Raw genomic sequence first — 72,089 nt, 5'->3', positions numbered from 1 at the left:
CGGGACCGAGTCACCTGCTGGAAGCAGCAGAATGTCCAGGGAAAAAGATATGAAAAAAGTCTTATTAAGGCATCTGGTCCATCCTAATGTAGAGATTTTGTTGGTGATGTGTTGTGTTTGAAGGTGGTGCAGAGGGAGAGCCCCGTCCAAGGTGGCTCCCAGTCACAGGGGGCAGCTCTCCTCTGCACACGGTGCTGCAAGGGGACAGCTGGCCCTGTGGACTCAGTGCTGAGCAGGTAACGTGACCATCTCTAACAGACAGACCACACAGATACATCCCCCTCCCCGCCCCGAGAAGAATCGTGCTCAGTATTCTGTTGTACAAAAGGAATCTTTTCCATTTAAAAATATGTCAAGATTATTTTCTGGTCAATAAACATATACAACTTAACGTGGATTAGAAAGAGAAGATGATTACGTGATCTGTGTGATTTTGTCCTTCCCTGCCCTAAGGTTTTATGACCTGTTATGCCAGCTACATGCTGGCAATGCGAAGTACTCAACGAAATCATCCCCTTATCGGGCCATCAAATATGTCAAAGGAAATTTTGGATGAGTGGCAGGAAAATCTTATGGGCACATAAAATTATTTCCCAAGGAAGTTGTTAAAAATCCATTCCACGAGCCATTTATAAACATGTTATTTATCAACATCTTACAAAAGATGTTACACAGACCATCACCAACAAAACCCCTACATTAGCAAGACGGACCGGGTGCCTTAGCAAGACTTTTTTCATATCTCCTGATGATTTAAATTATAGCGCTGTAATTTTTTTATAGCTTAAAGAATGTTATTTTCTTGCAGTATGGAATATAACACCAAAATGAAACAATTGCTTTCAGGAATGAACGTGGAAAGATATTTTAGTTGTCTTCTGTAGCTCTCGATTGGTAATCAGTGCAAGATAGAATATCGGTGTAATTTCAAATGAATAGAATTTTTTAAAAGTCAGATTAGTTATGTGAATGTCTTCTTAGAAGACATAAAATTGATTTATTAGTGATTCAGACGATGTGTTAATATTAACATGGTTATTAGTACATATTAATTAAAATGACCCAGGGGCAGGTCTTGCCGAGGAGGAAAGGCGTGATGGGGAGGGACCCTGGTTGGAGAAGATGGCGGGAAAAGGTGAAGTGGTGGCAGGGGGGAGGGCGGGGGATGAGGCGGAAGGGGCAGGTCCGGCCTGAGATTGTGAGGGGAAGGGTCTAAGGACATTTCACGTGTGAATGGTGAGTTAAGTCGAGCACTACCCAATGACTCAATGTGCTGGTTCAAGATGGTATCGTGGGACACAGCTGGCAGTGATCTTTTAAAATCAAACACGAAGATCCCAACATGAAAGAGAAATTAACTGGAAAAAATACTCATTAATGAGAACTACCTTTATATAGGCTTGAATGATATCCCTTTATGTGTTTATGGCATAAGTAGTCCTGGACATCAAAGTCTGGGAAAACATGGTGCTTGGAGCCAGCAAGATATCAACTACCAAGTTCCTAATTTACAGGACAACCTTAGAGGAGCAGAGAAAACGCTGTAGCAGTGTTTGAAGTGACCACTATAAAGTTCTTCAAGCTATGGAAAATACTGGAGTCAAATATTTACAGTACTGAAGGGCTCGTGTGCAATGGAAAATAACCTCCAAATTAAGAACATCTGGGAGAAAAATCTCAGAGCCAAGTAATGAAAACAGCAATAAAAGTGCAGAGGACATTTGCGAGGAAGGCTAGTGAAGAAGGGAAGCTTTTTTTCTTTTCTTTTTTTCTTTTTTTCCTTTAAAGTAATGAGGTTACCTTCCTGTGGTGAGCTTGAGGGAAATGATTTGATTCTGTCTGACTGAGTTTACAACCTGCCAAATGAAAATATTGCTACCTCCCATTTCATGAAATGAAATAATTACGGATGTATAGAACTTGCAGATAGCTTTAGAGTTTAAAACACTAGAGAATTAAAACACATACACACCTTCACACACACACACACACACACACACACATATGTATCTGGGCTCAGTCAGTAGAAGAATGTTTTTCTGGATTACAGGAAAACAAGGAAGAGACACCGAATTTAGACAAGATGAAAAATGTTGGCTTCAGTTGAATTCCAGCCCTGGCCCCGTTGCGTTACTAACTGTTGACTTAGGTGAGTTATCTAGACCTCTTCCAGCCTCAGTCTGCAAATCTTTATTTTTTTTAAAGATTTTATTTATTTATTTGAGAGAGAGAGTGAGAGAGATGGAGAGAGAGTATGAGTGTGGGGGGGAGGGGCAGAGGGAGAAGCAGACTCCACACTGAGCACAGAGCCTGACGTGGGGCTCCATCCCAGGGCCCTGAGATCACAACCTGATCCAAAGTCAGACCCTTAACCAACTGAGCCACCCAGGTGCCCCAGTTTCCACATCGTTATATGACGCTCCCACAAAGGTTAACTGAGATAATGGAGGCAAAGCATGGAGGCTTGAACCTGGCACAGAGAGAGCCCGATACCTGGGCTTATCATCATTGTTATTATTACACCTTTATTTAAGGAAGCAACGTGTCAAAAGGAGGCTAAGATTCCATCAAACAATAGTGTCCAGTGAAAAATATTGGTAAATTCTGGAGGGTTTAAATTCTCTTGGAAGCATTTTGGATGATGAGCCCCATAAGACAATGAAGTAAAGTATTTGGCTTCCTTTAATGAGACCGGTTGACTGATTACGCAGGGGGGCCACTGGGACACATTCAGAGGGTCTCATGTCTAATGTATTGTGGAGGAAAAATTGGTAAAATCCAATATGAATGAATGAGGCTTCTCCCCTCCCAATTTCCTCCAGTCTGATGTTTATAATAGGACATCGCACCAGGGTAGAGTCTTACAACTGCCACCTGCATTAATACGGATGGTTTTGAAGTCCTGAATGTCCTTAGAATTATTTATATCATGCATAGTATGTCCGTTTAGTATTTCCGCCTCAAGAGTCTCCTGTCACTCGGGCACCCAGAAAACTTTGAAGTTCGGAAAGTTACGGACTTCAAAAGATCGCTGTTGGTCGAGAGTACAGAAATCCAGTAGGGAACCTGTCGGGGTCTGAAGAGTCTCGGGATATTCAAATCATAATTATAGCCCATTTGATGTCCGCCTGCTGTTTAGAGACTGAAAAGCAAACTGCCAAGAATTCCTAATCTTAGGCGCGGTCTCACTGCCCATTAGGGTACCCTGAGCAGTTAACAATAGCAGTGAAAGTCTGTAAAAAAAAGAAATTTTCAGACTTGGTGTTGGTCAAACAAATTGGCTTAGTTATTGGTATTGCAAATGACACTGGTGGTTAAAAAAAATGCTTTCTTTCTTCTTTGTATGTATGTACGTATCTACCTGGTGGTCCTTAAAACTATTAAGGACTGGTTAAGATAGCATGTCTGGAAGTGCCTGTCCAAGTGTCTGACACAAAGCTAATGATTACTAAAATCTCTCTCTCTCTCTTTTTTCCTTCCTCTTTTCCCAGAAAGCCAAACAAAGGTCCCAATGGCATCCTTTTGCCTCGGATGTTGACACTGCTCTCTAGGTTAGTGAGTAGACAGTAAGTGAGATCTCTGATCTCTTTCTGCCCTGTAGGTAACACGGAGGAAGATGGCTCTGGGTGGAGGCGATCATGGACTTATGACCAAAACCTAGAGGAGGAGGAATTTCAATGACAAAGATTCCTGAATTATCAGTGGTTGTCTGTCCCTTATGGACTCCTGGGTCCCAGAATGTCTGGTCACAATCTAGAATAGGGATGGGACAATAAATAGATTGCAGCTCATGGGCCTGGGGAAGTAAGCCTGTATTGAGAAAGATTGCAAAGCCCAGTGGGAAAGGAGGCTGTGATTAATTAGTGATGTCTGCCACTGGGTGCTCAACTAGTGATGCCTGCCACTGGGTGATCAACTAGTGATGTCTGCCACTGGCTCAGGATAAAGGTGGAGAGCACACACCAGCTTGTTAGAATTCCCATCCATAGAGTAAGACCTGGCTCAAATACCATCTTCACAAATATTTCCCAAGATTTAGAATTAAAGCATTATGTGAACTCAAAGATAATGGGATTGCTTCTATCATACTTTGTGTATTTTAGGCAGTTAATTTATTATACTGCCATACATTATAATAGTTTCTTGTCTCTTCATTACTGCCAGACTATACGGCAAGCATTTCTTCCGAATCGTCTTTCTGCAACCATGACCCTCCCCTCCCTCTCTCCCACTCCCAAGTCCTAGTGCATGCATTCAGGCTTTCTTCTGGTGACTCATTCAGAGAATGTTTGCTGAGCATCCAACTTGCACAGGCCTTGTGCTGATGACTAAGAGCAGTAGACGCGTGGGAGACAGGGCTCAGCTCCATGGAGCTCATGGCTTTGCATGAGGCAGGCTGGTGCGTGGAGGGGACTCATTGCATGCTGGTCCTAAGGCTTGGCAGGTGGTGACCCAGGAGGGGACGGCACCGGAGGCGGAGTTTGCATGAGGGACCAGGGAGAGGGGCCAGCACTGGGTGTGCCCAAGGTCACCAGCGGCAGCTTCATCAGAGGGGGCATCTGAGGGCTAGATTCAGAGCCGGAGGATGGCAGGAGGCAGAGCCTAGAGCTGGAATGCTGGAAGCCCAGGGAATCTCAGTGGCCAGTTTCTAGCAGACGTGATTGACTTTGTCCATGCGGTGTTTTCTGGAGTAAACTTAAATGCTGAGCAGCTCTTACCAGGTAAGAAGATGCTGCAGGTGCCCAAGGGCTCAAAAGTCAGCCACAGAGCGGAAGATCTGCCTGCCTTGGAGCTGCCGACTGATGGTTCCTCTCACTGAGCTCTTCTCCCACCGCACCCCTGCGTTCTGGGGAGAACTCGTTCCATATTTTCTCTTGACCTCCTTTCTGAGAAAACATCAAAGAACAAGGCCAGGTTGTTTTGTATTCACTGAGGTCGTATTTGAGTTTCTAACTTCCTCAATGATTCCAGCCAGGCCACTGGAAAAAAGCACACAGGAGACGTGGAACAAGGCTGAGCTTGTGTAAGATGCCATTCTCTATCCATGGAAGGGGAGGCGTTGTCAAGAAGCCAACACAACGTTAACAGTCCTTCTGCTAAGACTTAGATGGCTTTCTTTGTATGCTGTCACCGACTCATCCTGTCTTAATGGTGAGGGGCGTAAAAGTCTCAAAGGCAGCGGAGGGGATGTTTCTTGCCCTCCAATTAGGCAGGGACCCCATCCCCTGGAGACGTGCTGGTGTAGAGCCCGCCAGTCTGTGGCTTCAGTTCCGAGAACATCCTCAGTTCTGGCAGTCAGGAAATCAAGGGCCTGATCCCACGAAAACCTCTTCTTTCTTGTCCGCTCTGTCGACTCAGAAAGAGGTGCTCTCGGGTTGGGGGGTGGTTGTTTGCCATGTGTGTGTGTTAAGGGGTGACTGCTCTGCGGGGGCTTCTCGGGGCAGCCGCCTCTATGCCCCAGACGCCCCCACTTGTTGCATTGTTTTCAGCCTCGTGAACAGCTCAAAACCTCTATGCTCGTAAAGACGGCAGGTAGGGCAGAAATCCCACCAGGGAGGAATTCAGGATTCAGGGTCCCTGGGGCTCCCACCTGTTGTTCAGCCTTCTTTACCGGTCAGGTCTCTCAGTGTGGGGCAAACTCTGGGGACACTGCAATGACGGTGGCTCCCGGGGCCCCTCAGGGGAGGACAGGGACCTGCGCCAAGACCACGTGTTGTCGGGAACAGCCAGGCCGCTGTGGCAATATCTGCTTTAGCCCAGTCTCCCTCCCCGACCAGCTCTCTGGCGTCAGTGGCACAAAACGGAAAGGTGACGGTCCTTGTTGCAAAGGGCTTGGCTCTCACCCATTCAGTGCAGCACCGTCTCCCAGCTCTGGCCTCCTGCGGTGGGCCCACCGTGCTCCTGGCTCCTTGGGCATCTGGGCCTTCCACGTCCTCTGCCCCCGGGGGGCTTGAGCCGCCTTCCTGGCTCTGCCCTGCGAACATTTCCAACTAGGACCCAGCCTCTGTCGCACACTCTGTGGCCAACGACCCTGCACACACTTTTTCTCCACGTCCCTAACCCACCCGGGCAAGGTGTGTCACGCAGGTATTTGGGTCTGTACACAGAGCTTAGCATCACAAGCCCAGCTCCCCCGTTTAGCGCCAAGGAGATGGAGGCCCGAGAGAGGAGGTGCAGACAGCTTAGGGAGAACCCGGAGTCCGCACTCTGCCGTTCCTACTACGCGGCCCTGCCTTTCACGTCGTTCTCATCAGCTCTCGCACCCAGCTGTTTCCTGATCCTGTCTGATTTCTCCAACCCGAGAGCTTGGGGTGCTTGATTTCCCCAACCAGATTCTGACCCCTTGAGAGTGACTGTGTCTTGTCATTTCCTTTGTTGCATTTAGCAGAGCGTACAAAAGAAGATGCCCTCAGCACTAGTAGAAATGGATGCAAACAAAGAAGCGAATAACCTTGACAACAGACCACCCACCACGGAGACTGTGCTGTGACACCCAGGAGGGCGGCTCTCGAGTTCCGGGCTCGAGAAGGGCGATGGAGCCGCGCATGTCACAGACCAGCCAGGCAGGACGTGGACAGAGCTGGGCCAGCACCGCTGTCGTCCAGGGGAGCCACCGGGGCCCAGGCCGCTTGGGGACACGGTTATCTGGTAGCAATCAGAGCAGATGCAGTCATCACATCAGGCCCCCGCCCCCCTCTCCCAGACAATGGCTGAATGAATAGGCTTGGGGGGAGGTAAGGAGGAAGGAGGGGAAGACACAACGGGGACACTGAATGGGGTCAGGGTGTCGTGGCTCTGCAGAGTTTTGTTAGAGTGGGGCGGCAGCTCCCTGGCCAGTGGCGCCCAGGGGCCCCGGAACGTTCCCTGCCTTCTTTCTCGCACAGTTCTCTTTTCGGCTATTTTTCCTCCTTGGTGTATCTTCTCTGATTAAGATATGCTTTCTCCCCTCTTTGTTTACAGGATCCCAGCAGATCCCTCCTGTCCCCAGAACTCTCAAGTTCATTACGGAAAACACCAGCCTGACCGTGGGAAGTGCTGGGAAGGACAAGAGCCCCACCGACAAGAACCTGTCACTCGTCAAAGCTGCTCCCCTCTGTCTCTGTCTTCTGTGCCCTGTCAAAGAACTGTCAGCAGTTCTTAAAGCCAAAAATCATAGCTTAGGAATCAAATCTGTTTGCAGGGAGAATAGCAGCTTGTGTTCAGGGGGCTGTTGGCAGGACGTGGCCGGCCAGGCTGATCCATGGTTAGCACGTTTACCCACATTCCATCAGGTAACTCAGGGGTGAGTTTTGCCTTTCCCCTTCTGGCTGGTTTGGCATCACGGAGGTAAACCCGGTCATGTTTTCAGAAGGATCATCGAAGACAATCCTAAATGGAGGCAGCGGCTCACAGTCAGGAAGCAAAGCCAGTCTGGGATGTTCAGGGAATACAAGGTCTGGTGGGCTATTTTAGTGCTGAGTCTGTTGTCATGGGAAATCACTGAGCTCCTCTTAGGAAGCAAACTGAGTATAAGCGAGGCATTATTAGCATACTCAGATAATTGCATCATTATAAAGCAATACTGTGACTAATTTGCAAACTTGTGCGGGGAAGGTCCTTGGCTGTGCTTCTGGAATTACCAGCCTTCCGAAACAACCTTCCCCCCATCTGCACATGGGTCAGCTCCGGAGCCCACGGATTCACTCTGTGGCTTCTGGAAACAGTCTTTCTGACACAAATTGGTGATGTCTTGTAATGCTAACTGCTGGATATTGTGATTTCCCAGGATTTCTTAAAATTTATGGTGTCAAATATTTGCATTTGGTTAGGGGTGAAACCAGTCCCTGTGCGAAGAAGTGGGAATTTAATTAAAGGTTGCCACGTGCCCAGGGTAGCCTTTCAGACCACAGACCGGTTACACTGGAGGGACTCGCAGATTTGCCCTGAGCGTGCTTCTCTTCCTCTTCGGATCAGCCTCTGGCTGGAGGTGTCTCTGGCAGCACTAAGAATTTTCCCCAAGATGTAGATGATTAATCAAGGCTCCCAGGATCACAATGACCCATTGTCCCAGAAGGCATTCCTTTTACTGGCATCTGACCCTTTCCTCTTGGGGTGAGTGTGCATTTTCCCAAACTCCCCTAATGGACAAAAACTCAAGAACAATGGCCCTGCGTGTAGCTTACATTTGCACGAAGGAACAGAAGGTTTTTGTTGCATTGAGGAAGGGGAAAAGGGCATAAATTAACTTAATCTTTATATTCTCATGAAAAACGTACTTCTCTTTTGAAGAGGACAGCATTCCACTTGGTGTTTTATTTTTAAAAGAGTATGTTGCACAAAAGCCTGTCATGATAATATTAAAGGAATTAAAATAAAAAGCTCCAGGACAATCCGACCGCTCTGACGAATGTAATCATTTCCGTTTTCTGTTTCCCTCTCTCCCTTATCCACACCACGTTTTTACCCAGTTGTCATTAAAGCTCCCTTTGCTTTCAAAAGCATTGCATTGTGATGGAGAGATCTCTTTTAGACAGTTATGTACAATTATTAAAGATTCAAAATATCATTAATTTCCTTCAAGCTCTATTATGTTCATCATCGATCATCATGTCAGCGCATTAATCACATCTGTGGTTGCCTCAGGATTGCTGCTGAACTATCTACTTTTAATAGAACTCTGACCACTCCGGCCTTTCTCTGCACCAACAAAGACATACCATTTCATGAGCTGCTGATCCCTTGGAACAAGTGAAGTCTTTTAATAGTCTTCTACACGGTTGAGATTTCTTTCAGATAATGAAAATCAAAGGCCAGAGAAGTTTGCGGAAACAAGGAGAAACGTCCCTATTCTCCCACATTCCCTGGATGCAGAGAGATTGTGGACACAGATGTGACAGCAACTCTGACCAAGGGAAGCTTCTCTGCAGCCCTGCGTCCCTGTGCGGGACCGACCGCTGGCCAGGCGCGCAGATGAGGTGATCAGCCCAGGTGTAACGACGGGGGGGGGGGGGGGGGGCTTCGGGGCTGGCTGTTTCTGAGCACACAGTCTAGCAGCGGAAGGAAGCTTGGCAACGTGGGCTTTGGGATCAGACTTGCCCAGTTACCCAGTATGTGATGTTGGGTAAGTTAGGTGACTCCCCCGGTTCTTGATTCTTCATGTCTGAAACACATTACGTCAGGCATCCATTCAATAAATGTTTATTGAACGTGGCACTAGATGCTGGGAATGTCATGGAGTTCACACACTTGGAATGAGACGGGAGTAGACACATGGACACTTATCTCATCACCGTCCCAGAAAATCCTAAGTGTGTTCAGTAGCGGGAAGCAGAGCTCCATGTTATGAAAGACCATGGAAGGGAAGGTGAGCTTGTTAGGCTTGTGAGAGCATGAGTGAACCAGCGGAGGACTGAAGGGAACAGCATTTCAGCAGAGGGAATAGAAAGTATATAGCCTCCATACTAAGAGGAAGCATGGCGACCAGGAAGTAGGGCATGATATAATAAGATACGGGCATTGAATGTCACCCTCACTACAGTGTGGAGATGCTCTCCCAGGCAAGTTAGAGAAGATGCAGAGAGGCCAAGGAGTCTCCAGGGAACTCACCTGGCCTGCTCCCTGTTGGGGTCCAGCAGCTGGCTCAGCACCTCAGGTCAAGTAAGTGCTGAATGAACAATTTCTTCAGTGAATGGATCGTCCTGGTGATAGTTGTAGAGATGGGGACACAGAGACAGATTTCAGAAATTCAGGTAAGGTGGACGGTCATTGCTGTCTGGCCCGGGGTGGGTCATCATCTACACAGCCCTGTTGATCGTGGCTGGGAGCCCATGTCCTGGCTCCACTGGCTGTTGGCAATGCAGAGTGGCCTCCACTGGGGTACCCGAAGCCTGTTGGCTCTGTCCATGGTTCCTTAGCCTCCAGAAGCCGAGCCAGGCCCGTCTTACCTGACCACAGAGGGACACAAGAGAATAAGCCTTGTCATGCCAGCACATTTCAAGCCTCTGCTTATATCACTCTTGCCCGCATCCCTCTGGCCAACTGAGCCTGAGGTCAGAGTGGAAGGTCATCATAGAGTCTCTGTGGCCACAGGAGGGAGGGGTGAAGAATGGAGCCGTAGTGAGTATCTATCCACCTATGAGCTAACACATTCCCTACTCTTTCTCTTCTCTTCAAACACCTTGGTTAAGAGGTTTGTTTTCTTCTCCTATTTCCCCCGTGCCCTTTCCTTTCTAGTCACTCCAGTTTTTCCCAGCTATAACCTAGCCAATTTAAAATTAATACCCAGTCATGAAAATCTTCTGGAAGTGTCATGCTATTTATAATACAAATCCCACCCCATAGTGTATTTAACCTTGAATATTATATGAGTTCATTCTCTGAGGCCATCAGCTCTCTCTCTGATATTGTATTGTCATATTTTCTGTGGGTTGTAAAGCCCACAGTGGGCACTGAGTATGTGCTTACTGATTGCAAATATAATACACCTTGCAACTTTATTCTTCGCCTGTGTCTTTGGAACACAAGCATCTTCATTTCCAACATATTCAGCTTGAGCCCCTTGACCCTCCTCTAAAACATTCTCTGTCATTGGCTAAGTCTCAGAAAACACACACGCCACGTAATCATAATACAGCGACATCTGAAAACTAGGTGCTTATTGTATAGCAGGCACTGTTTTAAGTGCTGACTTCATATGAAAATTTGAGGGTTCTGCTGTCCCCCAACATGAATATGCTGGGATGTGATGGAATCATCTCAAGAGGGTCTCAAAACATACACTCACACTACAAATATTCTATATTTGGTAAGAAGTTTTCCATAGAAAACGAGTCTTTTTCACTTAAACATATGCTCAAAGCCCTTCTGTTTGATTTTTAATACCTAAGTATTCCCTCTACAAATGGTAAATCCCTTTACTTAGAAAAGAAACCCAACATTTACAGTACAGAGTTCTATTTGGTACTCGCAAGAGCACAGACTCCGGTGGGGATGGGGGCTGATGGACACAGCCTCCAGGCCTCTGGGGACTCGACGACTGTCTCATCGGGCTGATGAAGGTGAAGGAATATGTGATGCAGCCCAAGGCGGCCAAGGATTTCCCCGTGCTCCTGCTCTGCTTTTAACTGTGCTATAAAAACTCATTTCCCGACTGGAACTTGGCTCCAAAGGCTTAAGTCTGAAAGGCTGCAGTCACACTGAGCCGTACTTCTCCCCAAGTGGGCATAACAATCTATTTGATGTTGAGAGGGTCCAAGACCACGAGTGAGAGTGAGAAGAAAGAAAACGCTTTTAAGCAAATGAAAGTGAGAGTTGGTTTTTTATTTGGAATTCCTGGCGCACTCTTTTGATGTTTAAAAATTGCCTGCCAGGCTCTCATGGTTTATGTGCAGGTAATGGACATCTTCATTCTGGGGTGACATTTGAGAGCATCTAGTCCTGACAGGGGGAATCTTAACAGAAGCACAGTATGGAAATATGGATTATTTTATAATGCATGCGGAATCCACTGCTTTCTTATCTAGAGCATTCTGATATCTGGCGGTTTCCCATCAGTCTGAACACTCTCTGACCCTTCATCTCTCTCTCTCTCTCATACACCCCCCCCCAAGGGCCAAAGCGATGTTGAATGTGACTTCCCGTTCTCTACTCCGGTAGGTCATGGGGGAGGGTCTGTGTTCATGCAGTCGGTCCACGTTGTTGTACGGGTGTCGTCGTTGTCCTAAACTGCTACGCAGTCTTTTAACCATTATGCCTACTAACCATGCAATATTTCAACAAATTAAAGGACAAAAATTGGCTTACGTATTTCTCTGTTATTCAACGTTTAAATGGTCTCTATTATTTTTCCCTGACAGATATTACGTCAAATAACCGCTGTTTTTATGTAGCTTATATCTTCCATTTACTCATTTCCTGTAGTCATTCCTTCCAGATACGTTTCTCTGAGTGGGGAGACGAGGCAAACAATTTAGTCTCCATAATACCGTCATCCACAAAAGCTGCGTGCAAATTTCTGACGCCTCTTGCTGTGGGTCACGCACACACACGTGCACACACACGCGCGTGACTGTGCGTGTGTTGTAGTCCTTCCCATCCAATTTCATCGGCAGCCGCTGTTATGATTTAAGCTATTTTTCTAATTTAAGTTTAACATGGTTCTCACTTTTGCTCTGATATTTATTTCGTTTTCAGGTGCTGGTTTACTCCTTTTATCTTCTTTTGTGCGTCTATGTTTTACATTTGGCCACAACTCACTCCTTAGAGCGTCTTCAAGCCCTGGCAAACGTGCAAGTATGTTCAAAGGGCATTAGCAATGTGAGCCGTACTTGCCGACACGATTCATGTAAACAGCTCATCTTACATGTTCTCCTCTATATTTTCACCCAGTGCTTTTTATTTTAACCAATGTGGTAAAAATTTTCTAATCGAATTGCTCATCAGTTCGCTTCATGTCTTCTCTAATATTGAAAAACTATGTAATTTTTATTTCTTCAAAGGCAAGCTATTTTCTGCTGATTTTTCTCTAGGAATATGCTGGCAATAATTAAATCACCTCCTTTATTGGGGGATCACTGCGTAAACTGATGCACATCAGTTTTTCTTCAAATAGCTACCGGATTATCCCAATGTTATTTATATTACAATTCATCCTAACCTCCTTTTCTCCCCCAAAGATTGTGTAATAAAATACTGGGGTTTATTCTGGCTTGTGTATTCTACCCATTCATCTTTATTTCTATTTCTTTTTCTTTTAATGTTTTTAATTTTAATTTTTAATTTTTTAATTTAATTTTATTTTTTATTTTTCTTCTTATTATGTCATGTTAGTTATTTCTATTTCTTAACAACTCCACGCAACTTTTTATTATTGTAACAGGAGCTAGTATTCTGTTTTCTAAAAAGGTTAAGTTTTTGGTTCATTTTCTTCTGTTTGGAATATTCTCTATGATACCCACACAGGGGAAAGACTCCGGGTTTTGTGAGCATAAAGCTTATACAGTTAGGGGACCCTTTTAAGAAAGAAGAGACAAATTATAAGCACGAAGTGTCGGGGCTGCCTGTGAACGTGAGGAGCCCTTTCCTTAGCTACTGAGCTTCGTGGGGGTCTGCCCGTCCCACCTGCCTCACCCCCCTCACCGCTGAACGGGTGGATCCTGGTGCCACCCGGTCACAAACAGAGAGCCCTCTTCATATCTTAACTGGAATCTCAGTGTCTGTGGACTAGAACACACAGTTTCCCGCCTAATTTGTTTCCTTTTTCTGACCTCCTGATAAGGCTTTACCGCGTAGCTCGTCCATCCAGTGAGAACTCGCTGAGTACCCCTTCATCAATTCTGCCATTCTGCCAGGTTTTTTATGATGGCATAAAAAGTAATTGGATTTATTATTATTTCAAATCCTTGAATCTTTTATGAATCGGATCTTGAATTTCAAAAGGGTTTTATTTGCTAATGACTTTGTTTATTTTTTCACAGCTAATCACTTTCCTTTTTTTTTTTTCTGTATATTTTTCTTACAGCCATCTCTTTCACAGAAGCCTATGTATTAACCTTTCAGTTTTCAGGTAATTTGTCTTTTAGATTTTCTTCAGAGTAGATCAGGTGGTCTCCAACTAATCATGTTGAGGGGCGCCTGGGTGGCTCAGTTGTTAAGCGTCTGCCTTCGGCTCAGGGCGTGATCCCAGCGTTATGGGATTGAGCCCCGCATCGGGCTCCTCTGCAGGAAGCCTGCTTCTTCCTCTCCCACTCCCCCTGCTGTGTTCTCTCTCTCTCTGGCTGTCTCTCTCTCTGTCAAATAAATAAATAAATCTTAAAAAAAAAAAGAAATCTAATCATATTGAGTAGGTAGCCCAATTTAACTGTTTTCTAAATTAAGCTAATAAAGTTAAATGTTGAAAATTAAACAGACATGTCCTTAAATGACTACAGATATTATACATGTTGACAAATAATCCACATTGAAAACCCAGGTCAGTATTAAAAGCTGTGCAAAGAAAAACAATAGAAAATCGGGGATAAAATTGTCCAACATAGCTATAGACTCCAAAAGGTTGACCTCGATTTGGGGAACATCAGAAAGTGCCACCCTCTGAAATACAAGCTGGAAGTGATCAATATAAAATAATGAGCAATTAAAAATATAATAAAGAAATACTATAAAAACTCTATGCCCAGAAATGTGATAATCTAGGTGAAATGGACCAATTCCTTAAAAGACACAATTTGCCAAAACTCACAAAAGAAAAAATAGATCATCTGCATAGGCTTGTATCTATTGAAAAAATTGAATCAATAATTCACCTTCCAAGAAAATAAAGTGTCAGGCTTGGATGGGTTGACTGGTGAATTCTACCAAATATTTAAGGAAGAAATTATACCAATTCTCTACAATCTCATTCAGAAGACAGAAGCAGAGAGGATATTTCCTAATTCTTTCTCTGAGGCCAGCATTCTCTTAGTACCAAAGACAAGGACATTATAAGAAAAGAAAACTTCAGAGCGATATTTCTCATGGACACAGATGCAAAAATCCGTAACAAAATATTAGTGAATCAAATCTAACAGTTTATAAAACTAATTATATACACAACCAGGTGGGATTTATCCCAGGTATGCAAGGCTGGTTCAACATTCGAAAATCGATGGAAGCGATCACATCAACAAGCTGTTTCTAGAAATCCGCTGTATATATAAACCACCACACTGGATCGTTCACCAGCGTGTTATGGAGGCCCAGTGGTGTTTCTGGCAGTGTTGGCTGGAGGTTATTTCTGTGACGTAACAGGTGTCCCATTCAGATCAGCACTGAGTGATGCCCAGGCTTGGGGATGGTTGCGTATTGTGCCCTTTCCCTAGAGATTCCAAATGATTAGTAACACTTGAAAGGCTCTGAGAGTTCTTACCAAGAAAACAAGCAAATCCTGATTAATTCATTTCACCCAGCATATTGTGCAAGAGGTGGACGGCAGGGCTCTGTCTGTAGGCCATATTCATGGCAACTGAGCATGAGCCTTTGATGTGCATAATCTCCTTTCATCTTTATATTACCCTACAAAATCTGCAACCAGCAGTACCCGTATTTTACAAACGATGGAATGAAATCTACCAGAGAGGAAATAAATCAACCAAATCAAGCAGGGGTAGGAACTGGATCTGGATCTCAGTAGCCCGACACAGGACCACACCCTATACATTCCCACACAGTGATGCTCGTGGGCTCTCCTGGGAGATCCCCAGTCACATGGGAGGCCCGTCCCAAGAACGGAGATGGAGAAATTGGGCTTCCAGAGCTGGATAACAGTATTTCTTAGGATCACCTGGACCCTCCTTCCCCTCTGGTCAGACTCACTAATGAACCAGTGGCAGAAACTTCGCTTTCCCAATGGGCTCTTCAGCTTTCCAGTAGGGGAGAGTCGGCTTTGCTGAGCTACAGCTAGGAATGCATCATTCCCCAGCAGCCAGAGCAGGGCTTGCGAGAGCAGCGCTACGACCTCCCGGCTGGTTCACTATCAGGGTGCCGTCCTGTGCATTGTAGGGTGCTTAGCGTCATCCCTGGCCTCCACCCCGAAGGCCCAGCAGCACTCTGACTCCCATCGCTGTATCAACCACAGACGTCTCCAGACACTGCCCAGCGCCGCCTGGGTCGGAGTGGCCTCGGTGACAGGCACCAGGTGAGGGAGCAGCGTTCCGAGGCAGCCAGCCGTCTGCGTGTCTGGGGAGCACAAGCTCCAGCCCCGTGTGAATGGATGAACCGCAGAATCTGACAGTGCGTGTGAGGCTGAAGCTTACTCGCTGTACCCAAGGCACCTGTGTGGCTCGGTAGCCTTGGAGGAAACAGACAGCCCGCTAGAACGGGAGGGCCGAGGGGAGCTTGAGGACCATCCCAACAGCAAGGGCAGCAGGAATGGTGAGCACGGGGCCTGGCAGAGGCTGGAGCAACCATCGTCCTCAGGCCCCACGGGGCCAACGAGGAAGCTGTTCCCGAAGCAAGGCTGCCTGAGCCACACAGTAGCCATCAGGACAGGGGAGCGGGCCTCTGGCAGCGACCTGGGGTGGGGAGTCAGGGGGACACCCTTGCACACACTGTGCCCCTCCTTCCTTCCTGTCTCCTGTTGTGCCCCCATCAGTCCAGCCAACAGGAAGCCCAAAGGCAGAAAACCTGTGACTGCAGTCCATCCGGGGCTTCCTTCTAGATTCGTCTTCCCCGAGTTACTTACAAGCCAGCATCACTTACTATCTAAAACCTCTTTTCCCTGAATGGAGTGCTTATGTGTTGTACGTTGAAGTCTAACACACAGTAACCCTATTTTCGTTCATTCCGGTGTGCAGCTGTAGTATGTCTTTCTAAAAACAGATTCCTCATTATCACAATCATTTCCTTTTTGCTGTGGTTTAATATCCAATGGAGCTAGCGGGGCTCATTTCGTTGGCCAAACTGTGATTTTCCCATGATGTGTCTTAACTGACTAACAGTCAAAAGCCTTCTGCCTGCCGTGGGCACAGTGCCCGGCCCTTGCTAGGAATTTAGTGCGTTTTCACACTTGGCGAGGTTTGCTCTACCTCGCTTTCCTTTTCATTAAAAACAAAAATTTTCTTTAAAATTGCCCCTCTGCATGTTAGCTGGGATGATTTATTTCATCCTGAGCGTAAACCTCATTAGTCTTCTGTTTTTCAGACCGGAATTTCCGACAGTAGCCTAAGCTTTGCTTTGGTCTTCAGTTCAGCCCGTAAGCCTCATTCGAGCAAAGCTGCTTTATTGCAGACTGATGGTCTGCCCAGGCACCACTTGCTCAGTGCAAATGTTTTGCTTTTAATGAGGAAAATTTAGACTTAATATCTGCAAGGAAAAGTAAGAGTTTGGTATCTGACATCACTCCTAATCCTCTGGGATGATCGAAATGCACCGCATCTGGGTACAATAAACAATAATAAGACCTAATAATGTTTCCATTGCTCAGCGTCTCTTAATAACCTGTCTACAGATTTTCCAAATGCCCTACACAAATAATCACAATAAAGTTTTCAAAACCACAGGCATCGTTAGCTTGTGTAGCCCGAGAATTATTCTGCTGAGCTAAATAGGGACATGCACACGTGGTATAAAAATGCCTGGCCGAGAGAACCATCTATCACAGCACACGGGGAAATGCTTAATGAGTTACACGAAAACAAAACGTCCCGACTCCTGAAGGTTAGATTTGTGTTGTATCTTGAAGCAAGCACCAAGGACAGAAGGGTCGGGGTGATTAAGCTCCAACTGGAGCCAGTGGAACAATGCAAAGAATTCAGCATTCAGTTTGGTTAGCTTTTTTTTTTTTTTAAACTTTACATACATTTGGGGTTTGCATTGCTCTTAACTGTACTAAATAAGGCCCGCAAGAATCCCACCAATGCAGCAGTAAGACAAGCCCATGATTTAGTGGGGAAATTGACCAAAACAAAAATACATTTCTGGGAAAGGTGAAGAATGACTTTACCTTTCTCTTCCCCGTTTGCTGAGCAGTGTACTTGGCTCGGGCAGGAAAAGCCAGCTTTGATAAATTAGGTGTTGCGAGCACCCTCCTGCCATGTTAGGATGGAGAACCTGTTGGCATACTTGCCCCTAATTACCTGTCATTTTCTCTCTCTCCTTGGGAATGTCAGGGAGCTGTCCAGAAAAATAATTGCTTCACGTGGTGGGCGGGTCAAGACCCTTTAGAAGAAAGAATAAAATATCACATTCAAATATCTGTCTTGCAAACACTATTTTGTACTTCCCACAATTCCACCGTGCAAACGAGTGATACGTGTAGGTCAGGCTGTGTATCACGGTTGGAGGCGGGGAGCGTTCTGGGGAACGCAAAGTAGAAACACGCGGTCTCTTTCCTGAAGACACGTAAGGTAACAAAACGTTGCTAATTTAACATTAGTCAGGAATAAGCGGTAGTATTTGTGTTTACAGGTGAATTAAAAAGTGCAAAGACAGTGGCCTATTATTTCTGAGACGTACAAACGCCCAACAGTCTCATGGTGGGCTTCCCTGACGGTGAGCTGTGTCTTTTCAAATCCAGCCCCCAGTCCCACTTTGGACATAGTATCGATATTTTCTGATAATCGGAGGCAGGCACATTCCCGAAACAGATCAGAGAGCAGGTGCCCAGGTCATGCGGAAAGACACCATGCTCATGCAAGGAGGGCGGAGGCCTCTTGAGAATTGCAAACTTAGGAGGGCTTCCCCACAGTTAGGGAAGCAGGTAGGGAGGACGCAGGATTGTGTTATCAGGCAGCCTCGACTTAGGCACTGTTATGAAGTCCTCCGCCCCGTGCCTCTCCTGACCGAGCTGCTTCCTAGAAAGCTACTTGGGCAAAGAGCCCTGACTTGACAGCAAGGCCTGGAGGAGAGGGGCTGGGCGGGAGGGGCCTCAGCAACACTGAGGGGCTCCCTGTGCCCCAGCATCTCAGGGCCTCTGGGAGAGGCAGCCTTCCCACCAGCAGGTGCACTCCGAGGAAGCCTGCTCCCGGGCTTGCCTCCCCAGGCCTCCCCACCTGGGACCTGTGCACCCAAAGCATCCATGCTGGGAAGACATACCTTCTCTCTGTCCCTGCTGTCTGGGGCCAAAAAAACAAAGTAAAGCAGTTTGCATTTTGGATTTTAAAAAGAGAAGCATCTAACTAGACATGTGCTTGTGAAGATTTCAGATTCCAGAAATGCAGGTAACCTTCCGAAACAAAACACAACAGGCCAACATTCAGGCTTCTCCGCAGCCAGAAAGCTCAGTCCTAGTGGAACAACAGCTTCTGAGTTTTGATGGGAAGGATGTGATGCCAGCATCCCATACTGCAGAGTTCTGTCCATGACTGTGACCACGTCATGACGTTCCCGGAACTGGAAGGGCCCTGACAACCTACAGCAAATGTCACCAGAGGAGATCTCCGGAAAAATGAACAGTGATCAAAATATGGAAGGCTGCAATGGTGAAGATATGATGTAGAATAAATTGCATGAAGAGCAATGTTAGTTAGGGGCGCCTGGGTGGCGCAGTCGTTAAGCGTCTGCCTTCGGCTCAGGGCGTGATCCCAGTGTTCTGGGATCGAGCCCCGCATCGGGCTCCTCCGCTGGGAGCCTGCTTCTCCCTCTCCTGCTCCCCCTGCTTGTGTTCCCTCTCCTGCTGGCTGTCTCTCTCTGTCAAATAAATAAATAAAATCTTCAAAAAAAAAAAAAAAAGGAAAAGCAATGTTGGTTAATGAGTAACCACTGATAACAAGAGCATACAGCTTCATGCAAAAGTAGAAATAAAAAAAATCATACAAAAGAAATGGCCTGTTATATAAAAAAATCACTTAACGTCAATAGTCTGCATTTTGAATTCCCAATGATTTCCTCAAAATCTTGAAGGAGGTTGGATAGAAGAAAAAAGTTTATTAACATGCTACATGCCAATTCTTTTATCCTATGTGGAGAAGCTAGGAGATGCAGTTTAAAATGTTGATGGGAAAAATTCTATTATTAGAATGATATATATACACACACACACACACACACACATACACACACACGCATTACTGTTGTATTTAGAAACTTAAGCATTGCTGTTGTTGGAAATAAGCAGAAAATCTGAAAAATCATAACAAGGAAAGAGAGAAAGTATTGCTTAAGCAATAGGGCCAAAATTAGGGAAGGAAATAAATCAGAAACATAAAAAATGGAAATCATAAACAAGGTTGACAGACTTAAGACCAAGCCAACAGTTAATATGGCAAAATCAATGTGTTAAACTATTATATTAAAGGACAAACTCTCAGACTGTATAAAAACAAAAAGGAAACTTGTAACTCCCTTCAAACTACCTCTTTAAAACATGACTGTCTTAATGGAGAAGGCAGATTTTTGGGAAAAAGATTTCCTGTCCTACAGGGCAGAGAGAAAACCAGCAAGAAAGCATCCACCCATCTATCCATCCTTCAGTCGTTCACCTGACCCATGTCTCCGGAACGTCCAACAGACGTGAGGTTGGTTATGGGGCGTGCAACAGAGAACAAGACACCGCATCAGCTCTTGGGAAGGTGGCATTCTGGAGAGGAGCACAGACATGGCTACGGTAGTCCTCCTTTGCTGGGAAGGAAAGAACAGAGCACAGGCTGGCCCCCTGGCCCCCAGGGAAGACATCCGTTAGAAGCAGTCAGGGTCGTTAGATAATGGGTTATACGAGTCTTCATTTTGTGTTGAAAAATCAGATCTGATAACTAATATATACTCATGCACTCAAAATGGGACCCATTCTGTGCACATTTCAATTCTTTTTTTTTTTCTTCCAGTTCTTAATACTAACGGTTTTGCCGCAGGGGCCGCCTCTCAGGGCCGACACTGGCCATCCCATACACCAGAGCTTGACCCTTCATCGTTCCCTTCAGTGGGTGAAGTCTGGGAGCTGGTTGAACACAAAGGGGCTCTGAGCTATACGTGTGAACTTTTCTTACAGCAGAAGGAGTATACAAAGGTCAGTGAGAGTCAGAATTCAAGAAACCCACCTGCACAGAACAGGGATTGCAATGTTACGCGGGCAGCGCAGGGCTGGAAGCATGCAATTCCTTCAAAGTATTTTTGTAACTGATCAGGCATTGTGCTAGGGCTGAGGTTTTCCCTAGTTCGTGGAAGGTTTTTAATAGTTTTGCATATTTTCAGAACCACTCGGGGGAGCGTGAGATGATCACAACTTTTTATGTGACTTCCATCTGTCCAGGGGGCTCATACTTACTCCTATTGGGGCCTGTCTAGGTGGGGCTCCCCCGGGAGCAGACCCCATGACAAAGATGTGAGTACATACAGGTCACGAGCTTTGGAGGTGAGCCTGAAAAACAATGGCAAAGAAATTAAGAAAGGTGTCAAGGAATGGGGGGAAACCAGTACCAGGTGCCCTAATGAGCAAATCGCCCCTCTGGGCGTTTGGGGCTCATTCCCACTTAGAACTCTGCGAGACCGCAGAGAACATGCTTCCAAGTGGTCCCCCCGAGGGGTGGGAAGCTGGATACTTACCCACCCACTCCCTTCGACCATGGCGAAGGGCTGCTCTGGGCTGTTGCCTCTCCAGCTTGTTCCGCCAAGCCTGGTTCTGCGGCCACAGAGAGCCCTTCAGCGCACGGTCACAGGGACTTTCAGCGAGAAGCCACGGTGCACCCATGAATGGAGGGTGGACCCTAACACTATCTACTAAAAGGTTGTCCCTCCACTTTCCTCTGTTGCTACTTTTTCCATTTCTTTGTTAAGTCCGTGTTTTGTGTCTGATTCTGCTGAACCACTGTGCTCTCCCTCGGTTATATTTTCCCTCGTTCCTCCTCCCTTCCTGTCTGCACAGGTTTATTAAGCACCCCTCAGTTTAGGCCTCGGCGATGACAGATGCCAGGACATTTGTGTGCGCAGATGGTCCGCGATGTTGCGTATAAGCATGAAACACGGTGGACCGGCAGTTGCCTTCTAGTCAGAAGTTGGAAGAGAGGACCACCCCCCTATCTGCCCATGCATCCACCCACCCACCCACCCACTTATTTATTCAAAAAACATTCATGGGGGGCCTTCATGTGTGCCAGGCGGCGCCGTGGGGAGAGAGCAGTGAACAGGATGGTAGCCATCCTGCCATCACAAGCGTTGCTTCCTTGTGAAGGGGACAAGACCGGCAATTTCTACCGAATGTCAGTGGTGCTACCCTGGTACAAGTCAGCGCCATGGAAACCTAGAGCAGGGGAGAGCGACGGGGAGTGTGAAGGGGCAGCCAACGTCTTAACAAGAATGTTCGGGACCCCTTCCTCAGCGACAGTGACGTTCGCATCCCCCTTACAAGGGGAGAGGAAGCCGGCCATGAAGGTGCCCACAGGGGGCAGAATTCCTGACAGAGGAGTTGTGACGTCTGGAGCTGTGCTGGCCTGCCATATTCTAGAAAGCCAAAGGCCGTGCCGCTGGGCCACGGCGAGCCAGAGGCTCAGAAGGAGCTGGATCACGAGGCACCGAGGGCCCTGGTTGGGATGAGATGTGCTGAGACGGATTGGAGCTACACGGTCCTGGGACCCCACTTGGGTTTTGTAACAGGGTCACTCTGGCTGTTGTGTTTAGAATCAATGAAAGGAGTGAGATTGTCGCAGGTAGCCCGGTTACGAGGCGAGTGCAGTAACCCAGGGAAGAGACCCCTGCATAGTACAGGGCTGGAAGTGTCCAGGCTGCGCCCGCACAACACTAGGGGGCACTGTTGCAGCAAACCTTGTTGGAGTGATGCCATGAGATCCCCCTGTGTGCGCCAGGGAGTTAGGAGGGGATGGGGTGAAAGGTGCTAGGATTCTGGATCTTTCTGGGAGGTAAGCCCTACAGGACTCACCAACAAGGTCCCCTTCATACTGGAAATGGAATCACCTTGTATTGTCTTTCTCGGAGGGTCCCTCTCCACAGAGCGGGCACAGGATAGAACTTTCATTTCGATTCTCAAGAACCAGCAGGACGGCACCGAGTGTTCCCCTGGTTGTGTCGTAGGTCATCAATCTCCCCGGAGCCCGGGGAAGACAGAGTGGAAAGTGAGCCCAGATATATCTTTGGAGACAAGGTGCCTATTAATAGAATGTCATATGTGGTCAATGACATTGTAGGAATTTGTAAGTGTTTTCTGAAGGGAAAAATATTTTGTCTTTGATGGATTTTCTATTTTACAGACATAATTAATCACAAAGTCTTAAGAAATCAATTTCTCTAATAGCAAAAATAATCTATGTTTTGCCAACTGGAAACACCACTTTCATTTAAGAAACACTCTCCCTCCGTTGATTGTACTTCTTGGCGCCAGGAGCAAGAATTCTGTCCATGTGCACAGATTATAATGATTCACTGAGGAAGTAGGAAGTTCTCAGACCAGTGGAGAGTGTTCAAACGCTTTTGCTTTACCAAATGCATTCTCATTCAGAGATAGATTTGACGCGAAACAGTGAAATGCACAAGAGCAATTGTTTTCCAAACATCTGAGCAATAAATAAATGTGTCTGCAGAGTGACGTGCAATAATCTGGACTCGAAGAATGTGTAGAACATGGCAGGTGTTGGCTTAGTCCCACACCCTGTCCCCACTGCAGGACCCCCTCCTCACTACTGCCAGGAGATGGGCTCTGGTCTCTCCCAGCACACCCCGGGGCGGGCTGACCCCCTGCCTGTGGCTTCCCACTTGAGCAATCCTCGTTGTTGGAAAGTTCTTCTGTTAATCCAAAATCCGCTCTTCTGTCATCTCCGCATCGGCCCTAGGTCAGCCTTCTGCAGTTACAGAGAATTTGTACAGTTCTTTTTGCGAGGATGTAAGGATGGGTATGAAGTCACTAGTAACGTTTTACTTGTCTCACCCACCCTTTCCCGGGGCCTCTGTCTGCCGTGGCGACCCGCTCCCAGGACTGTCTTCCCAAAGAAGCTGTTTTCACTGAAGCGTGTCAAAGGTCCGTTGTTCCTACAGAGACACACCCCGAACTTCCCACATCTGTCCCCATGTTTCTGGGGGAAACTGAGTCTAGGCACATGCCTAACATGCCTCATTCCTGCCCTTGGCTCCGGTGGGGAGACACCTCAGGGAAAACGTTCCCCTTGTTTGAAAACAACCAGGGAGCTCACACTTGGCTCACCCTAGCTCAGATGTTCAGGCTCTGTTGGAAGAGAAAATCCAGCATCCTGAATCCACCAGGGTCTGGAAGAAATCTCAAGAGAGAATGGATTGATTTTTAAAATTTTAACTGCCTTTGTCATCTTCCCGCCAGGCCTAACCTTGTACAAATGTGCTTTTAATTAAGCTTTGCTTATCACTCTCCCACTGTGTTCAGTTTCCAGCGACTGCGCCAAACGGTCTCAGTCGACTTCTGCACTGAACACGGGGGCCGCTGGTGCGTGGGGGCCGCTGGTGCGTGGGGGCCGCGACGGGAGCCTCGGGGCCTTGCCACGGGGGCCCGTCTGCTGGCCGGGGTCTTAGCGGTGGGGTGACGGACGGCACGCTGCCGTCGGCAGGGTCACGGGGAGGACCTGGCTGGGGGCTGCACGTGTCCGTGGCCTGACCAGTGGCCTGCTGGCTCCATCCTGGGTGAAAGGAGAGGACACATCTCTGGGGGGAGGACTCGGGTTCCCGGCTCCAAAGGACGCAGCTGCGGAGTGTTTTGGTTGTTGCTGTCCCAGAGTCAGAACTCGGAACAAAGTGTCTCTCTTCCAAAATTAAAGAAAAGAAACAAATAAAGAAATGAAAGAAAGATCAACAGAAACACCAAAGAGGTGAGGAAAAGGGCCCTTGCCACCAACGCTGCTGGGCTATGCCAGAGGAAAGGCTGAATCCCCTAGAATGGATTGTTGACATTATTGGGGCAAGTGCTTTCTTGCCACACAGGGCTGGGTGACATTTCTGCATTACAGTAAAAATTCCAGCATTTTCGAAGGGGTGTCAGTTTAAGGACATTATTTCAACAGAGTACCGGGCACGCTGACTAAGCCTCCCTTTGGCGAGGTCTGACGCCTGCTTTCTTCAAAGGCAAATATTGACTCTAACAATGCGGGGTATCAGTCACTTCAAGTTGTTGCGAACACTCCCTGACAAATGTATTCTGTGAGCAAGACTCACAGGACGGGGTTTTCCATTCGGACCCCACAGAGCCTGGATCTGTCGTCACGTTCATCTCTCAGGCGGGCATTTGCGAGTACTGGTCCGTTCCACCGGTTTCCTTTGCATGAAGGAGGCTGACGTTCTAAATTGGGGGTGTGGGGGTGTGGGCTGGGTCTAAGGGCTCAGCTGCTGTGGGTCTAAACCCCTCTCCTGTGTCTGGAATTCCTGGGCAAAGCGCAGCCTCCCTGTGTCCGCTGGCCGAGCCCACGGGTCCAGGCTGCTCTGAGATGGGAACGGAGGCAAGTTTGCCTCTGCAGTTTCAAGACTGAACTTCTCTTCACAGCTCACTGGAAGTAGGAATTTAAGTGTCTCCTTGCGGACAGGGTGGCTCGTCTGTTTATCGTATGGGGATGAATGCTTTGGCCCATGCAGGGACCCGGGTTACAGAATGTCAGCTCAGCCAGGCCCGTGACAAATCATGCTTCTCCTGATGACAAATCCATGGCCCCGGGACCCAAAGCCCCACGGCAAGTGGATGTCTGAGCCGCGCCCAGGTTCCTGGGACCGATAAGCCCCTGCCCTCCCAGGAGCCTCCAGACCGTTTCAGAGGGGGAGGCTCTGTCCTTTAAGAGGGGGAGGAGGAGAGGCCCAGGGGGTGGGGGAGGGGACGCTCCGGCTCAGCAACTGCGTCTGTTCCCTGTCCCTGGGTTTTGCCCTTCCCTCCCTGGGGTGGGAAGAGCGGTCCCAGCAGGCGGTCAGTGCCTTGACGGTACCTCCACGCTCCCTGATCCACCCACTCTTGACGCGGGGGCTGGGCCTCCTCCCCCTCCCCCACCGGCCGAAGCTCATCTGTTGGTGGCATCTGTGCCACCCTTCAGCTGCCCCTTCCAGGGGCCCGGGCGAGGGTAGCCAGAGCAGTCTATTCCAGAGGATATGGTTTCCAGACTGAAATACAGCCAGGACCGCCACCCAGGGGTGGTCTCGGGGCGATGGGAACTGCAGTTCAGCGAGTGACAACACAAGGTACAAGCTGGAGAGGGCGGACGCAGGATGGCCTGTCGTCCGCCGGGGGCTGTCCTGGGGATCTGAGCAACTCGGCAACACATCACCCACCGGACTGTAGAATTACAGTTTCTCATCTCTTCAGCTAAGGCAACCTCTCTCTCACAATGTCGCCTCGGTGCTGGGGCTTCCTCATGACCAGAGAGAGACGGGAGGAGTGACACCAGACCAGGGGTGCGGTGTTTGCTCGCGTGGCCTTCAGGACGGGGTGGATCAGGCGGTCCGACCCTCAGCGGCTTTCGTTCTCAGCAGAAAACCGACCTACATAAGCACAGGTTGGGATCTTTCTTTAAAAGTATCCGTTCCCTAAAAAAGAAAGTCCCCACAGCATTTATTTTCCGTTTAGAAGCTGTTATAAGAAAAATGGAGTGAGAACGGACGTCCCCACAAGCGTCCCTCGCCCCAATCTAGGCGACTCCCCCGCCCCCGTCACACGGCTGCCTGGCTCCCCTTCTGGCCTCTGATCGCCGTCCTTAGCGAGGGGCCGTCCTATCATTAGTCACCCCACACAGACTCCCTAGATTTCAAATGTCAAAATCAGGGAATTCCCCACACGATCGTTTTATTGGGGGGTGGAGGGGGAAGGAGAGCAGGAGGATGAAAAGTAAATTAAGCGCAGCTTACATGTTCCGCACCCTCTGCGGACGCGAGATGTTGGCCTAGCCTCCTTCGGACCATGTGCCTGCGTGTTGAATAACAAACGGAAAGGTTCGTGTCCAGGGTTATGTTACTGTTGGCTGATAGCGTATCATTTCAAGGGGATCCATTTTTCTCAGCTCTGTTCAAATCACTTTGGCAAGTTTAATCTGCTCTAACAGTTCTGCTATTTACTGCTGGAATTTCTGTATCTTAAGAGCACCCTGGGACTTTAGCTTAGTGGCCAGCAGATTGACTTATGGCTCTAAACCAGGTGAACGTGGGGATGCTCAGAAACTCTGCACGGGGATGTGTTGCAGAATTATCTCTGCTCGGACAGCATTCCCACGGGCCCGGGGATTAATTCCTGGTTTTCAAACAGTGCAGAAGTGATTGTTTGAACCCAGAGATTAAGAACACCCCCAACACCATGAGAGGGCGGCTGGGCTGGGAACCACGGGGGCTGGGAGGAACGCAGCCCCAGGCTCTCTGATTTACTGGTCCTGTGGTCTTGGGCGTATTCCTTGATCTCTGAGCTTTCTTTTCCTCATTTGCAGAATGGGGTTCATAAATCCTGCCTTGGAAGGTTGTCCCGGGGATGGAGCAGGTGAGCTCCTGGGAAACATTACGTGCACAAGTCGCTCTCCCGGTCTCTGTTTCGGTATCTCCATCCAAACCCTCCCTATCCCAACCACTCTTGCTTTTCCTTTTTACAATGTGTTTTCGATGATGCAGAGCTCAGGAGTTAGGAGAGGAATGAGAGCAGTTGTGACCCCCAATGTTCCCAGATGGCACCAGGGTTGATAAAGCTTTTTCACCCATTTGACTCATCCTATTCTTGCACAGCCTTAGAAGAGGTCATCGTTACTTCTCTTATGTAGATGAAGCAAGCACAAAGCAGGGACCTAAAAACCAGGGACCACTATGACACCAGGGAGGATGACTGATGGCTGCGATGTTGATGACTGCTGACATTCACCAAAGGCTCCCGTGTGCCTGATACTCTGTGAAGTGGTCTGACGGACAGTCACTGATCTGATACTCACAACAGCTTACTTGGGAGGACCACTGTGGTCCCCATTTTATAATTGGGATGCATTTCAGAGATACCCAAGGTCACAAAGCAAGTGTGGAGCAGAAGAGGATTCAAATCCAGTTTATATAGGCCTCTAGGTTCCATATCAAATCTTGGTTTCATTCTTTTTACTATCTCAAGTGATAGGTGACATTAGGGAAGAAATGTTCCCTTTGTAGAAAGTGTATCATGAGGAAGATTTTTAAAGGAAGAGACAGTAAGAGCATTCAACAAATACTTTGCATGGCTATAAAGATTAGCCAGTGTGTGGGGCATTGGGCAGGGCTGGAGGTCACCCATGTGAGAGCTTATGGGAGCAGACGTATCACAAACTTCTTGTGTTCATCTACTTCCAGGGCCTTTGGCTACTGGTTTTGCAACAGCCACCACTCCGACCGGCTCCATGTGGCTTCCAAGAAACCACACCACCACAACCTTATGGTGCCTCCCTGCCCACCTCTCTTCCCACCCCACTGTCCATACACACGCAACCTGCAAATTGTGGGGAATTAGAGCCCCGTGGCGCAAACTTTAGACCAGGCGAGAATGTGAGCAGTTGAAGAAGTGATTTCCCCTTCCTTCCTCACGTGAATTGTGAATTGTTCTCAGATGGAAGGATTCTTAGGTCCTTCAGAAAATGGTCCCCTGAGGACTAGCCAACAAGGACACTTGTGACCAAGTAGAGGTCATCTTGTGACACTCCCACCCTCGGATTGGCTCTCTCTCTTCCCCCCTGGCTCCCTGCCCTCCTTGCTCATGGCTGTTCTCCAGGGAATGCGCTCCCTGGTGTCGTACTAGCTTGCATGATTCTGTCTTGGATCCTGCTTGCTGGGTCACCCGGGCCAGGACGCCAGGACTGGGGCAGTGGGCACCAAGGATGGGAAGGGATGCCTCATCTAGCCACAGTTACAAAGGGCAAGGACTTGATGACCGGAGGTGGCTGTAAATAAAGGGTCAAGGATGGCTTCCAGGCTAAATTTCAGTTGAGTGATGCCTTCTTTTAAAAAAGTCACCATTGGAGGGCTACTTTCCAAAGAATCTGCTTCTATTTATTTAGCAATTTCTAGCACGTACCAACCTAGATCTTCTGCAGAAGGTGAGCGGCGATCTCTTTTGTGACAGCAATCCTGGGAAGTGGCTATGGGATAGGGACAGGAGTGACTTCTAATGGTTGAATAGTATTTGGAGGGAATTCCATTTAATTTCTTCAGATGTCCCATGAAGTAGCAGATTGAGATTGTTGCTGTTTTTACCCAATAACTCTGAGGCACAGAAACAATATTCCTCCTGGCTGAGTATGGAGAGCCCCTCAGCAAGCTGTGAGCTTGGACTCCTGGCACCGCGTTCCTTTGACCTATAAGCCTTGGTGCCCACCGTACCCTCACTGCCACTGCTCTTGGCTTCTTCATCCCCTTCTGACGCAGGGACCCCCTTTCAAAGTAACAGATACAATAGTTGCTCATGAACACAGGTGAGCTCGTGATTTCCTTCCTCGGTATAAGCCTCTCAAAGATTCTCAACAGTACAGGGGGTCACATTTTCACATAATGTGTTTCCTGAGCATAAAAAAAGAGATTATACCATGTTCATTAATTGAAAACCCAATGTTGTGAACATGCCAGTCCTACTTAGAGGAACCTATGGATTCAATAGTATCCCAGTCAAACCCCGACAGGGTCTGTTTCGTGGCATTTGACAAGTTGACTCGAAAAATGTGGAAAGTCAAAGGCCAAGATAACTAAGGCAATCTTAAAAAAGAACAAAAGGATTCCCTCTCTTCTCTGCAAACTCTTACATTTCCTTCTTTTAAATTCTGCTCAGAATTTACCTCTTCCAGGAAGCCTACTTGGTATTCCTGCCTGAGCCGTATCAGCCCACTCAGTCCGCGTGATCCCACTAGAGAGTTTCAGCTCGCATCGTGCGACTCTGCAGTATTTTAACTAGAAGTCAGTGCATCTTTATGGGGCCCAGAAGCTCTTTCACACATTGTCTGGTCTGGGCTTCACGGCGATGCTCTGAGTTGGACAGAGTAGATATTGTCACTAACATTTTACCGCCCTTCCCTGGATCATCCTGTGTGGGGAGCGGCCAGGATCCAAAGCTGGCCCCTTCCCCTGCTCTGCCTGCCTGGGATCCTAAGTGAAGAGCTAGTACTCCACCTGCTTGGCATTTCCACTCTGCTCCTTCCTCTCCCGGCACCCAGGACACCCCACTGAGCTCTCTGCAGTACCAAGCCCAGGATTTGGCTCAGGGAGTCCTAGTTCTTACTAATTATGACATCCTATCCTCAGAGGTCATCGAAAATTGACAGAGAGGACACTTCTCTGAGAGTCGGGGGAATGAGCTGTCTCCACGTTGCTGGTTTGTGCACAGTGTCATTCCGTAAGCGTTCACAGAGTTCCTGCACTGTCGCTCCCGCCGCAGAATACCACTGACTGGACCCGGGTATTCAGCACCGTGCTGTCCTGTCTCCACTGAGGTCTCTCAGTGCTCCGGGATTAAGACAGATGAAGAACCAAATAACAGTGGGATCCAAGCTGTTGCCAGGCACACACGGGGTGCCGTGCAAACCCACAGATGGGTCATGAAAGCTTCCCCAAGGAGAAGTTGGGCCAATGAAAGGATTGCATTTACCTTCCTTTATCTTCTGAGGAGATCCACAAGAGAAGGAAACATGGGTATGCAACAAAACCTATAGGCAATCTGCAAAAACTCTCTTTCCCCTGCATTTCCCTTCCCACGGAGGTGGCCCAGGTCCATGACCCAGCTCCTGCTCTCCACTTCCCTCTGTATCCTGCACAGGCTGTCAGACGGCCCTCGAGCACACAGCCTTGCTGCTCCGCAGTCTGCCTTGGCTCCCTACTGCCTTCAGCAGCCTTGACTTACTCTCTGCTCCCTACAAAAACTACACTTGGCACCACAGCGTCTTGGCCACCGAAAATCTTGGTCAAGAAAGCTCACAGGGCCCCCCCAGATTCAAGGGAAGCAGAAAAGGGTTCTTCCCTAACAGGGGACAGCAAGGTCACGTTGCAAAGGGGCCTGTGGGGGTGGCAGTACCATCTGTTCCCGTCTTGGGGAACAAAGCTTCCGCACAACCTTTCACTTACTTCCCTACTGGCCCACGTCACCCTACAAATTGCCTCATTTAGTAATTTTTATATGGGAAAAGAATTAATATTTATGGGATTCCTACCACATGTTGAGTGCCGTGCTAATCATTTTCACATAGGATTTCTCACTGACTGTGACTTATATTTTCAAAATGATTTTCCCTGGACCTAATCTCTGGGTTCATTTGAACCATCCGCTGATGGAAAGTAAGTTGTTGGTCAGTCCGTAAAGCGGGATGCAGACGGGACTCGTCTAGCTGTCTTCCATACGCAGGGACAACCCTCAACGTCTCTTCATCCCTGCGGGTCACAGTACACCGGCTTCCATTCCGAAAAGGGTTCCTTCACACGCTTGTTCATTCAGCTCCCAGGGGGATGGAGGCCTGTCTCTTTAGAGGTTCTGTCATTACTGAGAAGAAATCATTTCTGTGCCTCTGGTACCCAGTTGGAACTTGTACAGACAGAAGGTATTGGAGGGGCTGCTCTGCGGCAACTCCCTCCTATTCAGCTGTAAGACCCCCTCCCGGAGCGAGTCGGAGACGACAGATGGGGGCAGCCGTGATGTCAGTAGGAGAACTGATGACAGGCACACCCAGAGGCTTAAGGGTGCTTGTGCCGAATGACAGCCCCCTCGGGACTGTCTCGTTTTATCTGTCTTGAAACTCTTGACTGTGATTCAAGAGTCAAGAGTAAAACAATACACTGTTTGTGCACCACAGAGCTGCTCTGCTGCAGGAAAACAGCAGATGCAGGAACATTCCATCTGCCAAAGGATCACTGAAGTCAGAGGGAAGTTGTGACATCAGTGGAGGCGAGTTCTCCAGCGTCAAAGGGGAAAGTTCTAGAACCTTCTAGCATCTCAGTCGGACTTCAGGGAGGTCACGGAAAAGTCAGGAGTGGTCCCTGATTTCCAACAGGCACAACTTGATAAGAAACACCTTTTATTGAATATACTCCTGAAGATACTTCAGGAACAATCCCATTACTTCAAACTATTATTAGCCAAATGAGGAAACAGAGCCCCAAAGAGCGAGGTGACTGAGACCAGGGTTGATGCTCTGGCTTGTGCCTGAGCAGCGCCGGGATCCAATTTTCCTCATCTCCAGCCCAGCCCTCTTTCCAGCTCACCCTTTCCCCCGACTTTTCTGTCTGACCAGATCTGTCGAGTGACCCTGAAATGGTGAAACAGAAACCCCCGCTTGCTCACAGCGGGGAGAGCAGGGCGAGGAGGGATGACAGTGACTAGAGGGCTTGCTCAGGACCAGGGGCTTCCGGAGGGGTTCTGATGCACCTCCAGCTGAAAGCTGTGTGTCGGGGGTCTCTCACCCCACCCTCAATGAAGCGCAGAGGAAAGGAGGAAGATGTTTGGAACAGCCGCTGTCCGGATGGAAACACCTGTCCACAGCCTGGGCCCCACCTCCCACGCTCCGCGCTCTGCACTCTGTCCTCATGCCTCACACTCCATGCTCCCCGCTCCGTGCTCCTCGCTCTATTCTCTGTGCTCCGTGCTCTGTACTCCGTCCTCCATCTCCACGCACCACTTGGGTGGAGAAGGTGACTGTAGCAGTTGGACCCGCAGAGACGTGGGGCTCCTTGTTCTCGGAATCTGATCTCCAGCAAATGGAGACAGAAAGCTGAAAAGTCTCATGGACTATGAGGTCCCGGTAAGATTCATCTGCACGGATCAGGGAACAACACAGGAAGAGAAGGTGCGGGGCCAGTCCTTAGGCACAAGTAGTATAGACAGGGTAGTCGTGGATCTGAAATCTCCTGGTATCTCATTGGAGTGTTTACTCAACTATGAGTAAATGGATCTGTGTGAATATTTTAAAATGTGCAGCTGAGAGCAGAATTCCTTGTAGCCTTGTCTTTGGGGTTGTGGGTTAGCCGAAGATGAAGAGAAAAAAGACAGCTCAGCCCACTGCACTCAGAACAGGCAGGCCTGTCAGGGCCACAGTCAGGGGAGAGAGGAGGGAGGAAGAATCCGGGGCCCAGGCTGCAATGTGAGCTTCGGAACTAGCCAGACGGCTTTTTAAGCCAAGAAGGTCCGGTATTATAAGATGCTGGGGAACCTGCGACAAGGTTCCCCTCTGGCTCCTAGACATTCAGTCAGATCTGTGCAAGACTCATCGGGCTCAAGGTTTGGGGGGTGGCGGGAGTGGGGTCGATAGAAAGGAAAGGGATGTAGTCCCAGTCTGAATAGCCCAGGTGAGAGGAAGAGAGCCTGCCGGACAGCTAGGTGCCCCTTTAACCAGACGGCTTCAGTGGACACAGACCAAGCACTGAGTGTAAGCCCCTAGGGGTTACCTGCCCCGGGGGAGCTCACAGGCGGGGGAAGGAGGACCAAGTCATGTTAGCTCCATCCCAAGGGCCCAGGGCCCCAGAGACATACTGTTGTTTAGAAGCCTGGCACAGTTTATTGGCAATGAAGGTTCAGGAAGTTTCAGACAGTCCTGAGGTCCACACCTGTCCTTAACCAGCATGGGACCTTAACCAGAACAAGTCCTGGCTGCATAGACTCGTTGTACCAGGAAGTGGGAATTCTGAATCAACTCTGTTCTGAAAAGAGCCTCCTGCGGGTGTGCCTGATCCACTCTTCCCTCTGTCTCTGTTTCTCCCTCCTTCTCTTTCTCGCTCTCTCTCCCCCCACCTGTTCCCCAGTCAGGTAATTCCTTCTGCAAACACTTTCTGAAATCATACCCTGTCCTCAAAGCCTTCTGTGTCACAGCCCCCCACATCTTACACACGTACTCATACACACGCTCACACACAGCACACACCCACACAGCTCACATGCATTCACACACAAACACGCACACTCACTCACACGCACACCACACGCACCAAACTCACACATGTGAAAATGCCATCTCTCAACCATGAAGCCAATCTGAAAGGAAAAGTGTTACTTTCTTGTCGGTTCTTTCCACTTGTTTTTTGATTTTGGAAAAAGCCATCACTTCCCAACCTTGAGGCTTTCCAGCCCATAATCCAGATAGAAGGGTTCTGTTACAGTAACGTCAGGCGGGCGTGGGGCAGCGCACTCACGAGCCAGACCCAGAATCATCTGTCATTTGGGAACAACCCGCGAGTCTGGAATGAGGAGAAATGACGCTAAAGGAGTAACAGCTATGTTGTTGGAAGTGCGGTTGGAGGCCGGCTCTGGCCCAAGGTCACGAGGGAGGGAAGTGGAAGTTCACGACCTCTGCAAACCTAGTGACTGAGGCCCTCAGGGGGTTCAGCGAGATCTAGATTAAAGGTTAACAGGGGTGAGGCTGCAGGAAGCCCATGCGGCTCGGGGACCTGACCGCACAGCAGGGGAGGGAGGCGCTTGCTGGTGGCTTTGTGGGCAGGACTGGACGGGGGCTGCTGGCATCCACAGCGATGGACGTGTGACCCACATTCCTACCAGGAACTGTTGAGCTGGGCCAGTGCGGAGTCAGTCGCTTCCTCAGCGGCCCGGGGTGAAGCCCAAGTGGGAGAGGGCTAGTGTGGGGGGCGGAGCGTGGAGGCCGTGCTGGCCCCCAGGATACAGTGCCCCCAAAGCACAAAGACTTTGCCCCAAGGGTCCCTTGTCCTGAGTGAAGCACTTTGTACCTTTCAAAGCCACTGGCTGAGTGGGTCGTAAAGATGGGAGGGCAGGATAGAGGGAAAGGTCAAGGAGAGGTGGGATCCAGGAAGGAGCCCCCCTCGACCTTGGGCAAACCCTTTCTCCTTTGAGAGACAGAAGCATCACAGTTTGGAAGCAGTGGGGGTCCAGCTCAGCCACCCCTCACTCAGGACCCCAGAGTGAGCTTTAGTAAGAAGCGAAGTGGGGCCTGTTCCTGACTCCCCGTCTCCGGCTCCAGCCGGAGGACACGACTGACCCTAGATCTGTGCAGCCCCACGTGGTCTCCTGGGGCGTTCGGGAAGACAAAGGGCAAGAGGCAGATGTTTCCAGCGCAGGTCTGGGCTTCATCAGGCTCAGAGCAAGCTCCTCCCGGGCCGGTGCAGCTGGCAAGAAGGAGCAGAGATTTTAAAGCAAGCGCTGAATCGCAGCCTCAATGTGGGAACACAAAAATACCTTCCTGTCTGGTAGTCCCTGCCCAGCCCCCCACCCCCTACATTCTGCCCTAAAAACTCACATTTCAGGAAAAAATACTTCGGGACAATATTGGGGGAGGGAAGAGGTCAGAGGAATGTGAATGCGAATGTGAGGCACCACCCACCACCCGGTTTGCGGGACTCGTGTGCACGGAGGAGGGAGGGTCCGCTCTGCACCCCGCCAGCTCCCGCCGCGACTGTGCGAGCGCTCAGGGCTCTGTCAACGACCTGACACATAATAATGGGCTCTTTAAATGGCCTCATCCATATGTGTATTTTACAAGATACTCTCCGGGCAACTCTCGGCCGTACCACTCTTCTATCAAGCCGAACCCCCCTTCACTGGAGGGCACCAACGGGAGGTCCCTGCGTGGCTGCCAAGGCATGATGCCACTCCTTCTCATGGAATATTCCATTTGGGGAGTGTGGAGGATTACGTCTGCCCAAATGAAAACGTTCATCGTCGCCCAGTGCTGGGCCTCATTTGCCAGATGTGCGAATCTGTCTTGTACGTCATCCATCTGTTACGTTGTCAAAGGCAGCCCACGCTTGCCCCGGAGAGCAGGGGGTCGTGTAGCAAATAATCAGGAGTGGGCGTGGAGGGGGGTCTGAAGACCATCAGACACACCACCACGCTTCCTGTCTCGTGAATGTCAGTCCTGGCGCTTGGGGAAGAGAAGGCTCGTAGGGTTAAAAACTTCTAACAACAACACCAGAATGATGGAAAAGTTGTTAACAGAAAACTGAGCTCCGAGTCTGGACTCCGACAGCCAAGATGCAGGCCCTTCCATGGGGTCCCGTGAGCCAGGGCTCAGGCGGTTTGGAAAGTCGTTCCCCACACCTTCCTCTTTCCAGAAAGGGCGTGTGGAAACACACCTGCCAAAACCCTCCTTTTGCTAATCCAAGTTCGAATACTATTTAGATCACCTGGGCACCCAAATGACGGTACAGCTTCGTGAGATTCCAGAACCTTCCAGGTTGTCAGAGCTGCTGATGGATTTTTCTTCCAAGTGCCCAGTAACCCGCTGTGCGTAAGTAAATATGCACTATGACAGGCATGCGTGTGCAGGATGGGGTTTTTCTCTCAAGCTAGAGCGCTTGCCCTGGCCCCAGCCTCACTCATTCCTTTACTAGAGGCTGGGAATACCCAGGAAAAAAAAAAGACACACTCGTCCTCCAGGAGCATAGTTTGGAAAGTGCTTTGCAAACTTTAGCGTGCACCCAAATCCCCTAGTATCTCGTTGTAATGCAGACTCGGATTCAGTCATTGAATTTCCAGCAGGCTCCCAGGTGATGCTGGCTTTCATGGACCACACTCTGGGTAGTGACAGTCACCACAGTGGTTCTAAAGGGTGGTCCCCAAGAATTAGCTACAGAGAAGAGCTGCTTGTCAGAAATGCTAGTTCTCAGGCCCACCCCAGACCTGCTGGCTCCGAAGCCCAGCGGTCTGTGTTAGAACAATCCCCCCCCAGCACCACCTGGTGATTCCGATGCAAGCCTCAGCCCTGAATTTGGGGAGTTTCTGGGTTAGGCCTCACCGCCCGCTCACGGCACTGTCTGACTCGGCTGGGCCGAGGAGGAGTGGCCCGAAGTACCACATACGCTGGCTCTCTGAGGGACACTCGGGAGTCCCACACCCAGGGCAGGGCCAAACAAAGGCCCCAGAGGAAAGAGGAGCAGAGGTTTCCCGGTGGTGGGGCGGGCAAGGAGGCCGGGGAACATTCTTGCAGGCCAGCCCGTGCAGGGGTGCAGGCCTTCTGTGGTTGAACATCTCCACCCCACCTGCCCACTGGTCTTCACAAGAAAGGGGAAGAACTTTGCTGCAAGGGTGAGTCTTTCTGTCCCAGCTGATTTTAAGCCAAGCCACCTTCCCTGAGAGAAGAGCCTCTGATACAGAAAGTGATTTGCAGTCTGATCAATTCAAGACAGCAGCTGGACCTTCCTTTCGCCTCCAGGACGGTCAAGGCCGCGAAGACTTCGCCATAGCTCTTGCCTGAGGGAAAGAAGGAGCAGGGAGTGAGGGGGAGCCGGGGGAGGAGGGGGAGGCCGGAGTCAGGAGCTTCATTTGTGTTTGGCTTAATAAATGTGGTCTTAAAGGCCGGAGGATGGTTCCTGCTTCTACTTCGGTCCCTGCAGGCTTGTACCTCATGCATTTTTCACTCCAAATATTGCAGCTGCAGAGCGTGAGTGTGATTCCAGGAGCTACGGAACTAACCAGGGAGAGTCGTGAGAAGCTGAAATTGTCTCGATCTTATCTTCAAAATGTGTGCACTTTTGTCCTATTAAGTAATATGTGTTTGTTTTAATATAATAAATGGCTCAATGCGAGTAAAATAAATCATCCTGTTATCTGCGGTTACAACCTGGGGAGGACGCAGAGAATAGGCCCGGACAGATTTTGAGAACACATTGTTTTCTGAATAGGTGGAGTTTTCAAGGAGGGGACCTTTACAGGAAAACCTAAATCTACCTTCTCTGCGGGGAGTGCGCACGGGTTGGGGTGAGGGCAGGGCGCTCGGGGACATCCTGCGACAGGAGGCTGTGGCTGGCACCCCTCTTCAGCCGGAGGCCCACGCAAGCCGGGGTCCCAGCGTCCCACCTGTGAAGGGAAGTAGGCCCAGGGGAGAGGCTGAAGCCTCAGGGAGGCCACTGGCGGGTACTGCGGCCCACGCTCAAACCCTGAGGCGGGGGTGCTAGAAAGTGCTCGGTTTCTTGGGAATTGAGCAGCACAAGCAACTCTTTGACCATCTGGAAGATTCTTGTCCTCAGAACATGTCCCCTCTACCTAGTCTTGGAGCCCAAGTCGATGGATCTGAGCCCGCTAGGCCTGTGGGGGGGGGGCAGGGGATGGTCGGGGGGCTGCTGGGGAGGTGGCTAGGTCGACTATTTACTCAGAAGACACATGTAGCTCAAGCTGAGCATTGCACAAACCGCACACTTGCTCGGAAGGACCGGAGAGGAAGTGTGGGTGGATTGGCTTCGGTCTGTACGAAAACCACATTTATAGGGCGGCGTCTTTTGCAAAGCAATCTTGGGTCTTCTGGTGACAGGCCCCCTGCCTCCTCAATTCCTCCACCGATCAGGTTTGGGAGGGACACGGCATTGGCAGAGGCACTATGTCTAGACAGGTCATCTGTTTCCTAAATCCCCATCAGTATCTAACACTTAGGATATAGAAGTGACTTGCAAAACTTTGGTTTTTTGCAAGCGGAATCATACCTAAAGCTCTGCTTGAAGGAACTGGGAAGAACTCCCTGCTCGCGCGGAGCTGGGGATCACCCTCCATCTCACAGAGTCAAGGACAGCTGCAGCCTCACTGTCCCCGCCAGGAAAATGGGCACAGAGGCGCGCCCTCCTCTCTGACCGAGGGGCTGTGGAGGCCCACGGGAGCAGGAGCCCAGTGCAAGGCATGCAGCAGGGATGGGTAAGGCGGGCTCACTCAGAGGGGCCCCTGCTCCACTGTGGGTTCCCAAAGGCATAGGAACCATGCTGAACCCACTCAGGAATCCCAAGCTCTGGCTGGCCTTGGTTCGGGTGGAGACTTCAGGAGCCGCCCAAATCGCCGACAGCCGTGCTTTGGAAAGACACAGATTTCAGCAACAAACCCTCCCTCGCTGACCCTCTCACCCTCCAGAGAGGCTTTCTGTCACTAAAAAGGCATGTTCATTTGTAACAGATGGGGCGTTTGGACTTTCTGGAAATGGATTGGTAGATTTCAGCCCAGCCCTACCTCTCTGAACGCCCAGCCCCTGGCGGGGGGTCACCCACCTTCCTTCCTGGGAGGGGCCTGGACCCCATGTCTGAACCAACAGCAGGCAAGGGTTGAATGCCACAGTTCCGGACCTTGGTGACGTTCAGCAGAGCATGAGGGGCAGAAACGTGTTTGATCAAAACTTGTCCCCTTGCTGTGTGGTTCCCCAAGTTGATGAGACACAGGTTCTGAACCTAAAAACAAAAATCAAAGAGACAAAGTCATTGGCCACAAGTTCATAGTTTCCCGACTCATTACTACCCAGGAAGGCAGATTCCCCTCATGTTCTCACACTTTGGAGGGCATCAGAGCCCCTTGCAGGACGTCTTAACAGCCCCACGCTCAGAGTTTCTGATGCGGGAGAGGGACAGGCTGCCTGTCTAGCACGGTCCCAGCTGATGCTCGTGCTTCCGCTCCAGGGACCATAGTTTGAGAACCACTGCTCTCTGGCAAGAACACCACTGGCCCCTTGACGCTTTATCTTGCAGGATCATCTCTTATTTCAGTCTTTCCAAGGCCGCATTTCCCCCACGCAACTGGGCAGCCCCGGACTGGCCTCTGTTGCTGCGGCCCTGTGTTGTTCCCAAGCCGAAGTCCTAAAATGGGGTCTTAGAACTTCTCGAGCACCAGCCAAGGACACCGGAAGGCATCGTGAGAGCATCGCCCCACCCTGGCGGACCAGATTGCCTTTCACACCTGCAACACGAGCTGGAAATGCCAGCAAGGCCAGCAGCAGCCCAGGGACGGAGGTCATTGTCTGCCAGAAAGTTCCACATGCAAGCACCTCAACTCTTCAGTCCCAGCACAAGCTTCCCAGGCAGTCGGTCCTGCTCCCCTGCGCAGGGAAGGACATCAGAGAGAGGCAGGCAGGGAGGGAGCTGCCGAGAAACAGAGCCTTCTGTTTTTGCTCTGGGACAGACAAAAGCAATTTTGAAATTATCCGATGGAAAAAAGCACTAAAAAAGAATGAACGTTTAGCTGTTTTTCCCCAAATCTAGTGACTGGAGCCGTAAAGGGTGGATTAGTAGTAGACAAACTAAGGAAATGTCATCCCTCTACGCTCGAGTCTCAAGACGTGTCGGGTCTGCTAGCTTGCTGCCCTTGCTCTGGTTGGTGGCCATTTCTCCAGGAGCTGGACCAACAGCAACCACTGGCCAGCACTCCTCATATTGACAGCAAATGTCAGTGGAAACTTTAGAGGGGAACCCTGTCTTGCTGTCATGCTTCCAACAGTTTGGGGGAGTGGCATATCCCAGAAACTGGGGAGCAGGTGTCCCACGTGACCTGTCTCAGCTCTCGAGAAACCCCTCCGAAGAGACCCTCTGCCTCTCTGCTCCTGACCCCCAGGCTGGGGGTCTGCGGGGTCTGCCGGGCGGGTGAGGGGTGAAAAGTATCCCCAGGAACTGAGCGACGTCACTGTCAAAAACAGTTATTTAGACTTTAGCATTCACAGTTTGGGAGATGTCTGCCAAACACCGCTATTTTCTTTTTTACAGAATTAATATGGAGACATCCCTGCCAGCAAGAATGGATTCCAGAAGGGATAGCTTCTCGAAGGCCCCCACCCCACTTGTAAGAGGCGTCATCGGCAGGGGCAGGGCGCTCGCCTTCCCCTTGACGGGAAGCATTTGCTGAAAAGCACTGTTGGATCACAGAGGCCCAAGTTAGAGGGAAACAGGAAAGATCCAGGGATCACAGAGCTGCGGAAAGACCTTTCTAGCCTAATATTGGATGCAGTGCTGCGGGCTGCCTGTTCCGTTGTTCGTTTGTTCATTCATTCACTCAAGCCCAGTGGAGCCACGATTGTCCTTGCTGGGGTTTTCCCTGAACGGCAGCCACACTTGCTACTGTTCGCATTCCAAGATCTCACTCCCAATTTGGAAGCTTGAGGAAACACCGCTATTACAGATCATACAGTTATGGGGTCATTTTCCTTCTTTGAAAGAGCCGGGGTCTCCCTTCTAGCTGGCTGCCCCCAAAAGCCTCTGTATTCCTTTCTACGATGGGAGGGCGAGGGTCTCTGGGCAGCAGCCTCTCCTCCCCTAGCTGTGCAGCCCGGTCAGCGGGTTACGGTGGGACGGGAGCAGGTGTCAGGTGGCAACATGGCTTCAGGGGCAACAAGGCCCCTGCCCAGTTGGTGAGCCGGCGACACGGGGCTGCACAGGGGCCTGGCCTCCCCCGCACACCAAGGCCCGTCCTCCCGAGGCAGCAGGGACTCAAGGATGGTTCAGCTACGGTGTGCCGGGCGGGGAGGGCGCGGGGACCACAGACCTGCTGCCTGCTGGGAAACTAAACGTTTAATTTCGAGGAGCCACATGCAGCTGTAGAAGATGCCATAGACAGATCCGCGTGCCCCTCACCCGCTTCCCCGGGGGTGTCGCCTCGCACGGCTTTCGTGCGCTGGCTCAGCTGCATGATTTCCTGGCGCGGTCGGATCCGGCGGAAGCGCTGAGCTTCCCGAGGCCCTTCCCCTGGCATCCTTTTAGTTCCTACGGGCCTCTCCTCTTCCTGCTCTCTGCTCCTCCTGCCAAGCGAGGAGCTGTAATTCCTGCCGTGGCCCTGTTTCTCCAGTACTGGTCATGTTGGAAATTGTAATGCTTAGTGACCAAACAGAACAAAAGCCCGCGAAGTCGGTGATCCAGAAAGCCCTTACTCTTCTAAATGCAAGCACGTGTCTGAGACTTTACCGGCCTTCGGCCAGCCCTGCCATCTTGCACTTGACTGACGAGTCGTGGATCCTTTCAGAGCCTGTATTCCGTCCAATACAGATGATCGAAGCATTTCCGGTTGTTTTTAATTGGTGGTGGAGCTGCGGGCAAGCCAGAGAAGCCAGGCCCTGGTGCCGTCGTTAGTGTCTCGGGGCTGCCGGCCGAGAAGCCAAGTAACATTGGACTCAGCTGTCCGCTCAGTTCGGTTCCCGGGGAATTTCCTTCGGTCTTGCTCAACTGTGCTAATGACAGGTCTGGCTTTGATTGCCATCATAACACATGCTCTCCAGAGGGGCAGATGCTTCTTCCCGGGCCGTGATGCTCACAGGCAGAGGGGGCTGTCAGGAATCCCTTCCCCAGCTGCAAATATTGCATAAGACCTGTTGACCTCTTGGCAGAATAAACTCCAGCCACGGAGTTGGCTGCACGTCCTCTGCGGGAGGCAGCCGCCCCGCGGTGTCGTCCTGCCCGCACGCTAGGCCACCTCCTCCCCATGTTGTGGGAGACACAGCGAGGCCCGATAGTGCAGACAGACTGATAGGCTCACTCTGGAGGTGTGCCAGCCTCATGCCCTGTTGGGGAGGAGGGGAGCTAGAGACCCAAAAGACTTGCACGTAAGCTATCGAATGCACGCTTTTTCCTATTTGTTCCAGAAAGAGCTGCATGGATTTCCCCTGCCATCCCTGCACTTCATGGCTAAAAGATAAAGTACATGAAAGGAGAAGAAGCCAATGATTCCAGACCCTCAGCTTGTTAAAAATGGTGTCACTCTAGCCTAACAGCCTATTAGGGGCCCCCAGAGGTGGGTGTGGCCTTTAGCAATACTGGGGGCATCCCATATACCCAGGAGGCAGAGGACAAGGTCTAAGCAGGGGGCCAGGAGGCCAATCAGAGCGAGGCTGTGTGCCGGGGCAGCCTGGCCTTCCCTGGCAATGCTAAGGTGCACTGTAGCAAAACAAGGGAACGTGATCAAGGGATCACGCAGCTTCAAAGCCCTCTCCGAAGGTCAGAGAGAGGTGGCATCAGGCCACGAACGAGGCCTGGCTGAAGGACACTTATAACCCAAAGGGCTGGGGGCGCCCAGGCAGGGAGACTTCACCCAGCCCTCATGGGCCCACAGCCACCCAGTGGAGACCCGCTCCTTACCTGCATCTGGGATGGGGCTCTCACAGAGACCTGAGTGCACGAGGTTCCCTGCCTAAGAGGCGGGCTGCAGGATTGAGGCAGGAGTCTTAGCAGTGCCAAGAAGAAATGCGTATCGTCCTCAAGCTGCTCACCACAGGCTCTTTGGGCACATCTGTCTTGATCAGGTTAGGACCAATGGCTCTCCTCACAGGACATCTGGGATCCCTTGGAAACACACAGAATTCTATGCAGCTCTGGGGCCAACAAGCGACAAGGTCATGAGTTGTTCTGGGCTGAGTTGGGCACTCTGCACCCAGTTCATAGGTGGAAGTCCTGACCCCCAGGACCTCAGACTGTGACTGTATATGCAGACAAGGTCTTTCAAGAGGCAATTAAGCTAAAATGAGGCCATTAGGGTAAGCCCTAAGCCAAGATGACTAATGTCTTTATAGGGAGAGGAGATTAAGACACAGACACACATAGAGATGACCATGTGAGGACATGGGGAGGGGACGGCCATCTGTAAGCCAGGGAGAGGGGCCTCAGAGGGAACCCACCCTGCCGCCGACACCTTGTTCTCGGACTTTGGGTCCTCCGGAGCTGTGAGACAGCCAATTTCTGTTGTTTAAGCCCTTCCCCTCCCCCCGTCTGTGGTCCTTCATTATGGCACCCTGGACGGATTAACACCATTGGTCTGTTGTTGGCTAATTTACAGTGAGAAAAGCTTTGTGAATCTCAGGAGAGTCCAACACTTTTTGACGTTAACACGAATTCTTTGCTTTTTTGGGCTCTCCCCCAAACAATAATAGTATCCGCTCACGTGACCCATAATGAAATGTCTTTCTTCTGCAAGCTCCAACGACCATCTACTCCAGAACCAAAGCACAGACGCTTCGGGGATAAGCCAGCCCCCCACTTTGCCTTGTCCTGGATGTTGGGAAACATTTATTAGCTCAGACCAGACAAAGACTGCCAGTGCAGTCCTGTATTTAGAGTTTGGCCTTTGGTTGGGAGGAGACAGTGTGAGCCCTGCGGGAGGACGTCACGATTGCCCTGAACACATGGACAGCGTAACAATGGCTGTCTCATTCAATGGAAACGTTGATTTGTTGAGAATGGCCTATAGTCCATTGAACCTTTGGCCCGAGGAAACCTTTCAGAGCTTTCGAGTAGCTCTTTCAAAGACCCGGATGGCCAGCAGTAGCCCCGCAGAGGCCCACGACAAATACAGGAAATCTCCCGGAGTCAGTCTCTGTGCAGGTCCAGACCCGGCCCAGGCTGCGGGGGACAGTCCCCCAGCCCTCACGGAGCTCCCATGGGGGGCACCTTTGCCCCTAATCCTCGTGAGCAAACACGGAACTGCGTCTCACATAAAAACGTGTCATTAGAACAGAAGAATATGCTCATGACCCAAGAGGAAATTTTAAAGATAAAGCGATACTCACATCAAATACTTTTATTTTTCCATGTTTCCTTCCAGTCATTGTTCAAGCATTTTTATAATTTTATGGGCATGATAATGAAATAACACACCATCTTTTATCATTGTTTCCTTCTTTATTTTCAATTATTACCCCGAGGACACAATCAGGAATGGTTTCATCCGGTCAGTAAGTGTGAGCGTGGGGTGAAACGGTCTCCACCACCGGAAGGGGCCTTGCCCGCTGGGCCCGGTCTCATCCTTACTGAGTATATTGGTTATTTTTTTACATTCCTATTTAAAAAGATGAAAATTGAGCTTTATTTTTTTTATTTTTTACTATTTATTTATATATTTTTAATTTTTTTCTTTTTCTTTTTTAATAATATTTTTTTATTATATTATGTTAGTTCCCATTCAGTACATCCCTAGTTTTTGATGTAAAGTTCCATGATTCATTACTAGCGTATAACACCCAGCGCACCATGCAACACGTGCCCTCCTTACTACCCATCACCGGTCTATCCCATTCCCCCACCCCCCTCCCCTCTGAAGCCCTCAGTTTGTTTCTCAGAGTCCATAGTCTCTCATGCTTCATTCCCCCTTCTGATTACCCCCCCTTTCTTTATCCCTTTCTTCCCCTACCGATCTTCCTAGTTCTTATGTTCCATAGATGAGAGAAATCATATGATAGTTGTCTTTCTCTGCTTGACTTATTTCACTTAGCATTATCTCCTCCAGTGCCATCCATGTTGCAGCAAATGTTGAGAACTCGTTCTTTCTGATAGCTGAGTAATATTCCATTGTATATATGGACCACATCTTCTTAATCCAGTCATCTGTTGAAGGGCATCTCGGCTCCTTCCACAGTTTGGCTATTGTGGACAATGCTGCTATGAACATTGGGGTGCATATGGCCCTTCTCTTCACTACGTCTGTATCTTTGGGGTAAATACCCAGTAGTGCAATGGCTGGGTCATAGGGTAGCTCAGTTTTTAACTTTTTAAGGGACCTCCACACTGTTTTCCAGAGTGGCTGTACCAACTTGCATTCCCACCAACAATGTAGGAGGGATCCCCTTTCTCTACAGCAAACCCCATCTTTAATCAAATATTCTTCTAGTACGAGGAAACAGCCAGTGCCTGCCCACATGCACCAGGACAGTCCCCAGCAAGTCCAAGATCCAGCCTGGGGATCAAGGTGTCATCTGCGCTGATTTCTTCTGAGGCCTCTGTCCTTGGCTTGTGGATGGCCATCTCTTCCCTCTGTCTTCACATGGACGTGTTTCTGTGTTTCTGTGTCCTAACATTCTCTCCATATAAGAACATCTGCCATATTGGATTAGAGCTAGTGACTTAATTTTAACTTAATTACATTTTTTAAGCCCCTATCTCTAAATGTAGTCATATTCAGAGGGATTAGGGATGAGGTTTCAAAACATAAATTTGGGAAACACAGTTCAGCCCATTATAGCATTCTCCTCTCCCCTGGCTCTCTGTCCAAGGCATTCACCTTCTGCCTCATTCTCTCACTCAACGGCATGTCTGTGGCTTGAGGGTATCCTACTATCCCCCTAGGATTGAAGCCATAAGAAACTCAGTTCTTCAGGCATGCTGACTCCACAAGGCCTTCTCCCCAGGACAAGCTCCAGTCTTTTTGGTGGGGCTTCCACGGGTGGGGCTCTGTCCACTGTGGACAGATTACCCAACACTGGCCCACACCCTTCTGGACTTCAAATTGGTCCCGGGCCCGGAAACTTCTGCTATACAGCCTCGCCCCATTAGGCCTGCTGGGTCCTGATAGCTTCCAAATTACTCTGGCAATTGCCTCTCTGCCTTTTGGTTGTTGGACTCCTCCCACCTTCCCCAGGGTTTGCCTTAGTGAACAGGTCATCTTTCCCATTGTGTCTGTCACCTCTTGCCTTCTTCCCTTCCTCCTTAGGCCATTGTGTCCTGGAACCAGTGGAGTCTCCCACCCAGGTCCACCCAAGTCATGACACTGTTCAACTCACTGGTGGCTTTTGGCTTTAAAAACAATTGATAATCCACTTCTCCTAAAATTTATTGCATCAGATGGCCCATGGTGCATTTTTATGTATTTCTAGATTTTACAAACCATTACCAGGACATCATACTCTTATTAAGTATCTATTTTCCTTCTCCATTGTTTTCCTGATTCTTGTCCGTAAAATTCCTGCTGACAATCAGTGCTGTAACGATGGGATAACCAGTAGCCACGTGTGGTTATCGAACACTGGCGATGTAGATAGCCCAAATTTCAAAGACTTAGTACAAAAGAAGAATGTAAAGAATCTTGTTAATAATATTTCTTTAGATTGATTTAAATAGATTGAGATTCATCTAAAATTCCGTATATGACTGACTGTATTTCCATATATGATTGCCTTTAATCAAGTCATGCATATTCTACTTCTTTCACCTGTCTCTTGGTTTTTAAACAATATTCTTATATTTTAATTAATGTTTCTCTTAAAATATATTTTAATATCTGCTGGAACTATAAGCGTTTCCCCCATTAGTCTTATTTTTCAGACTATTTTTTGATATGCTAAGCCAATTGTGCTTTCAGATGAATTTCAAAATTATTTTTGCCAAATTCATAAAAATTCTCCTTGAATTATTCACCCTCACATCTAGAAATATTTTTCTGTCCTCAAACTGATTGTCTTTTAAGACTTCTGATAGAACTTTGAGGTTTTATTCATATGTTGCATATTTTCTCAAAATCATCTCTACGTATATGTTTAATATGGTGAATGAGATCTCCACTGAGATGCCGTTGGTCTTTACACATTTGTCTTTTAAATTTACTTAACCAAACTGTTTTCAAATGATAGTATATTCCTAACTGATACTGTTGGCGAAGAGAATTTTTCTCCTCTTACATATGCATTCAGTTTATTCTGCTTCCTATGTTATTATGTTACGATGACCAAGACTTCCAAACCTTAATAAATAATTATGGTGGTAATGGGCATTGTTCCTGAAAATAATTTGCTAAATATTACTTTCTGGAATATTTACCCTTTGAAACTTGGCAATACTTTTTCTTGGCTTTGATTGCCTTCAAGGACACCCATTAGGGAGGCATTTTCCTTGTCCAAGTAAAACAAGCATTCTAGAAAACAGAATTTCCTCCTGGCTTTCTGTAACCCACCCACTGTAAAAATACAACAAAACCATTATTTTTTTGGTTTTGAGACATATTTTCATAGAGTCACATGCCAGACTACGGAGAGCCCCTGATGCCCTGTGAAAATGTCAATGGATGGAGAGGCAGTTACAGGCTCTCTTCCCTGGCCTCCAGTTCAAGGAACGTGGGTTTGGGTGAGGCGCAGTGTTAGGGCTGGATGTCACAGTTGGGTTAAGGTCCGGGAAACCTGGTTGGAGTGCACTTACGTGTTGAATTTCAACTTAAAAACTCTCCCCTCACAACATCGTCTTTTAATTACTACATTCTCCAAACATCACTGAAAGCTATCTTACGCTTTACATCAAGAATCAAAGAAGCCACTAGGGTGTGTCTTGGAGGAAATGGCAGCCCTCGAATGCTGACAGCACACGTTACAGGAGCAAGCTCTCACACACAGACGAGGGTGGGGTGTCACTGAGTGTGCCACTTGCCAGGACTGCCCAGGCGGCCGGTCTTCCAGACGGAGGGGCCACGGGCCTTGTCTGGAGCAGGGCCAGGGGCCGCAGGAGACAGCACTTGGGTTCACTTGGGGCTGGGTCCGACGGAACTCGGTGATGAGAAGGATAGCCTTCATCCTTCGGACTGTTGTCTGGTGAGGACCCAGGCTCGAGTCTGGCTTGCTCTGGCGTTCCTGGGCTGTGAAAACCTTGGCTGTATCTCCAGCCGAGAAGTGTGCACAGCACGGCTGGTCACTGACATGGTCTGCGGCTCTGAATTGGACGACAGCTGTCCCTTAGGGGAGCGTCCCTGGGGAGGTGTTCTGTTCAATAAGGTAGTGTCCCTCACGCCGGGCTTGGCCAGGGAATTCAGAGGGAGGAAGAGAATCTGGGTAGGACCAGATTCTAAGAAATTTTTTACTCAACTGTCCAAATCACTCCTGTTATTCTTTAAAAGGCCCCTGAGGCTCCCCACTGTGGATCTCGTGCCTCAAGTGGTAGCTCTCGCAGGGAGGGGTCACAAGGTCGTCCCTCGTGGGTGGGCGAATAGATGCGTCCGTAGGACCCTCTGGGAAGCCGGTGTTGGGACAGAGTGAGGAGAGGAAGTGGCTTTGAGAGGAAAAGGCAAGAAGCAGGATTGGGCAGGGGGCAGACTTGACATCTTCCCTGCCTGCCCGACAGTGAGCGCAGAGCAGGCAGGCTCATTCAAGGAGCCCCGTGTCGGGGGAAACAGCCAGATCCTAGCACAGCAGTCCTGCTTCGTCCCTGGCTGCGACCACCCCAAGAATAGTGTGGTCCTGGCTCGAAGGCTGGGGGGGAGGGGTGCCTGCAAGTTGTCACCCACATTTGTCAGCCAACCGTCCCTCTGAGCCTGAAGGGGAATCCGAGCTCACTCTAATAGGGACTGTTGATAAAACCTCTGTGTAATCTTGTCTGACGACGTTCCCTGTGGACTTCAGCTCCAGCGAGAAGCTTCCCAGCCCCTTAGCACATCGTCTACACTTTCTGAAAGGAGACCTGTTGCACTCCCCCCTTCTGGCTCACTCTTCCAGGGGTGATGCTGGGGGACCCCCTGCTGACCTCCCCGGGACACCGAGCTATGCCGGCCCTGAAAGTCTGGGTTTCCTCACCCTTTGGGAGTTAAGACTTGATAATCTTTAGAGTAAACCTTCCTCCCCTCCGAGGGCAGGAGGGGTGGTCATGTGCTCTCTCTTCGGCTGAGCCCTTTGTAAACACTTGCGTCATTCAGCCGATACAAGACCCGATAAGAGAGGGACCCCGAATCCCCTTTGAAATCCGTCATGAATCCAAACAAGGATTCGTGGATGGATCATTCTGCTCTGGTTCATATTAGCTCTGCAATTAAGAGGCTCGCACAATGCAGCCCTCAAAGGGGGCTTCTTTACCACATGAAAGGGAGGAAAGGTTTGGCCCTAAAAGAAGGCGGTCCTGAGCTTTTCTTGGCTATTTTTCCCAGACCTTGGAAAAGGCCAGTGCTTTTAAAAGAAGAGGTCACTCGGAGGGAAGACAATCAGAAGCAGACTGCATAAAGTGGTCCTTCCCAAAGCAGAGCGTTTCCTTCCTTTCCCAGGCCAGTCTGGTGCAAACCTGCCTCTCACAGGCTGAGATGAAGGAATGTGGGACCGTAATTCTGGGATGATGTCAAGCGGGCAAAGAGGAGCTTTGCAGCTCCCCGGGCGTCCCCATCATCCGGGTCAGGTGACACGGCCAAGCCGGATCACGCTGGAAGCACCAATGTCCTCTAGACCTTGGAAGAAGGCAGGACAAGGTGGCCCCCCCACCAGCCCAGCCAGAGGCACTAAGCAGCCCCATGGCACCCCACCCCTGCCGCTAAGATCCCACACCTGCTGCTTCAGCCTCTCTGGTTTTCCTGCATATTCCGGAGGCTAGACCTGGTAGGGGTGGGCCGCGCAGAGTGCCTCAAGGTCATGGAGTCTGTCCTTTAAAAAAAAAAAGATATATTTATTTATTTGAGAGAGAGAGAGAGACAGAGAGAGCACACGAGCTGGAGGGGCAGAGAGAGACAGAATCTCAAGCAGATTCTGCCCTGAGCGTGAAGCCGGTCGTGGGGCTCGATCTCACAGCAACGAGACCACAACCTAAGCTGAAACCAAGTGAGACATGCCACCCAGGCAGCCCACAGTCTATCCTTTCTGTGTTTCCATCCCAGGACCTCAGTCAGGGCCTGACTCCAAGTAGGTGGGTGTCCAGTATATATATATGATTTTATTTATTTATTTATTTTTAAGGCAGCAGAGGGACAAAGGGAGAGAGAGAATCTCAAGCAGACTCCCCAGTGAGTGTGGAGCCCCACGTGGGGCTGAAGGTCATGACCTGAGATTACAACCTGAACTAAATCGAGAGTCAGACCCAGGCGCCCTGAGTATATATATTTTTATAAGGAGACTTTGCGTGTTCTTGGAGAAGGAAAAGATCCTATTGTGGTCTTTTCCATCTTTTTAAAGTGTTGAACTCCAAATTTGCCCTGTAAAAATCTAAGGTCAGACAACCATCTTTCCCTTTTCCCTTGCATGTGTAGGGGTGCGACGGAATTCAGGGCGCCTCCCCACCACCTCCTCCACCCCTCCTCCCCGGTTTAGTGGCATGGGTGGTAGTGGCTCCACCCTCAGCTCCAGGATGCCAAGTGCCCCTGGTACACGACCTCAGAGCAAGCCATTGTCCCGGTCCCCGGGGCTGGTCCAGGACTGTTCCTTCAGCTCAAAGCTCAGGCTTTGGTCTGATGTGAATGAGGAAGCAGGTAGATTTGGCAGCTGCTGCCATCTTGCGATCATGGGGGAGGGGGAGCCAACAGAGAGAGGTGGGTAAGTCTGGGAAAATGACAAAGATGTGGAGTCAAAGTCCAGATCAAAGCATGCCTGAATACCAAGCCCACCTCCAAATTTTGCTGTCAGGCTCCTTTGCTGCTTAAGCCGGTATGAGCCCGGTGGTCTGATATTTGCAACCAAAAGGATGTGGATGCCGGGGTGTGTTAGATAAGATGTGCTGGTGTCTGGAGCGTAAGTAAGATGCAGAACTTCACTGCACGGATCAGCATCAGCGTCTTCTGATACTGGTTCTCTTTCCCTTTGAAATAGCGGTCTGTGGAGTGGGTCACAACCTTTTCCTCCCTGCTCTCCTTGACATTCTCTGGTTCATGAAGGACAGGTCGGGATTCACTCCTTAAGAGCAGAAGTGACCAAAGAAGACTCCATCCTTCCTTTCCGGACATGGCGTGCTGTGGGATGTTCCCCATGTGGCCAGAACCAGACTGCACAGGATGGGGAGCGGGGAGGACGGGGTCCCAGCCGGAGGGCAGGAGCAGCCCATGAACCTCTGAAAATACCCTGCATTTATGTTCTGGCGTCAGCGTCGGGAGGAGCTGGGTTATGACGGGGACCTTGTCTGGGAGCGGAGCGTCTTGGGTGCCCTCCAGCCCCAAGGACACACTTGCCCAGCAGGTGTAACACATCCCAGGGCTTGTTCTGATGCGGGCAGGCTGGCTGACCTCAAAATGAGCAAAACCAAAGCCAGACAGACGTTTTGTCATAGGAATAACATACGCTCATTTTAGAAAAGAAGCATAAAGAAGAAAGCAAGCAGCCCTTGTAATCCAGAGATGGTAGTGATGGACATCCGTCCCGGGGATTATTTCTCATGGGTCTAAACAAACATGTAAGTATAATAGAGATACAAAAAGTAGACAAGTCCTAAGGGTGCAGCTTGGCAAAGTTTCACAGATTGTACCCATCCACGCAACTGGCACCAAATTAAAAACCAGCTTCAGCTGCACGGAGAAGCCCTCCCGCGCCTCTTCCAGTCACCCCTCGTCCGCTCCGCACCGCAGGTTAGGTTTTCCTGGTTTCGCACTTTACGTGCACGGAATCGCACCGTATGTGCTCTTTCGGAACTGGATTTTTGTACTCAGTGCCGTGTTGCACATGCTCACGCCCCGCGTTGCACACAGCTGCTCCTTCCTGCGGCTCTACGGCAGTCTCTTGCGTGAACATAACACAATGTATTTACCGCTGTGTTCAGTGTCGTTACATCCGTGTGCAACTTTGCTGGATCCAGGTTTCCCAAGTGGTTGTAGCGAGTTATACTCCCACCGGCCGCGTCGGAGCGAGCGGGTAGCTCCGTCCACAGCCTGGCCACGCTTCGTTGCTCCCAGTGTTTTCGTATGTGCGTTGGCCGTTTGGATCGCGTGTCTGTGCGGTGCCCGCTCACATCTTTTACCTGTTTCTCTACCAGGCTGTTCATTTTCTTTTTCTTATTGATTTGTAGGAGTTCTTTAGAATCCTGGTTATAAATCCCTTTTAGACACACGTAGCAAATCTTTCCTGTTCTATGGCTTGTATTTCTACTCCTCATAATATTAAAACATTATGCTAATCTTTTTTTCTTGATGGTTCAGCACTTTTATGTTCTGCTTAAGAATTCTGCCCACTTCACGCTCACAAGGATGCTCTGTTTTTCCTACATACTTCACTGTTTTTCTTTCAACATTTAAATCTATAATAAATCTAGAAGTGATTGTTTTATGGTGTGTGTTTTCCCAAGAGGATATCCAATTGACTCAGCATATTTCTAGTGTTTTACCAAAGATATTATGAACGTAGATGCATGTTTACTTATAATATAGATCTTAAGGCATATAGAATGTTTTTTAGCATTGCTTTTAAATTAATGTTGGCTAATTCTCATTTAAATCTACCCAAATGTAATTGTAAGTGTCTGCATCATGTTTCATTATACTGATATATCAGTCTATTGAGCCATCCGAAAGCTGTTAGCCAAATGATTGCCAGATTTTCGTACTTGTAAGTGAAACTGATAAAAAGCTAGGTACGTATTGCAATATTTCCACGTGTGTACCTGGGATAGAGTCCTAGAAGGATTGACCCAAATGAACGTTTTAAGGCTGTTCGTCATTATTGCCAAATTGCTTTTCAGAAGATTTGTTGGGACATAAAATTCCATAAAAAGTGAAATGGTTTTATTCTCCCCGTGTCACAGCAATTTGTCAGCATTGAGGATTGTCATTAAAATCTTTTGACAATTGTGTAGACAATAAATCACGTTTGATGTCGGATTGGGTATTCTATTAAAAGGGAATGGAACACTGTGTGTTGGCCGTTTTATTTCGTGTGCGGAGAACAACGCTGCAGACGATCATTGCTTTCTTTTACATTAAAGGCCTTACTGTGCTTTTTTTTGGTTTGTCTGAGCTATGTATAGAAAAGGTAGAAACCAGCCCAGTTGGACACAGATTTGTTCCAAGGCCTTTAAATTTTGCTTATCTATTTAGGAATTGTATGGTTTCATGAAGTTAAGCTGTCGATTTCCATTTTATTATTTCTATGAGTTTTAATCTTAATAGCTTAGATTAAATGTTACCTTCTGCGGATTCCTTTTGCTTCTAACTCCGTCCGAAGCTTATTCTGTTGCTTTGATGTAAGACTTGGATCTAAATATATACCTAGTTAGCTAAATTTCCCAGTGACCCAGCAACGGCGTGGATAACTCTGTCACCTTAGCAGTGGCACAGGAATTCCACGGAGGTGGGGAACCAACACTGATTGGAAGATTCTCTGGGTAGGCCAGTGCAAAGATGAACCGGTGGAGCCCTGCGTGACCCGGTGCTGCAGCCCCACAGAGAGAAGGGTACTGAAACTTCCAGGAAGGCACTGACTCTTTTTGGGAGAGTAGGGGAGGCTGAGGCAGACAGAGAAGGAAGGAGGAGGAAGAGAACGGGAGGGTTGGAAAGCAACGGTGTGAGGGAAGCTGGGCAGTGGGGCAGCCAACGTGGACAGCACGCGCCGGTCTTAGCAGGTGAAGCCCACCGTGTCCCTGCGGTTCATGGCATTCGCGCTGCGGAAACCCCTCCTGTCACATCTCTGCTCCCCAGACCCTGGACTGCTCAAAGTGACTTTATCTGAGTTTGTTGTGTTTTGCGAGGCTCAGAGAGGTGCAGACGTCTCATCTGTGCTATGCACACGGGAGCAGGAGCCTGGATGAGGAGGCTGCGGGGCTGCCCGCAGAAGCACGGGCCCTGGGCTCGGGGCTCAGGGCTCGGGGCTGCCATGCCCTGACGCTCTGGCAGGAGAGGGAGCTAATCACGCCTGGGTCCTGAGTCCCCCAGCTCACATCGTGGGCTCATTTTCTTGCTTGGTTGCTCCGCCCTCCTTCGTTATGACCAGAGCTGACGTTTTGACTCCATGGTGCTTCTATTTGAAATCTGCACTTTGAGCTCCTGGCGTTAGGGAGGCACTCAGAGCTAGCTCTCGCTCTCTTTCTCTTAATCATCTTAGTCATTTTTAAGTGTACGATTTAGCAGTGCTAGGTACATTCACATCGGTATGCAACCAATCTCTGGAACTTTCTCATCTTGCAGAACTGAAACCGTGCCCAGTAAACACTAACTCTCCATTCCTCCCTCCCTCCAGCCCTTAGCAATCACCTTCTACTTTCTGTCTCTATGAATCTCACCGCTCTAGGAACCTCATATATGTGGAATCATGCAGTATTTATCTTTTGTGCTTGCTTTATTTCACTTAGCACGATGTCCTCAAGGTCATCCACGTGGTGGCGGGTGTCAGCATTTCCTTCTGTTTCAAGGCCGAATAACATTCCATTCTGTGGAGGACGACGTTTTGTTCAGCCATGCATCCTTAGATGACAGCTCACCTGGGCTGCTTCCGCCTTTTTTGCTATTGTGAAAACTGCAGCCCATATTGGGGCTTAACTGGGAAAAAACCACATAGCACTCCAGAACGTGGGGTCCGTCTGTGACTCCCAAGTCCTTGGACGGCCTTTGAAGAGAAAGACCTTGTCCTGCCTCAGGATGATTACATGAGTGTCATCCACTGCGTGAGGCTCTGACTCCACACCCTTCTTGACACAGCCCTTATGCCACCCGAGGACAGGTAAAGAGCAGGTCCGCACCCTGCCGTGAGGGTTTTTCACCAAGCCCCGGGTGAGGCTTATTCTAATCACAATCTCCCACCCAGTTACTCCCAGAAATTTGACGCTCTCCACTAACCCCGTTCCCCCTCCGTAAGTATCATGAATTTCTGTTTTCAGTAAACTCTAAAGAGAGGGAAGTTTTCTGAGACACAGAACAGGTGACGTTAGAAATGTCACGCCAGCATACCTGAGCTAAGTGTTTCCGTTCCTGGGGTGCTCTAAGTGGAAGAGGGTCTACCTCATGCTTCATGATCATGGTGTCCTCCAAGTGGAGTCTGGCCTCTGATTCTTTTTCCCTTCCTCGTTCCCTCCCTTCCTCCCTCCCTTCCTTCCTCCTTCCCTACCTTCCTCCCTTCCTTCTCCCCACAAATATCCAATAGGAGCTGAGTACACATCAGTCACTGTCCTGGATATATTGGGTATAGATATGAATAAGAATTCCAACCATGGAAGAAATGGCTACATGCCATGGGACGGACACACACACACACACACACACACAGAGCTAGTCATGCACAGTGACAGAAGTCCTAGGACGGAGTTATGGACAGTGCTGTTCATTGTCCAGCCTTGGTCTTTTGGCCATAGATTCAGAGAGCGTTATTGTGGAGATTGCTACCTTAACATTTGAAAGATGAAACCACTGAGGGTCAAGGAGTGAGCTGACTGTCTAAGGACACCGGCTGGTTAGTGCCAGTTCTCTCCTGACTCAGGGTGCCCACTTCTGCATTCTAGTTCAAAGCTGGTCTCGGTCTTTGCCTTGGTGGGCTTTGAAGGGGTGCTGAGCTCCAGACTTTTGGTTAGAACTTGTGTCTTGCTCTAATTCCTCACTGAAATGACATCTGCTTGAGACTCGCCCTTCCTGATGCACGCAAGTCTTATCTCATATCCTGTGGGACAATAGCTGGAGAGTGGCTGCAAGATTATCAAATGCTCCGTTTGCATAAACAAAATCCATCAGCCTTGCTCTGTCCTGCCAGGAGGGGTGAGCACAAGCTGACTCCGGGGAAATGTTGTTATCAGTCTGAGTTTGTGATGTTCCGCAGAGAGGATCGTGGCTGCACTCAGAGGTGCCCTTGCCCAGTGGGTGCACACTTTGTCTTTTCCCTGTGTCTGTGGCCTGTCTGAGGCACTCTGATGGACACGTGTGTTTCTATCTGCCTAGTATCCTTTCTCCTGCATCCTGGTAACAGGACCTTGACCTTTCTCTGGGGATGCACCATGTTCTACTTCCACCACCACTCTGAGGGCATCCGACACCATCGATTTGGGAAGATGGTCTGAACCAAACAAATTAGAGTCTCCCTGATTTTTAAACATCCAGGCGAGTGGGCCAGGTTCAGGAACTGGCTTAGACTTGTCAGTTGTGAAGGCTGAGCCCTGAGGAACCTGCCTATTTGTTCTTTCCACCTAGAGCCCCCCACAACTGTGGGCTCTTCGCTGTTTTTCTATTTTGTGAGACATTCCGTATTTTTTTCTGTATAACACTATTTACTTTAGCTAGCCATAGTCTACTCCTGTTATTTCCAACGACAGAAAATCCTGACTGACCACTGCTGAGACTGAATAGCCTGGTGAGGGTCAACGAACCAGGGCAAAGAGGGAAGTTCAAGAATGAGAGGTCAAAAGTGAAGATTAAGACAGGTTCAGCGTCAGTGAGGAACCACACCCAGAATAAGTTTAGGATAAATGGAAAGAGAAACTATGATCCAGGGGCTGATGTTACCCAGAACATGGAAGTGTGACTTTACCCAATGTGAACCCTTGGAGTCCTCATGTGAACAGTTAGCACAGACGGACTGCATTAGGAAATCCTTGACTTCTGCAGGACCGGGTTCACTCTCGTGCACTTTGGTCCACGTGAGCTGGATTGTCCAGCTCGTGTGTCCATCTGTGACTTTACATAACCCCAAGTGCCGAGGGGCAAACGCATCGTCTAACCATGAGGATATGTTTGGCTCAGAGCTCCCTGTGACCTCCTACACCCCTCCCGGGGATGAGGCAGATGTAATAGGCACACGCCAAGTCTTGACGGAGGAGCTTCCTTCTGGGGCTCAGCAATAGTTGTTTACAAGGCAATTTGACTTAAAATGAATGAAGTTCATATCCCAAGTGACCAGGGCTTTTTAAAGAAAAAAAATTTATTTTAATTCCACTCAGTTAACACTGATGTTAACACAGTGTTATATTAGTTTCGGGTGTACGATAGTAATTCAAAACTTCCATGCATCACCCTGGGCTCATCACGACAGGTGCACTCTTTAATCCCCATCACCCATTTCACCTGTCCCCCCACCCACCTCTGCTCTGGTAACCTTCAGCTTGTTCTCTATAGTGAAGAGTATGTTTCTTGCTTTGTCTCTCCTCTCCTCTCTCTCTCTCATGTTTTCCCTTTTGCTTGTTTTATGTGTGTGTCTTAAATTCCTCGTGAGTGAAATCATATGGTATTTGTCTTTCTCTTACTGACTTATTTCGCTTAGCATATGCTCTCTAGCTCCTCCGTTTTGTTGCAAATGGCAAGATTTCATGCTTTTCTATGGCTGAATAATATTCCATTGTATATATATCTTCTTTATCCATCCATCAATTGAAGGGTGCTTGGGCTGCTTCCATATCTTGGCTCTTATAAATAATGCTGTAGTAAACATAGGGGTGCATGTATCCCTTTGAATTAGTGTTTTTGTATTCTTTGACTAAATACCCAGTAGTGTGATTGCTGGATCATAAGGACATCCTATTTTTAACTTTTTGAGCAGCCTCCATACTGGTTTCCACAGTGGCTGCTCCAGTGCGGATTCCACCAACAGTGCACAAGGGCTCCTCTTTCTCCCCATCTTCAGCAGCACCTGTTGTTTCTTGTGTTGTTGATTTTAGCCATTCTGACAGGTGTGAGGCGTTATCTCATCATAGTTTTGATCTGCGTTTCCCTGGTGATGAGTGACACTGAGCATCAGTTCATGTGTCTGTTGGCCATCTGCATGTCTTCTTTGGAGAAGTGTTTGTTCATGTCTTCTGCCCATTTTTAAATTGGGTTGTTGTTTTTTGGATGTTGAGTTTCATAAATTCTTTATATATTTTAGATACTAACCCTTTATCAGATATGTCATTTGCAAATTTTACTCCCAGTCTGTAAATTGCCTTTTAGTTTTGTTGATTGTTTCCTTTGCTGTGCAGAAACCTTTTATTTTGGGGCACCTGCATGGATCAGTTGGTTAAGCATCTGCCTTTGGCTCAGGTCATGATCCCAGGGTCCTGAGATTGAGCCCCACATCGGGCTCCCTGTTCAACAGGGAGTCTGCTTCTCCTTCTCCCTCTGACCCTCCCTCTACTAATTCTCTCTCTCTCTCTCTCAAATGAATAAATAATAATAAAATAAAACTTTTATTTTGATGAAGTCCCAACAGTTCTTTTTGCTTTTGTCTCCTTGCCTCAGGAGGCAGGCATACCCAGAAAGAAGTCGCTACAGCCAATGTCAAGGAGGTTACTGCCTGTGTTTTCTTCTAGCATTTTTTATGGTTTCAGGTTTTACATTTAGGTCTTTAATCCATTTTGAATTTATTTTTGTGTATGGTGTGAGAAAGTGGTCCAGTTTCATTCTTTTGCATGTTGCTGTCCAGTTTTCCCAACACCATTTGCTGAAGAGACATTGTTTTTCCCACTGGATATTATTTCCTGTTTCATTGAAATTAATTGGTTACATAACTGTGGATTTATTTCTGGTTTTCTACTCTGATCCATTGATCTGTGTTCCATTGATCTCTTTTCGTGCCAGTCCCATACTGTTCTGCTTACTACAGCTGGGTAAAATAACTTGAAGTCCAGAAATGTGATGCCTCCAACTTTGCTTTTCTTTTTCAAGATTGCTTTGGCTATTTGGGATCTTTTATGGTTCAATACAAATTTTAGAATTGTTTGTTCTAGTTCTGTGAAAAATGCTGTTGGTATTTTGATAGGGATTACATTAAATGCATGGATTGCTTTGGATAGTATAGACATTTTAATGATATTTGGTCTCCCAATCCATGAGCATGGATTTCCATTTCTTTGTGTTGTCTTCAATTTTTTCATCAGTGTTTTATAATTTTCAGTGGTGCATGTATTTCACCTCTTTGGTTAGATTTATTCCTAGGTATTTTATTACTTTGGGGGCAATTGTAAGTAGAATTGTTTTCTTTTTCTTTTTTAAAGATTTTATTTATTTATTTGAGAGAGAGAGATTGAAGAGAGAGCACAAGAGTGGGGAAGTTCAAAGGGAGAAGCAAACTCCCTGCTGAGCAGGGAGCCGTGTGTGGGACTCTATCCCGGGACTCTGGGATCAGGACCTGAGCCGAAGGCAGTTGCTTAGCCAACTGAGCTACACAGACATCCTAGAATTGTTTTCTTTTCTTTCTTTCTTTCTTTTTTTTGCCAAATGCTCTTCTTTTTTTAATAATAATTTTTTATTATGTTAGTCACCATACAGTACATCCCTGGTTTCTGAGGTAAAGTTCCATGATTCATTATTTGCGTACAACACCCAGTGCACCATGCAATACGTGCCCTCCTTACTACCCATCACCAGCCTATCCCAATCCCCACCCCCCTCCCCTCGGAAGCCCTCAGTTTGTTCCCCAGAGTCCATAGTCTCTCATGGTTCATTCCCCCTTCTGTTTACCCCCCTTCATTCTTCCCTTCCTTCTCCTACCAATCTTCCTACTTCTTATGTTCCATAAATGAGTGAAACCATATGATAATTGTCTTTCTCTGCTTGACTTATTTCACTTAGCATTATCTCCTCCAGTCCCATCCATGTTGCTGCAAATGTTGAGAAATTGTTCTTTCTGATGGCTGAGTAATATTCCATTGTATATATGGACCACATCTTCTTAATCCAATTGTTTTCTTAATTTCTCTTACTGCTGCTTCATTAATGGTGTATAGAAATGCAACAGAATTCTGAACATTGACTTTGTATCCTGTGACTACTAAATTCATTTATCAGTTTTAGCAGTTTCTTTTGGTGGAGTCTTTAGGATTTTCTATAAATAGTATCATGTCTTCTGCAAAGAGTAAAAGTGTTACTTCTTCTTTACCGAGGTGGATGCCTTTCATTTCTTTTTTAAAAGAAGATTTATTTGGGACGTCTGGGTGGCTCAGTCGGTCAAGCATCTGCCTTCAGCTCAGGTCATGATCCTGGGGTCCTGTGATCAAGCCCTGCAGGCTCCCTGCTCAGAGGAGAGTCTGCTTCTCCCTCTCCCTCTGCCCCTCCCCCTGCTCTCTCTCTCTCTGTTTCTCTTACACACACACACATACACACACACACATACACACACTCTCTCTCTCAAATAAACAAAATCTTTGGAAAAAAGAAAAAAGATGAAGGCTATGAACACTCTTAGAAACATAACACACAAAATTCTGCCCACAGTTTTAGAATTTTTATGGCGCTTCTTATATGTATTTATTGAATTGTATCTAGAGTATAGAGCCATCTTTAGACCCGTGGATTCCTCAAACCCCATCACCACATTTACTCAGACTCTCTCGCAGGAAACAGCCACTGTTTTGGTCTACATGCTAGACTCCAGAGTGTGCCCCTGTATCTGTGAATCGATGAAGGAGCATAGGCTCAAGAGGAAACCCCTAAATGCCACCTAGAAAATCATTTGAGAGGCTTGGGAGGGCAGTAGCCCTAGGCCTCTTACCTTCCCCCGGCGAGAACCTCAGATCCAACCCACATCAGTCCCAGCCCATAATGACCCTGAAGAGGAGCACTTATGAGCCTGCTCTGGGCCCATAACCCAGATGCCGCTGCGACAGGGGACCTTATTAATCTTAGAATGCAGAAACACACACGCACACACCCAGACACATTAGAGACACACTGAATACACATATTGGCCAAATGCTGAGTGACCAAATATTAAAATCAACAGTTGACTTACACTAAGATCAGAGCATCTGGGTTTTAATAATAAAAAGAATAAAATTCAAATTTATTTAAACTTCTATCTAAAAGTTTACTTATCCTTATACTTTTATTAAAATTTTAGAGACCCAAATGTTGAAGTTTGGCAGCGTGGTGCAAGAGCGAGCATTTCTTGGTACTGGCGGCTCTCATTCCTGACACCCTACTGCTCCTTTGCACCATGAAACAGAGAGAGTTGGGGGGAGCTGGTCCTCAACTACTTTGTTCCTCCTCTGACCTCAGGTGGGTACCTGAGACTTATTTCCTTCATATTCTTATACTGTTTATTGTGTCTGTTTTATTATGTTAGCTGAAGATCATGATTTTGGATTTTTGCCTTTTTATAATAGTTCAAGATGACAAATGTTAACATTCTGTTTTTAATTCTTCCATATAAGATGTGAAGGATTCTCAAGTGGAATTTTTTCTTGAAAGTCTCATGGACTAAATAAAATTAAATAACAAAAACAGAAATACAGTTATTTATTGTGTTTACGGTTATAAATACTGGCACCCAAATAATTCTACAAAGATTAGAACTAATCTCTGTTCTGCCTTCATTGCTATTTAAAATTTTATGAATATTTTTGGCCCAAAGGAACACAGTGTTATTCCTAACACTAACACATAGCCACTTTCTAAGCAGTATCCACCAATCTACGTTCTATTTAACTTTATGAAAAGTTTTAGTGATGTTAGATACAAAATTAATAGATTTCACATTATTATTTATTGTAGCATTCTGCTCATGTGATATTAAATATGCATTTCTATTCCCATGGACTGGTAGAATTTTAAAATATAAAGTGGACAAGGAGATTTTTTTTAAAAGTTCTTATTTATTGGGTATGAAGGAGGTCACATATTGCATGTTGCACTGGGTGTTATAAGCAAATAATGAATCATGGAACATTACATCAAAAACTAAGGATATACTGTATGGTGAATAACATAACATAATAAAAATTATTATAAAAATAAAAAAAATAAAAGTATTTATTTATTTATTTATTTATTTATTTATTTATTTATTTATCAGAAAGAGAGAGAGAGAAAACACCAGTGGGGGGGGGTAGTGGCAGGCAGAGGGAGAAGCAGACTCCCCACTGAGCAATGTGCCCGATGCAGGACTTGATCCCAGGACCCCGAGATCATGACCTGAGCCAAAACCGGACACTTAACCAACTGAGCCACCCACGTGCCCAGAAAAGGAGATTTTTTTTTTTTAAGATTTTATTTATTTATTCAACAGAGATAGAGACAGCCAGCGAGAGAGGGAACACAAGCAGGGGGAGTGGGAGAGGAAGAAGCAGGCTCATAGCGGAAGAGCCTGATGTGGGGCTCGATCCCAGATCGCCGGGATCACGCCCTGAGCCGAAGGCAGACGCTTAACCGCTGTGCCACCCAGGCGCCCCCAAGAAAAGGAGATTTTTATTCCTGGTTGTATCTAGAACAGTTATCTAGGTTCAGAAGTGAATATTCATATATTAATAATGAATCTGAATGTCGTCTCTTTGTCCATGTTATTATTTTGTTAGACTGATTAGATAGTATAATAAACTATAGGACCACCCAGTCCTTGATCCACAAGAGATTGGGGAGGCCAGAACTAACGTGAAATAGGCATACAGCCAACTGGACTTCTGAAGGTCAAGACTGAAGCCACAGCTGAAACTAGATTCTGCTCCAAAGATGAATTTCAGGGCATTCCTGTCTGTACGTGTGTATGTGGAGAATACTGTAACTGAAATGAAAGTTGTGTGGAGCAATACTTATCCTTACCATATGCACATTATTTCCCTTACCATTGTACTTTATCCGATACTAGGTTCCATTCCGTTTCATTCAACAAACGCTGGCCACCACCTCCTAAGCTGATTTCACAATCCACAGTTCCAAAAACATTGGGAAGTACTTCCTAAATTCTGGCTCCCTTCCTTTGAGCTTTCAAGTATCCCCAGGAAAGAGTTATTCCATGATCAGTCTCAATTCTTTATTAACTGCAGGGTGGGAGTCTCTCCAGCCAGAAGAAGAAGAAGGCCCTATGGCTAATCCCCACCCCACCGGAGTGGCTGGGCTCATTCCGTCACCCACAGCTTCCTTCCCTGGGCACTTGTTGAGTGCGTGTTTTTTGGAAGCTCCAGGAGTGTGAAGACCTCATTTGTAACTTAAGAATCCCACACTCTAGAGAATGAGGACGTTGCTAGAAATGCTACTACCTTGACAATATGGTAATCCTGTGTTTAGGACAAGCCCAGCACATTATAGGAACTGAGAGAAGGATGTCTCTCCTAACTAAGGGGTCAGCATGTTTTCCTGGAGAAGGTAACATCTGAGCTGAGGCCTGTAGAATGCTCAGGAGGAAAGGGAAGAGCCAGGTGGAAATGGGAGCAGAGATAGGATTGGAGAAAGCACACTCTGGAGTGGGCATCGCCAAGCTGCTTAGGTCTCTGAGGCCTTGGAATTGTTCTTCTCCCTTCAGAAGGGAGGGGGCTCCATCTCTCCCAGGCTTAGAAACCTGCATTAGATGTGGGGCTGTGAGGTGGGACTTGAGACTCTGCAGACCCCGAAGTTATGAAACCTGAGCTGAGTGGGGTCCCGACCTGGCTCACTGAGTCTTTCTCCTGGAAAGTGAGACCTGGTGGATCACTCTGAGCTGGAAGCCTCCATGACAGAGACCTCTCTGGGGAATGTCCCAACAGGATACGGGCACTCACAATGACCACTCTAAGGGAATCCTTCTGTGGGATGAGTGACAAGTATACTCTGGGCTGTCGGTTTCCTGTCTTTTTGTTCCAAGTCCTAGGACAGAGTCCCTGGACACTACATGGGCTTATCACAGCCCCAGTAAAGTGAGTGAGCAGGAAGACATGAGATATGCCATCACAAGTCAGAAGAAGAGTGACTCATCCTTCAAGGAGAAACTCATGCTTGCGGGGACTATCAGGAGGAATGATGTTGGAAGAAACAGGAGGAAACTCTGCATCCTGCAGCCTGGGTGCCTCACCCTGCCCCTCTGTGGGCTCCCTGGATCCCCTACCATGCTCACCTCCTCCACCAGCCTGCAAAAGAAAGTATTTCCCCAGGGTTGTCCAACCCAGGTCATGACCTCCTCCCAGACACCACCTCCTCCTGGACTGCCCCCTCCAGCTGCATCCTGAGATATGGTCAAGGCAAGGTTTTGCCAAGGCTGCCCTGGAATCATTTATTTGTTAATGGGGACACGTGTGGTGTATCAGTAAGGAAATGGCTCATTAATCACTGGAACGTTTTCCCCAAACAAATCTATCAAAGGAGCAGAAAATGTATATACTGTCCCCATTGCCAGACCCACTTCAGCTGTTCCTGGTGCTGAGCAGATGGTCGAGGTGAGTGACATCTTACTCACACTCATAACTCTTTAAAACAGCCCAGCAACTATGTTTATTATCAGCACCCAGGATGATTGGGTAGCATGACTCAACAGCACTGAAAGATGTTATCCACATGAATAATAAAGTGCTTTTGTTAGGGGGCATGATTATCTGGGATGTGATGATGTCACACTTAAAGCTTCCCACCAGGCCTAATGCTGGACGCAGGGCCGAGAAGGAGGAGGCTGAGCAGGGTTCAAGACAAAATTAAGTGAGGAGATAAGTTTCCTCTGGAACATCTTTATACTTGCTACAAAAATTTAACTCAAAGCCATACACCTATGTCTGCAATTGATCTCATTTACACATGTTCATCTCCGTGGCAGTCACCCAGCTCCAAACCCTGTCCTCCTTCACCTAGGTGCTGTGTTGGCCCCTGTCTGTTCTCCTGCTCCAACTCAACTCCCTGCAGCCCAGTCCCCACACAGCAGCCAGAGGGGGCTTGAGAAAGGTAAATAACACAGAAAACCTTTTAGGAAGCCAGAGGATCCCAGAATAGAATGTAGACCATGACCAAAGAACATGACTCTAGTACAAATGCATGAAACAAACGCCCTGAGGTTTCAGAGGAAAAAGAGGGGCTGATCTGCAAAACTTTGGAAATGAGTGGATTCTGTAAGGCTAAAGGTGAAAGGAACTGCATATGGGCAATGTGCTCTGGTTGGTGAAGTTGTTCCTCAGGGAGGCAGGGGCTAACAACTCTGAAACCACTCTACATGCATGCTAGAATGGGAAAGTTACATAAATGGGCAGCAAATCGTTGGGGCTTGGTTTCTCCCTCTCGGAGTGAAAGGTTAGAGATAAGCTATGTTAGGGGGATAGAGTGACCCATGTGATACAGGGTCAGAGTTGGAAACCAGTGTGCACTTATGTCTGTCCTAATATGGCTACATATGGATAAATACAAAAGCAATTGCAGATATGTGTATGCACATGGCTTAGTGCATGCACACACACACACACACACACACACACACACACACATTTCTAAGCTCTTTCTGCTGGGAGTCCAGAGCAGTGGCACCCCAGTTGCAATGAGCGCACTTGCCACCCAGATGTTGGTTTCTACCACCATTCTCCAATAAAAGGAATGTGGATCCTTGGAGAAATGACTGGTTGCAGGGCTGTGGCAGGAAACATACCAGGTAGGTCTGGAGTATCTCATAGCGCTGGAAAGAAAGGAAATGCTCAAAAGACATATAGTGAATGATGAATAGTAATGTATTGTTATTGGTTAATTAGTTATGATAAATGCATCCTGCTAATGTAGGAGGTTAACAACAGAAGAAAATGGGCTCAGAATATGTGAGAAATTTCTAACTATCTTTGTAACTTGTCTGCAAATCTAAAATTATTCTAAAATTTAAAAATATTTTAAAAAATCCTTTAATGATACCCAATGTTCTTAATTCTCCTTGCTCTGTACCCCCTCCATTTTCTTGCTCCCCTGCTCATTTTGCTTCAGTCACATTGGCCTCCTTTCTGTTCCACCTGTCTTTATCACCCCAGGACTCTTGTACTTCTAGGATTTTCTGTGTGCATCATCTCTGCCTGAAATGCTCTTCATGTGCTTAGTTCTCTTTCCTGCATCAGGCCTCAGCTGAAACCTCACCTCTTCAGTGACATGTTCCCTGGGGCCCTCCTAGCTAAAGTGGTGTCCTCCCAACACCCAGTACTCCACCACACACACACATACACATGTACACACATGTATTCTGCCCTACCTCTATCTCGTCTATATTTCTCATTACACTTGCCATTGTGTTTAATAATTGGGCTTATTACCTGTCTCCCCAGTAAGATGTTAAGATCCCCAAAGAAGGTGTGTGCTACTCATCACCAACTATTCAACATGTCGTTCGATGTCTGACACATAGTAGCTACTCAATGGAAATTTGCTGAACTAAAAGGATGAGGATATTAATTAGTCGACCTTACACTTGACGGTCATCAACATTTCATGTGTCACATGTGAGCCACATATCACGGGTCCCCTCATATGGCAAGTGGGGATGATACTCACTCTCCATGCTGTTCCATACAGCTTTGGAGCAGAATGCTCTGCAACTGTCTGCCCCCATGCAGGCAGTGACCAGGGACTATTAAGAATTGTCAAACTTGAAATCATCAGGGGATCAAAATTCACACCAGTGACACACAGAGAAATAGGGCTTCTCATTCCTTGTAGACGACCCTCATATTTGTCATCCCGAAGTCTAAAATCAAATAAAAACTCCCATACACTACGAACGTGGTAACGTGGGGTAGCCTAGCTGCCGTGCTACTGTTGTGTGGTTGTCAAAATGAAAAAGATATAATATGTGAAAACATTAAAGGCAACAAATGAAGAGAATAATTTGAAGGAGCTAATACGATCAAAACATTTAAAAAAACAGGCTTTCTTTAAGCAACACATCTCTACATGGCAGCAAAAATTATTTGAGTCTGTTCTGATTCTCCGTGACAATCTGTTTCTAGAAGCCTCATGTGCCATTATGATTCAAAATGAATTCTATCGTCTCATAATGTTGCTTTGGAAACAGTGCCATCAACAATGACAAAGAAACCTTCCATCTGGTTAGGTAGACCAGAGTTTTAAGTAGGCGAGATTTGAGCTCTAAAATACATTAAAACGCCGAGAAATACAGGCTTTTTATTTGGAGGGGTTGGAGGGAGCTAACAGCTTAGATTCTGTTTCTGTGGGTCTTTAGGAGAGTCTGGGAAGGAGCTTTCCTGGAAAAGCATCACCTCTCATCAGACAGTCAGGTATTGTGAGCTCCATTCTGGAGGAGGACAAGCCACGCATCTTGGGGTGGCTAGGAGATCTGTCCTGCTCTGGCTGGCTGTTTGGCGGTTACTTCAGGGGCCCAAAGGGAAGAAGCACAGGTTTTTCCCTAAGTGTCCATGAGAGGAGGCCAAGGTGCACCAGGCAGTTAAACATGTTGGCCCCAATCTTCCTAAAATCATTTCCAAAAACTCATGGAGAGGAGGAACTAAGCTTGGGGCTGGGTGGCTTCTCTCTGCCCTTCCCCTACAGGCCAGAGCACCACTCCGAAAAGGGCATCTTTCTGTGCCCCACTCCTTCCCCCACCAACCTGTGTGCAAAACAACTTTGTCCCTAGCTACCTCCCAAGACCCCTTCTCCAGCAGATTTATTGCATCCTTCTTCATTAGTCACTATAGGAGCTGTCTGCCCCCTTTGTATGTCCTGCTGGTCACACGGCGAATGACTCTGAGTTAAACCCAAGTTACAGTCGTGCTGCTATTTTTTATTGTACAAGACTCTCTGTGTTCCACTGGACTGGAGTCTATGAGGCCCCCTAACGCTAACACAGTCTGGCTCCGAGAAGAATCCTAGTGAGTCTCTACTTTGGGCACATCTCACTGAACGTGTCTCTTCTGGACTTGCCATCTTCTCCACCAACCCACTTCTCTTCTGTTTGCTGGTTCAGACAAGGATCCAGACCTCATCCGAGATCCCCGTTCACTGCATCTGAACTGTTTCCAGTTTCTGTCTTACCTCCCAGACTGTGGGGTTTGCAAATTTAAGGACTAAAATTTCTCTGTGTTTCTAGTACACAGTCTACATCTGGCTCCGGCTTTGTGTTCTCTGCGACTGGAGAGTTGAACCAAAGTGAAAGTGTTGTTGTTTCCGTAATCAAGTTCTGTGCTAGAGAGCACGTCTCTGTACCACAGAGTGGACTCTCAGAAGATTCTACGCTGTCTCTCTAGCCAGATTTTAAGTTATTTCAAGCCAAGAACTCATTCTCATGCTCCATGGAATCCATTTGTCACCACTAGCCACACATACAGCTCTGTGTTCAGTGAGGAGAGATGATGGTGGGCAACTGGGAGCCCTGAGTGGTCGAGAGGGACCAAGAGAGCTATAGCACGGGGCTCCATTGTTCATCAAGTCCAAGTCCCTGTGGAGCTGGGACACAGGGGCCCCAAAATCCTCTTTTCACAACTGAAGGCTATTATGTGAACCACCACTCCTTATAAAATGTTAACAGTTTTAGAAATTAAAAAAATATATATATATTTAATAATTATTTTATTTCTTAGTACTAGGGAATAAGGAGACTGGACCAAGTTAGGAGACTCGCCAGGAATTCTCGGGGTCAGTAAATGATTCTTTCACTATAGGAGCCAGTCCAGAGATTTATTGATCTGCCACTACAAAGGAGTCCTTAGAAGAATGGGATGGAAGAAAGGCCCCGAAGGAGGAGCCAAGGGGAGGGGCTTGGGGTGGAAGGTTTGAGTGTGGAAATGCCCAAGGGCCCTGGCTTTATTTCAGGAGTCCCTGCTCCAGATGAGAATCTGTCCTTCCATCCCAACTATCCAAAAGCATTTGATGGAAATAAAACACCCTGACTTCCAGGGGACAGCTGAGACCACTGGCTTTGGGAGAAGGGCTGTGAGAGCTGGGCTGAGATCTGAGCTCATCCTAAACAGATCATTAATTACCCAACAACTGTTTATTGACTGGAACATGACGGCTTGGAGAACTTCTTGTTCTTTGAAACTTTCCCATATATTTATATTGTCATCGTCCCTCTCTCTCTCTCTCTCTCTTTTCTGGCCCTAAACCCTGGTACAAAAACTCTTGAAAAGAAAAGGGGCTCTGAGTTTGCAGCTGGCTCAGGGGATGGGAAGACTGGAAGGTGGCAGCTGTGAGGTGATGGCCCAGTTCCTACACCTCGTGGGAAGGATCCAGGGGAAATTCAAGGAAGCTGACAGCCAAGGAAGGAGGAGTGGGCCATGTCTTGGAGGCCCCCAATTCAGGTGAAGTGGACTGTTTATAATAACAGCATTTTACAGTAATAACAGAGTCATGGCCACAAACCACATGTTTCTTCATTTCCTAGCTTTTCCTGTGTCTTTCCTCAGCTGCTCCTGACGGCCCCAGAATGTGGCAGCCTCTCATGTTTCTTCTGCTTGGCCTCTTTGAGAGCTGATCCTATTGATTTATTATTCCCTCTCCGCTCTTAGTGTTTAGCAGCAGAACCTACAATGCTGCTCTGGGTTAGAGACCCAGAAAACTGTTCTTCGTTAAAGTTTTGCCTTAAAATCCAATGGGCTGTGACTGGTGCTCAGTGGCTTTGTGACATCTGTTTTGGCTGCTCTGAAGCCTATTGCGTCCCCTCTGTTTTCTTTTCCAGGGTTCATATAAGTGAGGTTATAGGAGGGTTGACTCCGGATAACAGAGGCCAAACCTGGTATTTCTAGACCGTAAGGAGAATGGAGACTCTGGCGCTTCCAGGAAGTGCAGGCACAGAAGGCAATGCACAGCTGGAACATCTGGCCTTATAAAACTAAAAATAACACCCCATAAAATGCATTTTATTCACTTATTTTGACAACTGAAACACACTTTCCATTACTCATGACTCTAAGCCTCACTGGTCCCGCCATTAAATGCCACAGGCTTGACTACGTCTTGGTCACATGGACTCATGGCTCTCTATTCTTCTCTTGTTCCCCGTGGTCTAGGAACTCTGACTCCGCTCACGGTGCAGACTTTGCTTAACAGGCTCTTCTCCCCTCCTTTGTTTATGGCAATCATGTTTCTCCCCGTAGACCCCCTCCCAAGGCCAGGTGCCCTGTGTAGATGAAGGTTCTGCCATCCTGTCTTCCACTCTCTGGCCTTCCTTGTCTTTGTTGTTTATCCAGTTTGAGTCAGTGGCTCATGTTCATAGAAAACCTTACCAGATGCTTCTCTCCTTTTGTACTCCAAGTCTCATCTCTATTCTGGATGACTTAAGTGTTCATTGGGTTTGACCAGATGGCCATTGTTCTTTCAGCTTCTCCACCCAATGGCATATCCTTCGGCACTCAGTCTGAAGGCCATATCTTAGATTTGTCCCTAGAATTTATCTACTTCTGAAATCTTAAATTCCTCTTCCCCAGGAACTCCCTGACCACAGTCTCCCATTACTACTGTTCTCTCTTATGCTAACTCCCTTTTCACTTGTCCAAGATGCGGTGAAACCCAGAGGAGTTGATCCTTTGGACTCTCCCAATCTACCTGCTCCCCCAGGCCTTGCCTCCTCTGTGATGATATCCAGCCCTGATCTTGGGCTGTCACGACATTCACTTTCCAGCCAGACCCTCAGGTGGTTCCCTCTCTTGTCCTTGTCCATCTATTCCTTCCTTCTAGCAAAGTCCAATCATGATTTCCTGTTTCTCTATCTGGCATCATGAGGCCTCCAGGATCCAGCAGCACTTCAGAGTGGCCCCGGTCAGCCCTCTGGGTGGCCCTTGCCAGTCCCTTCTCATATTCTGTAGTAACTAGGCTCCAGCAGAGCTTTGCCATCTGCCCAAACTGTAATCCACCTCCTTTGCCCCTCCACTTTGAAAAGACCATCCTGACTTTAACTAGAGACCCCATTGGAGCCTCTGAACTCTCTCAACTTTCTTTCTGCTTCCATGGACCATGTCCACATCAGCATACAATCTTGTGTCCTCACCTCCTTCTCTCCATGCACAAAGGTTGAGGTGATTCTGGAGACAATGGCCCTCTCCTTGTGCTCTGTATCTGATTCCCTTGTCTCTCCAGAGGTCTGCATCCCTCAGTAATACTTTTTCCATCTTGGGCTTAGGATCTCAGCTACTGACTCTTTTTATTCCACACATAAATATTATCAAGACCTTTTCATGAAAAAACAACAACAACAACAACAACAAAACCTGACTTTTTGTCTCGCTTGTCAATGGATATACTTGGAAATTTTACTCATTCAAATCTTTACATTCTAGTGTTTAACATTCAGATATTCACCCATTTTTCTGTTCAGCCATTCACCCTTCTTTCCACTCAAACAATTATGTTTTGAGTATCTACTTTTCTTGGAAATATGCAGACATGTATTTATACAATAATATTCTTTGCAGAATTATTATAGTAAAAATAAACAAACTGCCAAAATGTCATCAAAGGAAATGGATAAATAGCATAAAAATCAAAATTTTAAGATCTTTAATGGTACATTAAATGATTCCACTTACAATAAATAGTAAATAATAAAGCAGAACAGTATATGTTGTAAAATCCATAATAATACTAACAAGAATGAATTCATATAAACAGAAGGGAAAATTCCAAAAGGTCTTAATTATCTATGATTATGAATAATTTTGTTTAAATTTTTTTGTTTAAAAAATTCAAAGATTATATATTATCTTTATGACAAATGATAAATATTACCTAGTTCTAAGTATTTACTACATAAATACACTACTTTAGTTGGGAACAATAATAATAATAAGAAGAAACAGACACGGTGCAATGTTTACTTTAGAACAATGATGCGTAGGGACACCTGGGTGACTCAGTCAGTCAAGCAACCAACTCTTGATTTTGGCTCAGGTTATCATCTCAGAGTTGTGAGATTGAGCCCCGTGTCAGGCTCCACACTGAGCAGAGTCTGCTCAAGATTCTCTCTTTCTCTCTCCTCCCTGTGGCCCTTCCCACTCACACGTTCTCTCTCTGAAAGAAAATAATAATAAATAGAACAATGATGCATAGTAAGAGGAAATCACTTAAAATCACAATCCCACGGGGTAAGAATTATTAATGTCTTCATTTTAGAGATGAAGACACTGACGTATTGTCTTTACCATTTGTAACTACAATGGAACTTGTCCCAAGCTTGTGCTGGAGATGCAGGAGTTGGGCTCCAGGTCACTATTCTGTATTTCTAATTCTTTTTTTTTTAAGATTTTATTTATTTATTCGACAGAGATAGAGACAGCCAGCGAGAGGGGGAACACAAGCAGGGGGAGTGGGAGAGGAAGAAGCAGGCTCATAGCTGAGGAGCCTGATGTGGGGCTCGATCCCATAACGCCGGGATCACGCCCTGAGCCGAAGGCAGATGCCCAACTGCTGTGCCACCCAGGCGCCCCTGTATTTCTAATTCTTTGATGTCATATTTGTTCAAAAATCTTGTAATATTAGATACGTTTATTTTCTTACTGTTAATTAGAGGTTTTTGTTATGGAGACATCTACAATTTTCATGTATTCACATTTTTTACCATGGTCCTTTGTGGTTTGTTTAGTAATTGTAGCTCTTAGAATGAATGGTTAAAGAAAATGTGGTTCATATACACAGTAGAATATCTTAAAGTCATAAAAAAAGAATAAAATGTTGACACTTGCAACAACATGGGTGGACCTTGAGCACATTATGCTAAGTGAAATAAGTCAGACAAAGACAAACACAGTCTAATCTCACTTACATGTGGGGCCAAAAAAAAAAAAATGGAGCTCATAGGGACAGAGGTCAGATTGGTGGTTGCCGAGGTGTACAAACTTCCCGCTACAAAATAAGCAAGTCCTGGGATGTAGTGCACAGCATGGTGACTATAGTTCATAATACTGTGAGACATATTTGAAAGTTGCTAAGAGATCTGAAAAAGACCTTGAAAGTTCTCACCACAAGAAAAAGAAATTGTAGGCCGTATGGTGACGGACGCTATCTAGACTTACCGCAGGGTTTGTTTTGTCCTGTACACAAATAGTGATTCATTACATTGTACACTTGAAACAAATAATAATGCTGTATGTCA

This window comes from Ursus americanus, chromosome 1 (assembly GCF_024610735.1).
Source record: "Ursus americanus isolate L20-20 chromosome 1, mUrsAme1.1.p, whole genome shotgun sequence".
NCBI lineage: Eukaryota > Metazoa > Chordata > Mammalia > Carnivora > Ursidae > Ursus > Ursus americanus.
This window is presented reverse-complemented; position numbering follows the sequence as displayed.